Source organism: Triticum urartu, chromosome 3 (assembly GCF_003073215.2).
Source record: "Triticum urartu cultivar G1812 chromosome 3, Tu2.1, whole genome shotgun sequence".
NCBI lineage: Eukaryota > Viridiplantae > Streptophyta > Magnoliopsida > Poales > Poaceae > Triticum > Triticum urartu.
Window position 1 is genome coordinate 684,834,646 of NC_053024.1, and position 71,887 is coordinate 684,906,532.

At 43.7% G+C, this 71,887-nt stretch overlaps 5 protein-coding genes and 3 pseudogenes across 9 annotated transcripts; 1 reads left to right on the top strand and 7 right to left on the bottom strand.

The window, feature by feature from the left end:
* Positions 1-20,714: 20,714 nt before the first annotated feature.
* LOC125549139 lies at positions 20,715-22,213 on the bottom strand. 3 transcript variants are annotated; one of them, XM_048712622.1, is made up of 2 exons: positions 21,138-22,213; positions 20,860-21,018 (listed from the first exon to the last, which is right to left on the bottom strand). In XM_048712622.1, exons 1-2 carry the CDS (start codon positions 22,122-22,124, stop codon positions 21,004-21,006), a joined length of 1,002 nt encoding a protein of 333 aa, XP_048568579.1. In that variant the 5' UTR covers positions 22,125-22,213; the 3' UTR covers positions 20,860-21,003. The 3 variants fall into 3 exon arrangements, with proteins under 3 accessions (XP_048568577.1, XP_048568579.1, XP_048568578.1); XM_048712621.1 differs by having other exon boundaries at positions 21,123-22,213; XM_048712620.1 differs by having other exon boundaries at positions 20,715-22,210.
* A 7,574-nt stretch (positions 22,214-29,787) lies between these two features.
* On the bottom strand, positions 29,788-30,682 carry LOC125545920 (factor of DNA methylation 5-like). The gene is made up of 2 exons (XM_048709977.1): positions 30,489-30,682; positions 29,788-30,268 (listed from the first exon to the last, which is right to left on the bottom strand). The coding sequence occupies exons 1-2, from the start codon at positions 30,651-30,653 to the stop codon at positions 30,041-30,043; spliced, it is 393 nt and encodes a 130-aa protein (XP_048565934.1). The 5' UTR covers positions 30,654-30,682; the 3' UTR covers positions 29,788-30,040.
* Positions 29,788-32,120, bottom strand: LOC125545918. The gene is made up of 2 exons (XM_048709976.1): positions 30,953-32,120; positions 29,788-30,707 (listed from the first exon to the last, which is right to left on the bottom strand). The coding sequence occupies exon 1, from the start codon at positions 32,032-32,034 to the stop codon at positions 30,958-30,960; it is 1,077 nt and encodes a 358-aa protein (XP_048565933.1). The 5' UTR covers positions 32,035-32,120; the 3' UTR covers positions 29,788-30,707; positions 30,953-30,957.
* A 3,916-nt stretch (positions 32,121-36,036) lies between these two features.
* Positions 36,037-40,413, bottom strand: LOC125545917. Of its 3 annotated transcripts, XM_048709974.1 has the most exons (3): positions 39,053-40,413; positions 37,248-37,400; positions 36,037-36,327 (listed from the first exon to the last, which is right to left on the bottom strand). In XM_048709974.1, exon 1 carries the CDS (start codon positions 40,353-40,355, stop codon positions 39,120-39,122), a length of 1,236 nt encoding a protein of 411 aa, XP_048565931.1. In that variant the 5' UTR covers positions 40,356-40,413; the 3' UTR covers positions 36,037-36,327; positions 37,248-37,400; positions 39,053-39,119. The 3 variants fall into 3 exon arrangements, with proteins under 3 accessions (XP_048565931.1, XP_048565930.1, XP_048565932.1); XM_048709973.1 differs by lacking the exon at positions 37,248-37,400; XM_048709975.1 differs by lacking the exons at positions 36,037-36,327; positions 37,248-37,400 and adding an exon at positions 38,802-38,947.
* LOC125545919 lies at positions 36,337-37,708 on the top strand (annotated as a pseudogene).
* Positions 40,414-44,519: 4,106 nt separating the features above from the next.
* Positions 44,520-44,928, bottom strand: LOC125549140 (putative glutaredoxin-C2). The gene has a single exon (XM_048712623.1). It carries the CDS (start codon positions 44,897-44,899, stop codon positions 44,585-44,587), a length of 315 nt encoding a protein of 104 aa, XP_048568580.1. The 5' UTR covers positions 44,900-44,928; the 3' UTR covers positions 44,520-44,584.
* Positions 44,929-52,314: 7,386 nt separating this feature from the next.
* Positions 52,315-54,435, bottom strand: LOC125549141 (annotated as a pseudogene).
* A 7,934-nt stretch (positions 54,436-62,369) lies between these two features.
* On the bottom strand, positions 62,370-64,017 carry LOC125549142 (annotated as a pseudogene).
* Positions 64,018-71,887: the final 7,870 nt, after the last annotated feature.

Consider the following 71,887-nt stretch of genomic DNA (forward strand, 5'->3'; position numbering starts at 1 on the left):
TCTTAAAAATCTCATTACGCCCTATATAGATGGAAGGAGGGAGTATGAATCCATGTTATGTTCGATTAAATTTTTTCGCTTGCTGTATAATGCATGTAACCTACTCATACCAACATTTAAGTGCATTCCAAATGTCTATACTACCACTGCAATTCGAACTAAATTTGAATTTGTTTCTCTATTTCAATAAGAATCTACAATCATGATTGTTGCCAACTTCAACCATCATAGTTTCCTTGCTATCCGCCAGATATAAATCGGACGGCCTATAATGCAGGATGGCAGGCACACCATCATCAACAACTCCGTTTTTTTATAAGAGTAGAGATAAAATATATTAAATGTAGTATAACATGTTCATAACCACACCATGTGTATCACCGTTATATATATTCACACATGCGTCGGGTTGAAACACTATGATAAATTCTTCAAATATCCGAATTCGCTTTTTATAATGAAGTATATATGATCTCTATTCGTCTTTTAGACCCACACAACCCTCTTATCTTTGTAGCTAGCGCTAACTTTCTCTTGTGCATGCACATGCCCGCATCCCTCTCACCCTCCCTCAGCATTCTCTAGCTCCATCGCACAAATTCGTCTTTTCACTTTAGGTCGTTCACCCACGGTGTGTGTAGGCCCCCCAGCTCCTTCTTTACGGCACACATCGATCGATATGCCTCTCTAGCCAGGTGTGCCTAGCACAAACACAAGCTTCCCCTCTTCTCTTGTCACCGTTCATGCCTCACTCTTTTCATCGTTCTCGTACCCCCCATCGATCGATGTACCTCACAAGTTATGTCTCTCCTTTCTCTAACAAAGGGCGACTGATCTTCCTATGTAGTTACGTCTGCTTACCACAGCCACATCGTCCCCCCTCATCATTCGTGCATGCCTCCTGACCCGTCTCTCACATGCACATGCACAGACAACAAGCAACCATCTCCTCTCTTATTGATATTGCGGGCGTGCCCTCCGTTTGTCTAGCAAGCCTATCCCACCATTTGTTAGAAGCAACTCCACTACCACCCCCTCCAACACTCTAGCTCTGTCTCTCTCCCAATCTTATTCCTCTCCTGCACATATGCATGGATGTCGATCGATCTCCCTTAATACATGAGGCAGATCGATCTCCTTAATACATGAGGTAGGCCTCTCTCCTCCTCCACACATACACCAGCCATTGTACCTCTATAGTTAATTGGGCCTCCCTCTTCCCCCACCACACACCGATAGTCGAGCGCTGCAGGTAGGTATCCATGCCACAGAGACAAACTGCACATGTCCCATCTCACGTTCCAGTAGGCCAGCCACTCTATATCTTTGACGTGGGCACACACAAATTCGATGGCACTCTTTATCGATCGCACGCGCACACACACACACATCATCCCTCTCTTCGATTCTATGGACACCTCCAGATGCATTTGTATGAGTAGTTTATCTTGTGAGAGAAAAGGTTGAACGAGGGAAGGCCTTATTTGCGAACATGGAGAGACGTGTGGGTATATTTTTGCAAAATTGTCATATTTTCTTTCATATCCGTTAGATATAAATCCGACGGCCTATATTGCAGGATGGCACGCACACCATCATCACCAACTCTGTTTTCTAGTATTGTCTTTTTAGAGATTTCAACAAGTGACTATGACCGGACCTTACCAACATACTCAAAAAAGTAGTCCATAATTTTGATGTTACCCTCTTTTCTTGGCGGTGCAGTGCCATCTGGATACCTCATAAATAAATAAAGTACTACATGATACTAATATATGATACATGGCGCAGGAGTACTAAGTATTATTAATACAGTTTTGCTAGAACTCATCTAGATGAGATATAATTTGGTCTCATTCATCTTTTATAGCCATTGGATGTGATGCTATATAAGATGCGTCTGTGTTGACGTGGGTTGTATTTGTTCTTGTGCAACGAACTGACCACTGCATGTCATGTTTGATAGTCTCAAGTCATTAAAAGCATACAAGCCCCACATCTCTTCTTGGTTGATTCCTCTATTTATGTCAAAAAATAAGAAACAACATGAGAGTTAATGCACCACGCCTATGTGTTTACTATTTGGTTTTCATAAGATGACTTAATACTCACCTAGATGGAGGGAGTATTCGATTTGAAAGTGGGCGGTGCAGTTCCCGATACGGCTTTAATGCAGACAAGGGAGGGAGTAGCGGTTCCCAATATGTTGAACGGCCAATGCATCCTCCTTCAATTAATGCATGAGGGAAGTAATGGGAGGAGGTCTGGGAAAAGAGGTTGCACGATGTGAACGCAATGCAGTTTGCCCTCATTGCCCTCATATAAAGGCGTCCCTCCATTCCAATGCATCTACCACATCGTATGCACCTAAGCATTTGCCTAAGCACCTGCACTAAGCGCAAAAGAGCTCACTCCAGACCCATGGTGGCGATGCACGTGAGCGGCCAGCGGCTGCGCCAGATGGTCCACGACGCCGGCCTGTGGCATGGCGCCGAGGATCGTCTCCAGACGGTGTTGGAGACCGGCTGGTGGATGGCCGCCGTCGACGCCAACTACGACTCTCAGTTGGACCAGATGATCGTTGCCACTAGCAACAAGTTCACCATCCTCAAGAAGCTTGCGGACGACATCGCCGTACTCCTCCAGCCCGCGCGCCCGTGCTCCTCATTGCCTGCCACCCTAATCGGCGTCCATGGCCAGAACCTCTTTCAAGCACTGGTGGCCTGCGACTGCCCACTGACGCCACAAAGAATGTCCACCTGGAGGTCCCACTCACCGCGAGGCGCCTCGCCCTGCAAGAATTTGTCGACCTACACATCCATGTGTACGAGGAAATCGTGTACATAGATATCTACAAGGCCGGTGAGGACGCTACGACGTTGGCCTTCCTCAACCGGCTGGAAGCCTTGGATGCCTTTGCTGAGAAGCACCTCGACCTCGCCACAAAAGCCGCCACTCCTTAGCCGTCGGTCGGTGGCCCGGCGCACTAAGTTGAGGAGGAGGAGGTCGTATGTTCGTGGATCCATCTTTCTTCTTCCCTTCTGTAACCACCACTGCGATGGCATCATTGTGGCCTTAATTCTTATTGTGCTGTTGCATTCTCGTTCCAGTCAATACCGACGTGTGCGATCCCTTTGCTTAATTATATGCATCACTGTAAATAGTACTCCATCCGTCAATTTATAAGTTGTGCTTACCTTTTCCATCAACTTCGTGCAACGCGCGGGCATCTTGCTAGAAACACTAGAATATGTCTATATAATCCGTATGTGATAGTCCATTTGAAATCTCAAAAAGACAAATATTTAGGTACAGAGGGAGTAATACATTAGGAGTATATCAAAACAATAGTGATTTCTTTCAAGTTTGTGAACAAATACTACTATTCTACTACTTTGGATCCGTCGCAACGCACATGCACATTGCTGGTAAAAGGAAAAGGCATGCCGCGTTCGCGTCGCACCCCCACACGCCCGGGAATCGGGAGTACAACACGGCCGTCCGGCATGACACATAGCTTAGGGAAGGTGTGTTGCCTAGCATTTTCACTTTCATGTGGGACCGCCGTTGAGCAAACCGACACCCCGCCCGCCGCCGGGTTGGAAAACAGAAACGAGGGGAAGATCTAGCTGTAGCACGGAAGCCAAGAAATTTGGTGTCAGACGGGGCTCGTTGATAGAGTAGGAGCATTCCGTACTAGTACAACTCCTACTAGTACCAAGTTTGTACTCCTAATACTATATTACTAGTACTACCACTATACAACTAGTAGGTACGTGCACAGCACAGCATCGTAGGACCAAAAAAGCGAAGATCTTGTTTTGGGTGATTTATCTTTTTTCAATCAACGTAGTATGAATAATATGATGTGGGGGGCACCCATGAAGCTTATGTGGCTTGGTTGCATGGCTACGGAAGGTTAGAGAAAAATAAATAGATACTGTGTTTAGAGTGCACTCCACTAAATAGATATACTTTGGATCCATTGCAACGGACCGGCACATCTATATCCATACCCCCTATATAGTGTGTGAAAAACTTTGAAAGTTGGTCGTTGGATGAAGCCAATCCGACGGTACAAAGATGGCAAATCCGAGCACTACTGGCCGTTGGATATCATCCACCAGATTCTGCCACATGTATAATCTAGAAGACTCCATGGTTGAACTTAATTCATGACTAACTTTGCCACAACTAAGTGATGACCCACAAGTATAGGGGATCTATCGTAATCCTTTCGATAAGTAAGAGTGTCGAACCCAACAAGGAGCAGAAGGAAATGATAAGAGGTTTTCAGCAAGGTATTCTCTGCAAGTACTGAACTAATTGGTAATAGATAGTTTTGTGATAAGATAGGTTGTAACCCAACGAGGAGAAGAAGTGGTTGTTGGGGAACATAGTAATTTCAAAAAATTTCCTACGCACACGCAAGATCATGGTGATGCATAGCAACGAGAGGGGAGAGTGTTGTCTACGTACCCTCGTAAACCGACAGCGGAAGCGTTATGACAACGCGGTTGATGTAGTCGTACGTCTTCACGGCCCGACCGATCAAGCACCGAAACTACGGCACCTCCGAGTTCTAGCACAGGTTCAGCTCGATGACGATCCCCGGACTCCGATCCAGCAAAGTGTTGGGGAAGAGTTCCGTCAGCACGACGGCGTGGTGATGATCTTGATGTACTACCATCGCAGGGCTTCGCCTAAGCACTGCTACAATATTATCGAGGATTATGGTGGAAGAGGGCACCGCACACGGCTAAGAATATGATCACGTGGATCAACTTGTGTCTCTAGGGGGTGCCCCTGCCTCCGTATATAAAGGCTCAAAGGGGGGGGTGCGGCCGGCCAGGAGAGGCGCGCCAGGAGGAGTCCTACTCCCTCTGGGAGTAGGATTCCCCCCCTCCCTTTTCCTAGTTGGAATAGGATTCGCGGAGGGGGTGGAAAAGAGGAAGGGGGGCCGGCCCCCTCTCCTTGTCCTATTCGGACCAAGGGAGGGGAGGGGCGCGCGGCCCATCTCTGGCTGCCTCTTCTCTTTCCCACTAAGGCCCACTAAGGCCCATATATCTCCCGGGGGTTCCGGTAACCTCCCGGTACTCCGGTAAAATCCCGATTTCACCCGGAACACTTCCGATATCCAAACATAGGCTTCCAATATATCAATATTTATGTCTCGACTATTTTGAGACTCCTCGTCATGTCCGTGATCTCATCCGGGACTCCGAACAACCTTCGGTACATCAAAACGTATAAACTCATAATATAACTGTCATCGAAACCTTAAGCGTGCAGACCCTACGGGTTCGAGAACAATGTAGACATGACCGAGACACGTCTCCGGTCAATAACCAATAGCGGGACCTGGATGCCCATATTGGCTCCTACATATTCTATGAAAATCTTTATCAGTCAGACCGCATAACAACATACGTTGTTCCCTTTGTCATCGGTATGTTACTTGCCTGAGATTCGATCGTCGGTATCCAATACCTAGTTCAATCTCGTTACTGGCAAGTCTCTTTACTCGTTCCGTAATACATCATCCCGCAACTAACTCATTAGTTGCAATGCTTGCAAGGCTTAAGTGATGTGCATTACCGAGAGGGCCCAGAGATACCTCTCCGATGATCGGAGTGACAAATCCCAATCTCTAAATACGCCAACCCAACATGTACCTTTGGAGACACCTGTAGAGCACCTTTATAATCACCCAGTTACGTTGTGACGTTTGGTAGCACACAAAGTGTTCCTCCGGCACACGGGAGTTGCATAATCTCATAGTCATAGGAACATGTATAAGTCATGAAGAAAGCAATAGCAACATACTAAATGATCGGGTGCTAAGCTAATGGAATGGGTCATGTCAATCAGATCATTCAACTAATGATGTGATCCCGTTAATCAAATTACAACTCTTTGTCCATGGTTAGGAAACATAACCATCTTTGATTAACGAGCTAGTCAAGTAGAGGCATACTAGTGACACTCTGTTTGTCTATGTATTCACACATGTATTATGTTTCCGGTTAATACAATTCTAGCATGAATAATAAACATTTATCATGATATAAGGAAATAAATAATAACTTTATTATTGCCTCTAGGGCATATTTCCTTCAGTCTCCCACTTGCACTAGAGTCAATAATCTAGATCACATCGCCATGTGATTTAACATCAATAGTTCACATCTTTATGTGATTGGTTCACATCTCCATGTGACTAACACCCAAAGGGTTTACTAGATTCAATAATCTAGTTCACATCGCTATGTGATTAAGACCCAAAAAGTGATCATGTTTTGCTTGTGAGAGAAGTTTAGTCAACGGGTCTGCCACATTCAGATCCGCATGTATTTTGCAAATTTCTATGTCAACAATGCTCTGCATGGAGCTACTCTAGCTAATTGCTCCCACTTTCAATATGTATCCAGATTGAGACTTAGAGTCATCTGGATCAGTGTCAAAACTTGCATCGACGTAACCCTTTACGCCGAACCTTTTGTCACCTCCGTAATCGAGAAACATATCCTTATTCCAGTAAGGATAATTTTGACCATTGTCCATTGATCTACTCCTAGATCACTATTGTACTCCCTCTCTTAACACAGTGTATGGTATACAATAGATTTGGTACACAGCATGGCATACTTTATAGAACCTATGACTGAGGCATAGGGAATGACTTTCATTCTCTTTCTATCTTCTGCCGTGGTCGGGCTTTGAGTCTTACTCAACTTCACACCTTGTAACACAGGCAAGAAACTTTTTCTTTGACTATTCCATTTTGAACTACTTCAAAATCTTGTCAAGGTATGTACTCATTGAAAAAACGTATCAAGCGTCTTGATATATCTCTATAGATCTTGATACTCAACATGTAAGCAGCTTCACCGAGGTCTTTATTTGAAAAAACTCCTTTCAAACACTCCTTTATGCTTTGCAGAATAATTCTACATTATTTCCGATCAACAATATGTCATTCACATATACTTATCAGAAATGTTGTAGTGCTCCCACTCACTTTCTTGTAAATACAGGCTTCATCGCAAGTCTGTATAAAACTATATGCTTTGATCAACTTATCAAAGCGTATGTTCCAACTCCGAGATGCTTGCACCAGTCCATAAATGGATCGCTGGAGCTTGCATATTTTGTTAGCACCTTTAGGATTGACAAAACCATCTTGTTGCATCACATACAACTCTTCTTTAATAAATCCATTAAGGAATGCAGTTTTTTTTATCCATTTGCCAGATTTCATAAAATGCGGCAATTGCTAACATGATTCGGACACACTTAAGCATAGATACGAGTGAGAAACTCTCATCGTAGTCAACACCTTGAACTTGTCGAAAACCTTTTGCGACAATTCTAGCTTTGTAGATAGTAACACTACTATCCGTGTCCGTCTTCCTCTTGAAGATCCATTTATTCTCAATGGCTTGCCAATCATCGGGCAAGTCAACCAAAGTCTACACTTTGTTCTCATACATGGATCACATCTCAGATTTCATGGCCTCAAGCCATTTTGCGGAATCTGGGCTCATCATCGCTTCCTCATAGTTCGCAAGTTCGTCATGGTCTAGTAACATGACTTCCAAAACAGGATTACCGTACCACTCTGGTGCGGATCTCACTCTGGTTTACCTACGAGACTCGGTAGTAACTTGATCTGAAGTTACATGATCATCATCATTAGCTTCCTCACTAATTGGTGTAGTAGTCACAAGAACAGATTTCTGTGATGAACTACTTTCCAATAAGGGAGATGGTACAATTACCTTATCAAGTTTTCTACTTTCCTCCCACTCACTTCTTTCGAGAGAAACTCCTTCTCTAGAAAGTATCCATTCTCAGCAATGAATGTCTTGCCTTCGGATCTGTGATAGAAGGTGTACCCAACTGTCTCCTTTGGGTATCCTATGAAGACATATTTCTCCGATTTGAGTTTGAGCTTATCGAGATGAAACTTTTTCACATAAGCATCGCAACTCCAAACTTTAAGAAACGACAGCTTAGGTTTCTTGCCAAACCATAGTTCACACGGTGTCGTCTCAACGGATTTAGATGGTGCCCTATTTAACGTGAATGCAGCTGTCTCTAATGCATAACCCCAAAACGATAGTGGTAGATCGGTAAGAGACATCATAGATCGCACTATATCTAATAAAGTACGGTTATGACGTTCGGACACACCATTACACTATGGTGTTCCAGGTGGCGTGAGCAGTGAAACTATTTCACATTGTTTTAATTAAAGGCCAAACTCGTGACTCAAATATTTTACCTCTGCGATCATATCGTAGAAACTTTTATTTTCTTGTCACGATGATTTTCCACTTCACTCTGAAATTCTTTGAACTGTTCAAATGTTTCAGACTTATGTTTCATCAAGTAGATATCCCCATATCTGCTCAAATCATCTGTGAAGGTTAGAAAATAATGATACCTGCTGCAAGCCTTAATATTCATCGGACCACATACATCAGTATGTATGATTTCCAACAAATCTGTTGCTTGCTTCATTGTTCCGGAGAACGGCGTTTTAGTCATCTTGCCCATAAGGCATGGTTCGCAAGCATCAAGTGATTCATAATCAAGTGATTCCAAAAGCCCATCAGCATGGAGTTTCTTCATGCGCTTTACACCAATATGACTTAAACGGCAATGCCACAAATAAGTCGCACTATCATTATTAACTTTGCATCTTTTGGTTTCAATATTATGAATATGTGTATCACTACGATCGAGATCCAACGAACTTGTTTCATTGGGTGTATGACCATCGAAGGTTTTATTCATGTAAACAGAACAACAATTATTCTCTGACTTTAATGAATAACCGTATTGCAATAAACATGATCAAATCATATTCATGCTCAACGCAAAAACCAAATAACACTTATTTAGGTTCAACACTAATCCCGAAAGTATAGGGGTGTGTGCGATGATGATCATATCAATCTTGGAACTACTTCCAACACACATCGTCACTTCACCCTTAACTAGTCTCTGTTTATTCTGCAACTCCTGTTTCGAGTTACTACTCTTAGCAACTGATCCAGTATCAAATACTGAGGGGTTGCTATAAACACTAGTAAAGTACACATCAATAACATGTATATTAAATATACTTTTGTTCACTTTGCCATCCTTCTTATCCGCCAAATACTTGGGGCAGTTCTGTTTCCAGTGACCAGTCCCTTTGCAGTAGAAGTACTTAGTCTCAGGCTTAGGACCAGACTTTGGCTTCTTCACTTGAGCAGCAACTTGCTTGTTGTTCTTCTTGAAGTTCCCCTTCTTCCCTTTGCCCTTTTATTGAAACTAGTGGTCTTGTCTACCATCAACACTTCATACTCTTTCTTGATTTCTACCTTCATCGATTTCATCATCATGAAAAGCTCGGGAGTCGTTTTCGTCATCCCTTGCATACTATAGTTCATCACGAAGTTCTACTAACTTGGTGATGGTGACTAGAGAATTCTGTCAATCACTATCTTATCTGGAAGATTAACTCCCACTTGATTCAAGCGATTGTAGTACCCAGACAATCTGAGCACATGCTCACTACTTGAGCGATTCTCCTCCATCTTGTAGCTATAGAACTTGTTGGAGACTTCATATCTCTCAACTCGGGTATTTGCTTGAAATATTAACTTCAACTCCTGGAACATCTCATATGGTCCATGACGTTCAAAATGTCTTTGAAGTCCCGATTCTAAGCCGTTAAGCATGGTGCACTAAACTATCAAGTAGTCATCATATTGAGCTAGCCAAACGTTCATAACGTCTGCATCTGCTCCTACAATAGGTCTGTCACCTAGCGGTGCATCAAGGACATAATTCTTCTATGCAGCAATGAGGATAAACCTCAGATCACGGATCCAATCCGCATCATTGCTACTAACATCTTTCAACACAATTTTCTCTAGGAACATATCAAAATAAACACAGGGAAGCAACAACGCGAGCTATTGATCTACAACATAATTTGCAAAATACTACCAGGACTAAGTTCATGATAAATTTAAGTTCAATTAATCATATTACTTAAGAACTCCCACTTAGATAGACATCCCTCTAATCCTCTAAGTGATCACGTGATCCAAATCAACTAAACCATGTCCGATCATCACGTGAGATGGAGCAGTTTCATTGGTGAACATCACTATGTTGATCATATCTACTATATGATTCACGCTCGACCTTTCGGTCTCCGTGTTCCGAGGCCATATCTGTATATGCTTGGCTCGTCAAGTATAACCTGAGTATTCCGCGTGTGCAACTGTTTTGCACCCGTTGTATTTGAACGTAGAGCCTATCACACCCGATCATCACGTGGTGTCTCAGCACGAAGAACTTTCGCAACGGTGCATACTCAGGGAGAACACTTCTTGATAATTAGTGAGAGATCATCTTAAAATGCTACCGTCAAACTAAGCAAAATAAGATGTATAAAAGATAAACATCATATGCAATCAAAATATGTGACATGATATGGCCATCATCATCCTGCGCCTTTGATCTCCATCTCCAAAGTACTGTCATGATCTCTATCGTCACCGGCATGACACCATGATCTCCATCATCTTGATCTATATCAATGTGTCATCACACGGTCGTTTCGCCAACTATTGCTCTTGCAACTATTGCTACCGCATAGCGATAAAGTAAAGCAATTATTTGGCGCTTGCATCTTATGCAATAAAGAGACAACCATAAGGCTTTTGCCAGTTGCCGATAACTTCAACAAAACATGATCATCTCATACAACAACTTATATCTCATCACGTTTTGACCATATCACATCACAACATGCCCTGCAAAAACAAGTTAGACGTCCTCTACTTTGTTGTTGCAAGTTTTACGTGGCTGCTACGGGCTTAGCAAGAACCGTTCTTACCTATGCATCAAAAACCACAACGATAGTTTGTCAAGTTGGTGCTGTTTTAACCTTCGCAAGGACCGGGCGTAGCCACACTCGGTTCAACTAAAGTTGGAGAAACTGACACCCGCCAGCCACCTGTGTGCAAAGCACGTCGGTAGAACCAGTCTCGCGTAAGCGTACGCGTAATGTCGGTCCGGGCCGCTTCATCCAACAATGCCGCCGAACCAAAGTATGACATGCTGGTAAGCAGTATGACTTATATCGCCCACAACTCACTTGTGTTCTACTCGTGCACAACATCAACATATAAAACCTAGGCCCGGATGCCACTGTTGGGGAACGTAGTAATTTCAAAAAAATTCCTACGCACACGCAAGATCATGGTGATGCATAGTAACGAGAGGGGAGAGTGTTGTCTACGTACCCTCGTAGACCGACAGCGGAAGCGTTATGACAACGCGGTTGATGTAGTCGTACGTCTTCACGGCCCGACCGATCAAGCACCGAAACTACGGCACCTCCGAGTTCTAGCACAGGTTCAGCTCGATGACGATCCCCGGACTCCGATCCAGCAAAGTGTCGGGGAAGAGTTCCGTCAGCACGACGGCATGGTGACGATCTTGATGTACTACCGTCGCAGGGCTTCGCCTAAGCACTGCTACAATATTATCGAGGATTGTGGTGGAAGGGGGCACCGCACACGGCTAAGAATATGATCACGTGGATCAACTTGTGTCTCTAGGGGGTGCCCCTGCCTCCGTATATAAAGGCTCAAAGGGGGGTGCGGCCGGCCAGGAGAGGCGCGCCAGGAAGAGTCCTACTCCCTCTGGGAGTAGGATTCCCCCCCCCCTTTCCTAGTTGGAATAGGATTCGCGGAGGGGGTGGAAAAGAGGAAGGGGGGCCGGCCCCCTCTCCTTGTCCTATTCGGACCAAGGGAGGGGAGGGGCGCGCGGCCCATCTCTGGCTGCCTCTTCTCTTTTCCACTAAGGCCCATATATCTCCCGGGGGGTTCCGGTAACCTCCCGGTACTCCGGTAAAATCCCGATTTCACCCGGAACACTTCCGATATCCAAACATAGGCTTCCAATATATCAATCTTTATGTCTCGACTATTTCGAGACTCCTCGTCATGTCCGTGATCTCATCTGGGACTCCGAACAACCTTCGGTACATCAAAACGTATAAACTCATAATATAACTGTCATCGAAACCTTAAGCGTGCGGACCCTACGGGTTCGAGAACAATGTAGACATGACCGAGACACATCTCCGGTCAATAACCAATAGCGGGACCTGGATGCCCATATTGGCTCCTACATATTCTACGAAGATCTTTATTAGTCAGACCGCATAACAACATACGTTGTTCCCTTTGTCATCGGTATGTTACTTGCCTGAGATTCGATCGTCGGTATCCAATACCTAGTTCAATCTTGTTACTGGCAAGTATCTTTACTCGTTCCGTAATACATCATCCCGCAACTAACTCATTAGTTGCAATGCTTGCAAGGCTTAAGTGATGTGCATTACCGAGAGGGCCCAGAGATACCTCTTCGACGATCGGAGTGACAAATCCCAATCTCGAAATACGCCAACCCAACATGTACCTTTGGAGACACCTGTAGAGCACCTTTATAATCACCCAGTTACGTTGTGACGTTTGGTAGCACATAAAGTGTTCCTCCGGCACACGGGAGTTGCATAATCTCATAGTCATAGGAACATGTATAAGTCATGAAGAAAGCAATAGCAACATACTAAACGATCGGGTGCTAAGCTAATGGAATGGGTCATGTCAATCAGATCATTCAACTAATGATGTGATCCCGTTAATCAAATAACAACTCTTTGTCCATGGTTAGGAAACATAACCATCTTTGATTAACGAGCTAGTCAAGTAGAGGCATACTAGTGACACTCTGTTTGTCTATGTATTCACACATGTATTATGTTTCCGGTTAATACAATTCTAGCATGAATAATAAACATTTATCATGATATAAGGAAATAAATAATAACTTTATTATTGCCTCTAGGGCATATTTCCTTCAGTGGTCAATCCATCAATCGAAGTCCTGCCGCCGCCGCTGGTGCCAGGGTCCGTCGACGACGTCCATTAAAGGAGTCAACGTCAGACTTTACCCGTGTTGCTCGGAACGATGGATGGCACAGGGACTACTCCATCGCGCGGCGGAGGCCACTGCTTCTTTGGGAGAAGAGGCAGGGCTGGCTGCCTGGATGTGCTCTAATTTGAGGTAACAACTGAATCTTGTCAGATACTAGTTAAATCCGAGATATGGGTGTGAAGCACTGATATGCCAGTACATTTGATTGTGACATGTTCTAATTTTGTACCTGAACTTTTTTTAGAAAGGGTTGTACGTCAACTTAATGTGCTAGCAGAACTTATTATGTTGTCTGTCTGTTTTCTTTGCACAACATTCAAGATATTTCTTCGTCATTGATAAAGACGATGAACCGTTATGTACGACTTCGTTGGTTTCAACATAGCCCTTCCCGTAGAGATCCACTGCTTCCATCCTGATTGTGCCGCCTGCGTGAAATTTTTGTATGCAAGTTCAGTGTGCTATGATGTTCTATATGATTGTGTGAACAATATAAGTTTTTACTGAGCATCAGCAATGCATATGGCTGAAAGATGTATTTATGAGCATCGACTGATGCGTCTCTCTCTATATCTCTCTCTCTCTCACACACACACACACGCACACACGCGCACACGCACAAGTGGGACCCGTTGAATTATTTATTTGCTTGTGACAGCTTTTAATTAGGTTCCACTATAATCTAACTTTTTTCTTAAGTTATTAATTGAGCTCAGTGACTTCAAAAAGTTGTACAGAAGCCTTGTTTGGGCCTTTCTGGCGTCGCTGAATGTGGGTTGAGTAACCATGTTAGGTTGTGCTGTACTACACAGGCCTTTTTTTCAATATCAGCAATGCAACTGGGCCGACAGTTGTACACAATATCCGGATCAACTTGTTATTCTCCGCCCCGCTGGGCTGCAAACTTTCCTAGAAGGTATGCATTAGGCTTAACAAAAAAATGGACTTTAAGAAATAATAAATGAGATGTAATTATAATAACTGGACAGTTATTATGCACCAAATACGTAATTAGTTTGAAAAATATATTATTTTTGGAATTTGAAAGTTTTAATTTCATTACTTGTTGCGTGCACAATATTTCATTGGATTTTTATGTAATACAATTTTATTTTGAAATTATATTTAACCTGACTAGAAATTTCGAATAAAAATATTTCGGATCCCATCAAAATGTGGGAATTTTTTTAATTCTGTTTTGAGCGGTTGTTTGAAATTATTAATCGTTGTCCTAGCTAGAAGTCGAGCTGTACTTTTAACAAACTGTAAATGGGTTGTAGTAAATTTCATTAGAATTAAGAAATGAGATGAACATTCTTACAAATCGCAAATGGGCTATATGTTCTCTGGCAAATCTGAGCTGTGGGCCTACTAAGTTGACACATACCAAGGGCTTTGTCAACTTAGTCAATATAAACGATTCTAGCTGTAGTGATCGTACGATGTCCATCCAATGGCCGTAGTGCTTTTTCAACCTCTGGTTTTCTTTCTCCAGCCGCCCAAAGCAGCGCCGGTCGTGTCGCGAGCTCCTGCCTCCCGTGGCCAGTTGTGATGCTGCAGAGGCCTCACTGCCCCGTACTACTCCCACCGCTGACCAGGCTATCCCTCTACTCACCCACACCCCCTGTTATTCTGCGGCGACGGCAGCCTCACACCGCAGCCGAACCAGTGAACCCTTGTACTCCTATCTGCACGGGCTTCCACTGCTGCGTCTTCCCCGGCTCCGCGTCGTCCCCTTCCTAGGCCTCACCGTCGTCCAGACCACCGCCCTGGTGCTCTCGACGCGGCGTGGTCAACGACCGACTTCCATCGGAAGAGTACTGTACGTGGAGAGGCTGACAGCTGGGTCCAGGCGGCCGCAAGGAAGTGCCACCTTATTACGCGCAAAATAATTATTCCTCCACCTGACAGCAGGGACCCACCGGACGGGCCACCTTATTTCGCGAAAAAAACGTTTCCCCCTGACTGTTGGGACCCACCGGACGGGACAGCGTATTTCGCGAAGAAAATGTTCCCCCCGCTGTCAGCTCAGACCCATTGGAAGTGCCTCTTTATTACGCACAAAAAAAGGAATACTCCCCCTACTAGCTGGGACCCACCATGGTGGGAGGCTGACTTGTGGGCCTACTAAGTTGACTGGGACGGAGGCCTTTCTCAACTTTAGTCAATATGAATGATTCTAGCTCCAGTGACCATACGATGTCCATCCAACGGCCGTAGTGCTTCTTCAACTTTTGGTCTTCTTGCTCCAGCCGCCCAAAGCAGCGCCGGTCATGCCGCATGCTCCTGCCTCCCGTGGCCGGCTGTGCTGCCACGGAGGCCTCACCGCCCCCTACTATTCCCACCGCTGGCCAGGCCCTGCGGCGACGGTAGCCTCACACCGCAGCCGAACCAGTGAACCCTCGTACTCCTCTCTGCGCGGGCTTCCACTGTCGCGTCTTCCCCGGCTCCCCATCGTCCCCTTCCTAGGCCTCGCTGTCGTCCACCGCCCTGGTGCTCTCGGCGCGGCGTGGTCAACGTGGTCAAGGAACGACTTCCATCGGACGTGGACTGTACGTGGAGAGGCTGACAGCTAGGTCCACGGCCGCAGCAAGGAAGTGCCTCCTTATTACGCGGAAAATAATGATTCCTCCACCTGACAGATGGGACCCACCGGACAGGCCACTGTATTTTGCAAAAAAAAGGTTTCCCCCTGACTGCTGGAACCCACCAGCTACATCTTCGCACGCAAGGAAGTGCGCCGGGCAAAAAAACGATTCGCCCCCTGACTTCTGGGACCCATCAGCTACATCTTCGCAGGCAAGGAAGTGCCTGACAGTCGAGACCCACCTGGTCGAAGCATACGTAGCGCTGTCATTCTAGTCGCGGACGTGTACGTACATATATACTGGTGGATGTAGAGGCGCGCATGTGTCGTAGTAGAGGCGTGTACGTGTCGTAGTAGAGGCACGCACGTAGCATGTACACGTACGTACAGCGACCACGGTGCAAGAAAGAAAATATGGCCACGTATGTGTACATACGGGCAGGGTCTCGAACGCCCACTCGCGCATACGTACAGCTAGGGCTCGTGTACATGGCTGGGTCGAAACGGAGAAATAGCGTCGTCGTCGTGTTCATGGGGAGGCAACGGAATGCGTCGTGTTCATCGGGAGGCAACGGAATGCGTCGTGTTCATCGGGAGGCAATGGAACGCGTGGGAGCCAACCGGCTGGGTCGGAACGGAATGCGTGGTCGTATTCATCGGGAGGGCTTGGACGGAATAGGCGATGGAAACGAGGCCTGGCATACCGCACAACGGAGGAAACGGACCTCCTACGTTCGGAACAGGGTCCTGATGATTGGGAGGGGTCTGGCGTACCGCAAAACGGAGGAAACGGACCTCCTATGGTCGAAACGGGTGTCCTGTTGATCGGGAGGGGTGTGGCGTACCGCAAAACGGACGAAACGGACCTCCTACGGTCAAAACAGGGGTCCTGTTGATCGGGAGGAGTGTGGCGTACTGCAAAACGGACGAAACGGACTTGTGTTGGAGCGCTACGGTCGAAACGGGGGTCCTGTTCATCGGGAGGGGTGTGGCGTACCGCAAAACGGGACTCCACGGGATACTGTTCATCTCCATTGTCGACCTCCTCCAGCCTTCACGGGCTACCGTCGACCTCCTCCAGCCTCCACGGGCTCCTGTTCATCCAGCTTCCACCACGCGCTACTCCACCGGCTACTATTCAACCACCCCTCCACCTTCTACTGTTCATCCAGCCCTCCACACCACGGGGTCCTGTTCAACCACCCCTCCACGGACACCCCTCCACCGTCTACTGTTCATCCAGCCCTCCACCACACCACGGGGTCCTATTCATCCAGAGGCAACGCCACCGCCCACTGTTCATCCAACCCCCCCCCCCCCCCCCCCCCCCCCCCCCCCCCCCCGCAACGCTTACTGTTCATCCCAGAGGCAGCATCGATCGGCTTCAGTTAGCAGCAGTAACGAAGGAATCGCTCGATCGGATTCAGTTAACAGCCATCGATCGATCGCTCGGGTTCAGTGACGCGTAGCCAGCAGTGCGATCGCTCGGGTTCAGTTAGAGCCCAACGCCTCGCTCGGGTTCAGTTAGAGCCAACGCCTCGCACACACGCGCGTACGTGTACGAGAGAAACGCGCATCGCTCGGCCCCCGACCTCCCACCGTAACCGGGAACTCCCCGAAATTTTCCTCCCCCTCGCTTCTACCACGCTTTTTTCCGTCATGGACGACCCAAAGAATGTCATGCAGCTGCGTCTCCGGCCCGCCCAGGACGAAATGCCCATTTTCTATTATGATTTTTTTTCATAGAAGTAGGAGCCCACCACATCTATGATGATACCGGGTTTTGTCACAATTATCATCATAGAAGTGTCATATGTATGACAAAAAAAATTCGTTCGGCCCAAAATGTCACGGATGTGTCTTTTTTTGTAGTGTTCCATTTCTCATCATCCTTCAACACGTTATAGCAATGGGGCAAGGTAAAGACCCTTCCTTTCTTGATCTTCCCCTTCTTGGTTTTCCTCTCCTCTTCTTTGAACAAGTTTTGCGCAATGTTGTACTACATGAAAACAAAGCAGGTTAGCACCAACAAGTATGATGAACATGTATGAAATGCCACTTACTCTATCGTCCTCATTTATGCCACTTGGGTTCAACTTGTCAACCGCCTTTTGACAGGTCGCCCACCTTTGACAATCCGAGTTGATTGTCGACCATCGGGACCGAAGTGATCTCTCAGAGCAGTCAAGTCCACTCACGTTGTGAACATCAAAGTGTTCTTTCATCCGCCCCCAATAAGCATCTCGACTTTCATCACCTCCAACGGATGGATCCCTCGACACTTGCAACCAAGTATTGCATAGTAAGATGTCATCGGCGTTGGTGTAATTGCCCGCTCTTCCTTTCGGCGCGTCGACAATGCCCTCACCCTCCTCGTCCACCTCGAACTCGTGGTCTTCGAAATGCATGTCATTGGTTTGAGACCAATGCGAATTGTTGGAGCCAACACCCATAGTTGACATGTATGCATCATCATTGAGACTATAAAGTTTTTTGAACAATGCAAATAAGCTATCTATATGTGAATGCATTGAAAAAATAACAAGAAAAGAAAAGTTGGGAATTTTTTTACCTTGGGGGCATTTCGTCGAACATGTTGTGCGCGTCGGCCGTCAGCTCAACGAGTGAGCTCGCCGGCGCTTCTGTAGCCGCCGCGCCCATCGCACGCCCTGCAAGCTTCTTCCTCCTCGCCTTCGAGGTGCTGGAGCCGTCCGCCGCCTTGTTTTTCTTCGCCGATGTATTGCCCTTCTTTGGTCGCGCCGCATTGGGGAGCTTTGAGGAGGGGGTGGTGGCTCGGGCCGGCGCCGGCGCGACACCACCCGCCGCCGAGGTCATCCGCGGCGGCATGAAGAGGCCGCGCGTGAGGCCGATGGTCGAAGGAGCTCCGGCGAAGGCGAGGCCAACGCCACCCGGGCTAGGGTTTGCAGCGGCGGCGGCGGCGGTGGAAGGGTCGCGGCTATAGGATGGGATGAGCGGGGTGTCGGCGCGTGCGTCCATGGGTGCAGTTCGCCGGCGCCGGCGCGCGCGGGGCGTAGGAGGCGGAGAAGAGAGAGTGCAGCGCGAGCGCTCGAGTGTGCCGCGCGCGGAAGCGGGCGCCCCAAATACACCACACGAGATAGCGAATCCGACCGCGCACCCAACTCCTTATACCGCACGCGCGGTTATTGTGCGCCCGCTGGAGCCATCCGCCGGGTTGCGCGCGCGCTAAACTGGCCAAATTTGCGGCGCAGCGCTTGTTTAGCGCGGCTGTTGGAGATGCTCTCATACTTTCTCCGTGATAGAGATCAAATTTAGTGAAAAGGATGTGGAATGAAAAGATCAACTGCTTTGCGATGTAGCACTTTTTTGCTATCTGCTACAAAAGTAGACGAAAATGGGTTAAAGATATTAAAGTAGGCAAAAAAAATTGACAAACAAGTAATTCGTTGCAATGTCAGACGCATCATAGGTAGCAGGTGCTCTGAAGTTTTCTAGAAACAATAAAACTTCTCTGAACTATTTAGTTAAAAAGAAAAGAGTAAATATGGAGGAATCCACTCTTCAGGGCATTAGTCACACAAAATGCTTTTAGGAATTTCATCACATAGCCGTAGTTATATAGGCAAGATATATATCGCACAATCCAAATTCTCTTTGCCATCAAACTAATCACAAAAACTGACAGGCCTGTACCACATGACAGCTCCCACACAGGCCACCCTCCTGCAAATTAAATAAGATTTTTGTATAATTCCAATCCAACTCAATTAATCTTTCCGCATGCCATGTGGGAGCTGCCATGTAGCCATCCCTGTTATTTTTTTGTTGATCGGGAAGAGAAGTTATCTTAAAATGTAACTGAAGATATTTTCATGAAAACAGTGAAAAATCTTAATTTGTTTATGTGCATCTGTCTCACTTGAGTTATCTTAAAATCAAAGAGTACACATGTTATGAAGGTAATAATTTACAACAAGGATATATGGTTTTTGCGCATTAGTCTGACAGGGTTAAAAAAGAGTATCACGGGAGTAGGAGAAGAACATTGTCATTAAGGATATATAGGTATGAAAGTACCTTGCACTTCGTACTTACAAGATCTATAGTTTCTCTGTACAGGGAAAACGAAATGGGTACAAGTTGTGTCCATGGACCAGGTTGTGTGCATTCTATCTTTTTAGTGAAAAATGAACAGAGGTTCTTAAGATCTAAGTTACATGACTGCAGTACACCAAAATCTACACATTTGCCCTCTCAGAAAAAAATCTACACATTTGCATTGTAAAGGAGCTGTAAAGTCACTGAATCTTCATACCAACTGGAGGAACTTTTTACCAATGATGTGGCAAGCAGAAGCCCCACTTTAACCTCTTTCTTAACTACTACTTCTTTTTTTAAGAAATACTGTAAGAACTTGTAGCCTGTAAGAACTTTAGTTCAGCATGAGACGGTTATCATGGAATTTCACATGTATCTATACATGATAAGTTCTCCTTTTGCTTTCATGATTTTGTCATTCCACCAAGGAGCTACCACTTGCGAAGAAAACCCAGTTCAGGATACGATGATACGCTACGCCATCACGACTCCGATGGTGTTTTCAACAAAGATGGGTGAAAAAGTTCCAATGGAAACTGCTTTAATCCTCTATATGGATATCAGGATCCTATGACACTTTCAAACTATCCACATTGTCGGTGACAGTTGCGCACAAACTTGATATTGGAAAAACTTCGTTGCGCGTGAAAGCCCCAACTTACCTCATACTTTCTCTGTGATAGGAACCAAGTTAGTGAAAGGATGTATAATAAAAAGAAGATCAAGTGTGTTGCGATGTAGAACTTTTTTGTTATCTGCTATGAAAAAATAGCAACAAAAGTAGACAAAAATGTGTTACGCAGATATCAAAGTAGACAAAAAGTTATTAGACAATGCAATGTCAAACGCATCATAGGTAGATGCTCTGAAGTTTTCTAAAAACACATCATAGGTAATTCTTTGCAGTGCCATCTTACAACGTTTTTCTGCACCACCAACCGTTAGCAGCAAGTCTTCATATAAGCAATATCTTATACAGACTGCGGTGAAGCATAGAAGATTCAGTGCAGTTCTACTGGATATCTTGCAATACACCTCAGCAAACTTCAGGGAGGCTTTTTTATTGAAATGAACAGAGGTTCTTACTATCCAACATACATGACTGCAACATCTAGTGTTCTAGGAAGATACATGCCCTCCTATACAACAGAAGTCATACTCGGTGACGATATTACAAAGATCAAACACAGGAGGGTCATTCCTCTTGATCATGTCCTTCGTTCAGTGCCGGGAAGATAGGTGGCCAGGTCATCATAACAGGAGAGATATGTAGGCGACCAGCAGCCAGAGTTGTAAACAAACTTATCGGCTTCTGATACACCTTCTCAACCACCCTGCTCCTGAGATGAACATAAAAGAGAATGTCGCTTGCTGGATGATCCAAGATTGCAAAGCCGGCATTGTCCCCGACAAAATCAACAGCAATAAAATTAAAAAGAGGCACCCGATAATGACCCACGTGACGTGTGCATGTCTCATGGACACAAAATGTATCCACCAGCCGCCAATTTCCTGCACCATCGTCGTCGCCGATCATCGGATGGAGCCACACACTGAGCTGAAACCCGTCTGCACCGACAAGATAGAGCCCAGAATTCTCCGCACATGAGAGCTTATAGTTGTTCTGCACTCCATCTGGGAGCTCAAGGGTGAAAAAGCTCGCCGTTGCCAAATCTAGACCCAGGGTGAACCCCCCAGAGGTGGTCACCATGAAGACCTTGCCAAGGACGGGTGGTAGCATATCAGCAAGGAAGCGTTCGTCATACCTCTGAGCAGCGAGCTCCATGTGAGCAGGGAGCTCCATCTCTGCGCTGGCAGGGACGCCCCAGCCGTCGGACCCCAGGACGCACACCTCCGCATAGATTTTCCGACCGACATTCCAGAGATGCACCAAGGTGATGCCGTCGAGGCCCCCATCCTCGGGTAGGAACACCTCAATGAATCTGACTTGAGCGCGCCCGTCCCAGTCACGGGAGTGTGGCGGGTTCGGCGGGGGGAAGGTTGCGGATTCCCCGGCGAGCAGCGGCGCAAGGAGGGCGTGCCTGCGTGTTGTTGCCTTGTTGTGGAAGGACTCGGTGATGAGGCGGCCGTTCCGGCAGTGCTTGATTAGATGGATGTTGTTGGCGAAGGCGGCGGCGCAGGAGGAGGTCGCCCGGTGTATGGGGACGGCGAGCTCCGGGGGCTGTGGCAGCGGCACGAAAGAATAGCCGTCGAGGCCGCGGAGGCAGAAGCCGAGGAGGCGGGGCGGGTTGCGCTCGCGGAATCGGCGGAGGAAGGCCGGGTCGGAGGCGTGGAGGAGCCACCGCTTGCAGACGAGGGCGGCGCGGACGAGGCAGGTGGGGAAGCCGAGGCGGAGGAGGATCTCGCGGAGCAGGTCGTCGTCGCCGAGGACCGATGCCGCCGATGCGGCCGCGGCCGCCGCCGGAGACCGCCTATCGCCGTCCATATTTTGGGGGATTTTCGCAGAGGGAGAGGGATTTCTTCTTCGATGTAGGAGCAGAGCAGTTTTTTTTTTCGAGCGAAAGGAGCAGAGCAGTATGTGACGAGATTTTCAGCAAGCATAGCTCATTTTCACTTCTTCTTTTTTTTGAAACTTAGTAGTACTTCTTTGTTTTCAATATATCGCTTCATCCCCTCGGGAAAAAAAGGTATTCGCTTCATACTACTATTTAACTGTTGTTTTCCTTTCTACACCATGTTTTTTCACCGAAGATTATAACTTTTTTATGGATTTTTCATTCACATATATTTATATGACACTTGTGCTTTCGTGATTTTGTCATTGCACCAAAAGGACTTGTCAAAAAAAAAAGCCACTTAACACAGGACAGTGCTTTCAATAAAATATGTGTATTAGCAAATTACAGCAAATGCGACGTTGACGGAAGTTTTGGCACTTCGGCATGGGCTCCAACTTGTTCAACAGATTAAGTGTTCAAGGATCATCATTGAATCTAACTGCTTGGAGATAATTGACGTGTGCAGTGGAGTCTCAAATATATTGGCACCATATGCTACTATTCTTCCGGGTTGTTCCCGGCTCGCACTTGGTGTATCTTTGATTCGTTTTCAGCATTATCCGAGGAAGTCAATAATTCTGCACACTATCTAGCTAGGCATGCTTACGTTCTTTCTTTTTTGAAAGCATGTGCTTTATTTCTCAGATGATCGATAGGTCATTTACAAGAGTTTGAGAAATAAAATCATGGATCATAGAGTCCCATAACGCATAACATTTCCCGGTAAAAAAAGTCCTCGCTAACACATCAACCACTTCATTTGCTTCTTGGAGACCGTGAGCATATGATATCTCTACAAAATCCAGGGCTAGATCCTTCATTCGAGCACTATAGCCACGGCAGAACACACATGGTCACCTCCCAGTTGAATTGCCTCCACTGCAAAACTGTTGTCAAATTCTATCATCAACTTATTACATCCGATTCGTCCTGCTAAGTATAATCCGTTCCTGATTGTTGTTATCTGCATTGCATTGACACAGCTAATATGTAAAAGGAACCAATTAGCTGCAGCTATAAAGTTACCTTTTCCATCGCAAGCAATCGCATCTGTTGCACCCAAAAGTGTTTCATAGTGATACGCCGCATCTACATTAATTTTAATAACATCACTTCTCGGCTTCTTCCACATCTAATCTTGCGTCCTCATAGGACTGCTTTGCTATATGTGCTCTGATAATTCGTCGCCAGTACTTTGATAGAAATTGTTGTTCTGTCAGGTGCTTGAATTGTTTCGCCTTGCGATCTCCAGTTGATGTATTGGTGGGACGATGAAAAACCTAATTTTCTTCTTTCGCGTGTCTTGAAGGATGTAACTCTGATAGTTTCACAATTAAGTGCCATGATGCTTTTCCTTCAAAAAAAATACGTATCTAAACTTACAAATGAAGAATGCCTCAATCACTCGGTTGCACTAAATCAAAGACACTTATTTTAGGATGGAGTGGTACTATATATATCTCTCTTATTTAAAAGTCAAAACCAAGTCACCGCCTTGTCTTCCGGAGAAGAACAAAGGAAAAATCCTCAAACTAGGGACTCATATATAGAAAATTTAGCTCTCACCCTCAAGTGTTTACCACATGCAAATCTATCCTTCTCCCCATAAACCTTTACAACCTCATCCAGCCAATTACCAGAGGTCTACCCTAAACCAAGCTTCAATCTTGTCAAACATCGTCTCTAAACCTTTACAACCTCATACAGCCAACTACCAGATGTATACCCTAGCAGGGCCGGTCCTGAGATTTTGGGGGCCCGGGGCGAGATTAAAACCCGGGGCCCTTAATGTAGACACCATAACAATACAAATTAATATGCATATGTATGAAATAATACCATTAACACCTACAACCATCCAAAATCAGTATATATCAAACAAATTATACATATTACCTAAAAATGTCCTAATCCATCATGTGCTAAGGATATCTGATTCCCGCTAATGGTAGACTTGAAGATCTTATAGTAGAAGCAAAAAACTTTGTCAACATCTTTGGAATAAACTCCTACTAATGCTAGACTTGAAGATCTTACAGCGGAAGCAAAAAGCTTTGTCAACATCTTTTGAATAAAATAGTCGTTTTTATCATGTTCCTCCCCATTGCTTAATTTCCTATGATAATGAGAATTTGAATAACATCTTAGATGGTATGCCATTTTTTGTCCTCTCTCATGGACCCTTTCTCAATTAAGATGTTTCTTGTATTTGTACCAAGATTATCCCAATTTTTCATAAATATCAGTAGTATAAACTGGTTATTCATGATCACTAGCTGACTGTGCATGTATATCCAATGAATTACCTACATGCTCAGAGCAACTTACGTTGTTATCGTTGCTGTTGGTTTCGATATTTTATTCTCACTGATCAAATTCTGAATTGCCATTAGTTGGTTGCCCTTCCTCCATGGCAACTATGCCAACTCTCTTAGAAAAATAAATATGAATATTTCCATGCTGTGATTGTACTAATTCATCTACAACTTTCTTACGGATGACAGGATAAGACACAATGCTGAAAATAAATAAATAAATTGCATCAATTGACAATTGTTGAAAAATACCGATGTGCCAGCTATTCATCTATGAGACAAGGCAATATGAATAGAGGATATACCTCGGATGGTTGAATCGTCGATGGACGGAGAGCAAAGCAGGGTTCCGACGGGCCCCATGGAGTTAGGGAATTGAAATAGGCGGTCGATCTGAATTTGTGTGCAAATTCGAGTTAGAAGAAAAGGGAAAAGGAGCGGTGAACTCGCAGTCGCGAAGAGATAACCGTCAGTGGCCGCTGAGATGAGAATCGCTGCGTGAAATGCATGCGTGATGGAATAGAATGGGATCAATCTGTTCCTTTTTTTCGGCATGCACGTACTAACCTAGGAAAGAATCGGAAAGGATCAATCAATTCCTTTTTTCTCGACGTGTACATAGTAACTAGTAGGAACAACTAGTAGGAACGAACGAATCGACCGTTGGATCCCTTCCTCGCTGATTTTTTTTGCTGACCGGAAATATATTGGGCCGTAGCTTACATGTATACCTGGGGAGGGGCCCCTCGATCTTGGGGGCCCGGGGTGGCCGCCCCCCCTGCCCCCCCTCAGGGCCGGCCCTGTACCCTAGCCCAAGCTTCAATCTTATCAAACTCCATCTCTAACGGTCTGTTTTCACCATCGCAATCCTTCAGACAATCACATTGAAATCCAACTACCAGGGTCTATTATGAGAAGCATCTTTTCAGTTACCTTTGCTACCAAACCGCACAACAAAGATGTTACCTCCGATGTCCTTGAACTGTGTTTCTTGGTGCAAACCCCATGCTCCTGGCTATGCAGCCCTTTCAAAAACTTGATGTTCATCGGGGGGAGAGCACACCTTGCCCGCTTAGTTGGTTTGGGCAGATTCGATGGGCCATGAAGATTACTCCATCAGATTCCTTCTCTCTCACGATTAGATCTCCCAGCGAGAGCCTTGCCGCCTTCTCAAAAACCTTGTCGTCCACTGGTGAATAGATGGTTCCCGACATGTCGTTCCGTCCGTAGCCTACTTCGTCGGAGTCGCATCCCCGTGCCTCGCCTGCTCCGCCATTGTCACACAGCAAAGGATTATCGCCACCACTGGTCTATGTGGAGGAAAATGTCGCCGCCGCCCCACACACCACTAGAAGACACCACCCCCGGTGGAGAAAACCCTAACCCTAGAAGCTACCTACCAAACCAATCGCCTCTAGTCACCCCTTTCCCCCCCCCCCCCCCCCTATATACAAGGCACTTGTCTTTCATGATTATGTCATTGCACCAAAGGAGACTTGTCAAGAAAGCATAGTTTAGGGTAAGTTCATAATGCTATGTCACGAGTTTGCGGATGGTGCTTTGAACAAATATGGATAAACTTACCAATAAAACCGCCCAACTCTTCTATTTTGATACCAAGATCACATATACTACCAAACTAGCTAGCGTGCAAACTTGATAATGAAAAACAATTGTACACTTTGGTACATATAAAACTAATGTATTAATTACTTTCTCCGTGATAGAGATGCAATTGCCCAAGAAAATGTAGAATACAAAGAAGATTAATTTTGACCTAAATATCCTTAGACCTTTTATCAATTATACTATCTAAACCCATTAGGTTTGCGGTTACTGAATTGCATTGCATTGCGATGTATACTTACTTTGTAACCTGCCATGGAAAATTAGCAACAAGAGTACACGAAAAAAGGCTTAACAAACTTTAAAGTGGTTAAAAATTTATTGGACAAACAAGTAATCCACTGCAATGCCAGGCGCAGCCTAGCTAGATGCTTTTTCTTTAAAACCAAGAAATTCTCAGATTTATTTAGTGAAAAATGGAAAGAGTAAATATAAGAACCCACTCTTCCAGACATTAGTGTTTGGGGCGGCAATTGACAGTGATGAACGACTTGAGAATGCACCGAAGGATATGGCCACCTAACGAAACAAGCAAATCGACCTGAAAGAGGCCATCGAAACAATAAGATCCTTCCCCGACCTTTTGTCCCAGTCAGGAGTCCCTTAACAGTATAATTCTTAACCTGTACAAGGTATCTCGGTCCTTCAACTCAAACACTCTACTTCCTCAACTTAATTGAATTGTGAAAGACAGGGCCGTATATGAGCATGTGCAACAGGAGCGACCGAACAGGGCCCCCGGCACCAGAGGGGCCCCATTTTTTTGTTAATCAAAGTATTAATTGAACTGTTTAAAATATTTTACAGCAAGCCACTCTGCCCATTTCTCTCTAATCACGATCCATCAGTTCCTCTCAGCTCTTTCAATCTCACAGCTCTTCCAAAATAGCATAGTACAGCTAAAAAAAGTAGATTAGGTGTGTGCTATGTACATGTCTTTAAAACTTCTGCTTCCAACTGGTGTATTTTCTTGTGAAAAACTACACTGGCTGACAAAAATATTATTGTTTTTCTTTCACACATAGTGCCTAATTTTGATTTGTACAGGGCCTTCGATTTCCTCGGTACGGCCCTGGTGAAAGACTAATCATTTCAGTTTCGGCGGATACAGAGAAGCACGAGGATTGCGACACACAAGCCCATCTGTCCCCCATAACTCAGTTGAAGTGTAAATAACCACAAATTGTGGTTGCTACTGATGGAGAGAAGAACAAACAATGTCTGGAGGAGTACCAAGATCCTTTTAGACTGTTTGTTTTGATGCTGCCGCACCACGGTCTGTGCTTGACAAACTACAAAAGTGTAAAAGGACAGACAAAATATAGGCACACAGGTTCAACGTTAGACTCCTAGCTCTGCTGAATGCTTACCAAACCTTAATGGATTAGAGTCAATATCCATTAGGCTCCTGATAAGCTAGGATTGGATCCACTCTAATTGCCTGTTTTTACCATTGTGAGTGACAAGGAATACCATTGGTGTGGTGTTATGGACATTCATGCATCACATTTTTTATCAGGATGCCATTGGACACCTTTGTCTAATGGCATCTGTCAGTCTTTCCTTTAGACCGCTGAACCGGCAATCATGGATGGATCATAGTTATGTGGACACAAAAAATCAAAAATAGAATTAATCTTCATGTGAAGAAATGAATATCAGAACTTACATCCAACATGCGTACCTTTTCTTGCCGATTGAGATTGCCCAGAACACAAAATGAAGCTTTCTTGTCACAAACTATACTTCCCGTTATTTTCTTCCAGTTGTGTTTGCCCGTCTCTACTAATCATTGCCAGAGAATATTCATTAGTGACAAGTGCTCATATAGGCAATATCTTATACACACTGTGGTCAATCTTAGAAGGTTCAGTGTAGTTCTGCTGGATAACTTTCTTGCAATACACTTCTGTAAACTTCAGATTTTTTTTCAGTGAAATGAACAGAAGTTCTTAAGATCCAACTTACATGACTGGTGTTCTACTACGTAGCACAGACGTCTAAACATTTGAATTGCTAAGCTTAATATATGTAAACAAACTCGGAACCAAGCACCAGCCAAGAGCCTATTGCTCATACTTATTGGCCAAATAGCAGATAGAACTGCGCATGTCGATTACAGAGTAATGACAGAAACTAAAGGAAATGAAGAAAGTAAAATGGCATCAATTTGTTAGTTGAGATGCAATGCAATGAAACCCATCTGAATAATATTGACTGCTCGTCCATTTTCATGCCTCATCAGACAAACATAGCTTTCTATTATATAAGTCGTACCTGGTGACAGTATTACAAAGATCAAACACACTGGGATCATTCCTCTTGATCATGGCCATCGTCCGGTGCAGGGAAAATAGGCAGCCAGATCATCATAAACGGAGAGATGTGTATGTTGCTGATACCATGTTTATACTGTGCATGCTCATACACCTTCTCAACCACCCTGCTCCTCGGATGAACATAAAGGACAACAGTCTATAGCAAAATTCAAGAGTGCAAACTCAGCATTGTCTTCGACCACAGCAACGCAAAGAAAATCGCCATGTTGTGGCATCCAAACCCAATTATGACCAGCAAAACGCATGCATACCTCAAGGGCACAAAATGTGTCCACCAGCAGCCAATCGCCGCCTGTCATCCAATGCAGCCAAACACTGAGCTGAAACCCGTCCGCACATGTGTAGATTTCTTCAACATGTTACTACGTGCCCGCTTGGATGGTGGTCGTTCACAGGCCATTACCGGTGTAAAACACCGGAATGGAATATTCAAGGTTACAACTATCCACAAGCAGTGACACCTTATCGCAGTTCCAACAACAAACCATGATTAAGCACATAGCCATGCCTTAAAAAAATGAATTATGAATCCTATTTCTCCAGAACACATAAACACAGCTCAAAATACCAGCTATTTGAAGCCAATCCACGGGAACAAAATTACTTTTATTTGATACAGCGGAAGAGCATGCATTGCGTTGTCTCCTGCATACATTCCATTGCGAGAACAAATAAGAGGTAGTGAACCGGTGATGCCACCAACTCAAATCTTTGTAAGTATAATAAATAACAAAATATATATAGCCAGCAGGCAGCAGCTACGGAAGTATAGTACTCGCTCCATCCGGAAATACTTGTCGGAGCAATGGATGTATCTATTCATATTTTAATTTTAGATACATTCATTTTTATCCATTTCTCCAGCAAGTTTTTTCGGACGGAAGGAGTAGCATATACTTTCCCAATTGCATCAAAGCAATGAAATCACTTGCTGAAAGTAGCACATCGCAGCCAGCTGAGTACATAAATAAAATGAGCATATGTACACAAAACAAGATACCTGCAATCAGCCTCCATTGCTTTGACAACAAGTGAGCACGTGGAAAGCTTACACTTAGCACTCCTAAATTAAGCAGCAGAATTTCTTGCGGATCATCTAAAAATTCAGCAAGAACTGTTGCCACAGGACCTTCATTTTTTACTTATGTCCTGCTGCTGTTGCTTATGCATGATCAATTTGCAGGTCCATGAGGCAGTCATATCTCTCTCTTAGTAACAGAGGAACTTCTTGCCAAGAAAAAAATGCACACACAGGACAGGAGCATAACTGCAGAAGATCCTAAGGGCACACATCATATCCACAAAAGATATGGAGCAAATCAACATTTTAGATTAGTACTAGCATTCATGGCTTCATGCCAACACTAAAACAAGAAAATCTAGCTAAGCTCGATCGACTTAGCCGACAAAAGGGGGGTCAAGGCTAAGAAACAGTAAACCATTGATACCTCAAAACAGTCCACTAGCACTACGATTACACTATGTCTAAAGTTCAAGGTGTGAATAGTCTCATGGCAACCAAAAGCAGCAGCACCCTAGATCATAGATAAATCATGAGTGGCCTCAGCACTTCCTCTTGTTTGACTGCTTCTGTTCAAGGACAAACTGGATGGTTTCTTCCAGTGTTGCTCTCCGACCGTCCTTCTTGTTCCACAGCTCTGGTACACCTACGCGGCTGCGGGGGTCGTACTCGTTGATCTCAAGCAGTGCATTTGTTACCAAGGCGTAGACTTCTTCACCATGCTCCTCTTTTAACTTCTGAAGCTTGGTGTCATCCTTGGAGAGAATTCTCTATGCCAAAGTAAGTATGCACTATCAGATGAATCATGGAAATATTTGCGAGTGCATAAAAAGAAAGAAACTGTTTGCAAAACCAGATGGAATTGATCGATGTAATGGGCGGAATTGATCAGAATACACTTGTGTTACAGATGACTCAAGGTTACAAACTAGAAACTACCAAAGCTAGGAAACTAGGAATGGTAGCTGAGATAATCTACAGCCTACATACCGTCTCTTTACCATCAACGGTGAATACCCTATACGGGCGCCAATTTGGGTTTGCAATTTCATCTTGCCACTTGGAGCAAAGAGTATCATAATTAACTTGTGCATCCTGTTGTGCTGCATTTTTGCTGCAAGCATTTGCAAAAACTCTTGGGTCAAGCTCACCCATCCATCTGACACCTATATGTGCATGAGCATTTGTAGACTTATCCGAGGGCAAGGCCTGCAAAGAAGATTGACCAACTTGGTCATAAATATAACGAAATGTGATGCAAATGTATCAAAATGCATACACGCCAGAAACCACTTTTCATTTATTTGATTTTTCCTTGTGAAAAAAGAAGTACTCCCTCTGTTCACTTTTATAAGACGTTTAGACAATTCAGACAATGCCCGAAACAGTTCTATGTCAGCTGTCCAAAACGTCTTATAAAAAAAGAACGGAGGGAGTACTGGTTTCTCACTTACCAACATCAGCACTTTCCGAGCATTCCAGGCATCTTGCAAGTCATCGTTTCTTTTTTTCTCCTGGCAGCCAGCGCCTGCTTGAGCGCGTGAGCGTCCCCTTCGTGCTCAATGTTTGGTTCAGGTATCACACCAAGCTGCTCCGACCTCGCATCCAACTGCTTTGATCTCCCATCCAGCTGCTTGGATATCACATCAAATTTCTTGGATGTCGCATCGATGGCTTTGGAGGCGGCGTCGATCTTCTCTAATGCCAAATCGATCTGCCTGGATCTCACCTCAACCTGATGTATCTTGAGCAGCAGTTCCGAGCGGAGAGTTTGGATCTCATCGGAAGCTGATTGGTCGCTGCCAAGCGCCTGTTGGGCGTGCGATGCACCGGGCTCCGGCGGCAACTGGAAGAGGTCCGGCCTCTGCCACCAAATGATCCTTTGCAGGTATGCGCCATAGTAGCAGTCATGGTCACTCCTGTCCCTCTGAACCAGGTGTGCCATCTCGTCCCTCGCTTCGCACCACATCAGAGTCGCCCAGTTAATCCCATGGCCGCCGCCCCACTCCAAGTTAGGCAACAGGTGGCTCCGCGGGTGACGGTCCTTCCTGTTGACAGCAGCTTCTATATGCGACATGACGTACACCTTGGCGAACGCCACCGCCGCGGCGGACTCGACGGCGAGGCCCACGCCGACGCCTGCCGGGGGACGCTCGGTGGGCGGCCATGGGAGGCGGAGCGCCTCCGCGAACGCGCCGATGGAGAGATCGATCCTGGCGCCGCGGACGGAGCTCGACTCGAGATCGAATTTCACGGATCTGTGGTTGGCGATGAGCTCGGCGACGAGGTCGGGGCGCGGGGCGCCGGAGGAGGGGAGGTCGAGGCGGACGAAGTCGAGGAGGCCCAGCTCGCGGAGGCCGGCCTCGTGGGCGGCGGCGGGCGGCGCGGGCGGGCCGTGGAGCCGGAGGTTGGCCCGGACTCGGTGGATGCGCTGCGCCGCCTGCATGAGGCCAGCAGAGTGGGTCGATTTCGGGACTCCGGCTGGCGCCTCAGGATGGGCGTTGATAGGAGGTTTGGGTCTCCGGCTCGGGGCCATTGGTGGAGCTCGCGAGGAAGAAGGTGAGATTTTTTGGGGGAAAGAAGTTGAGTTGAGCGGGAGGGGAGAAGGCAAGATGTGCGGGGTTTAGGGCTTACGTATTATTATTCGACGATTGGAGATTTTTTTTTCTCCTCAAGTAAAAATGCTCCCCGAGTAATTATTCTTCTCAAGTATATGATAGTATATGATGACGATCTAGACTTCTTCAAGTTGGACCATCTTTCTTGACTAATAAAATGCTCCCCGTACTCCACGGTGGGTGAGCCTCTCTTACGAACATCTTCACATGTTCATTATCACCAGAATGGATGGCAAGCTTCAACCATGTGATTTTGTGATGCTCCTGTGAACTAGCAAAACTCAACCTTGGTGACGATCCTCCATGCGTTATATGCGATCTTTCTTTTGATACAAGCCTTTGAAAAAAATACCTAACCCCACATATAAACCTCACATAGATCATGGGTTAGTACACAAAGTATAATGGGCAATACTTATCATACTATGAGATCACTTGGTCCTACTCGATACATCTTCTACGCCTTTTGTGTTTATCAACTTGAATCCACTCTTTGCACTAAGTCTTGATCAACCTAATATCTTTTTCTTCTCTTTTCATTAAGATAATGTCTTGAAGGTAAACATGAAAAGTTCACACAATCTTCTTCGTCAAGAAATGCTTGTAATAGGCTCAACACCTCACAAGACCAACTTCGGATAAGTCCTTGAATAAGACCTTGGCCAACACAAATCTCCTTCTTTTAACCTTGAAACCAACATATGGTCTTCAAGCAGTGCATATGGACAAACCCTTCAAGTATAACTCAAGACAACCATCAGTCCATAGGGATTGTCATTAATTATCAAAACCAAACATAGGGGCACCATACTCTTTCAGAGAGGAAGCCCCGCCGCCACCGACGTCGATCAGGCATTTCCTGGCACACCCCGGCGGTGGCGAGGCGAGGGGTCAGAAAGAGGGGCCCAGGCCCGACGGCTAGGGTTTTCCCTCTCGATCGCTCGCGGGAGTGACACAGGAGGGGCTCTTTCTAAAAAATTCTTATAAACCAAACGAATCAATAACCAATGAAGTTGGCAATGGTGCGTTAGGGAAGTTAATAACTATCCTAGAGAGATCAAACTCAAGGCCATATTGAACCAAATTAGACCTGGATAAGATCTTGATCGACTTCTTCCTCCAAGCAAGATACTTGTCTTTGGGTTTTTTCTTCAACCTTCCATCTTGTATATAGTTGACTTACTATTCTTCGTAAGTAACCTACTCCGTAGCAAGGTAGCCCTACCGAAGCTAAATTGGTCATTCTATTAAAGGGTGTATTAGCAGATTACTAGGCTTTCACTATATCAGCATTAGTATCTTGAAGCTGGAAAAAACATCAATTAACACTCCACTATCTAAAGTGTCAAATCTCTTTAATATCATACCATACCTACCTATGCAATACATCAAGATGCGAGCATTGTGTTTTGTTCACACACACAAATAAAATCATACCACACCGTTCTAAAAAAATCATACCACACCGGCTAATCATTCTTTAAAAAGATCAATGATGATGCCAATTACAAAAACATGCACAGTAGTGTTGCCTTCATGCCACATCATGCCTTGGTAAATATGCAATGCCAATTTTTGAACATAAATTAACCTAAATTCAATTATATCTGATAATTTAAACCTCCTACTTATTCACTACACATAACATATTGTTTTCCTATCAGGCAGGTGGGTTATTGCAAAATATATGAAGTTACATACTTTTTTCTGACTGATAAGCTATAGATATGCTCATTCACTCAACCATTTCAAACACGGATCTAAAAGAAGCACAACAAATGTATGATAACTGAGACAAAAATTATCATGTATATAGAAGTTGCCAACTTCTGTACTCTCAACTGTTTGTATTAATGAGAAATAGCACTCGCAGATTTTTAAAGCATAACAAGTCTGCATTTGAGAAGAACTTAAACAGAAGTTAAGTGAAGAGAGAAGAGAGAGAATATATATTTTAGTTTCTTCCGACTCTTTTTACTTCTCATTCTTTTCGGAATTTCTCGCGACTCTAATTAAGAATTTATGATTTTTCCCATGTTGTTAACTTATTTATGTTGCAGGAGTTTATTCAGCTCGCTCAGGACAGTAGTTTCTCTCACTCCTGCCATTTCTAAGGTTCTCGAAAATTGGGTGATCAGATAACCTCAATTGAAACAAAATTTGTAGGAAGCAAATTGTGTTGTACCTAATGAGAATAAATTATTTATACTAAACTTTAGTACTTATTTACAAATTATTTTGTCAAATCATAGTGCTCATTTTTAATACATTTTGAATTAAAACATATTTAAACCTGATTGACTTAAACGCGTGAAAATAAAAAAATGCATGCCTTCTTGGATTAATTTGTGATTCTTATATCAATGTAATGCATATGTATGTGTGTGCATCCTTAAATATTTTAATAGAGACCTCTAAAGTGTGATATAAATATCTTTATAGAGGTCTTCTATGATTAGATATACTAAAATAGAAACAGCTAGAGTACACACAATGTTTACGATAAACTTAGTACCTAATGATTGGCACACCACTTTATCATTTTTTCCTGGATAAATATATATCTTACATATTATGTATGGTTCAAAAATTTGTTCATGATGTGTGCCTCTATACTTAGTACTTAAATAGCACCACTTTATCATGATGTAGGGGTAAAAGAGTCAACTAAAGGAATACACCTTACAATCTGATTTTTTTCATAAAAAACTATACGCGCTATACCAAGGAACGGAGGGAGTAGTATAAGTTGTAAAGCATTTCCAGAAAGCCAGAGTTTAATTAAACAAGGCTGGGTCCGAGGCGTGGAAGAGCCACCGCTTGTAGATGAGGGTTGCAGGGACAAGGCAGTTAGTGAAGCCTAAGCGGAGGAGTATCTCGTGGAGGTCGTCGTCGCCGAGCACCGATGGCGACCGCCGGCGTCCGTCCGTCCCTGCCCATCTTTTTCAGGGATATTTTGCGGAGGGAAAGGGGTTTCTTTGCTCTGGGAGCAGAGTAATGACCCATGGCCATGTGCCCTGCTTTTATTTTTATTTTCCTCTTGAGTTAAACTTATTCAAAAGAAAGTTTTCCATTAAGCAATCAATATTTTTCTTCTATAAAAAGATTCAATAGTTTGTGAAGACCATACAAGAAAATCTTGACTTCAGCATGGAACTTTTTTCATAGAAATTTTAAATTCTGTTCATATGTATATAAACAACACCTTTTCTCTCATGATTTTGTCATTCCACCAAAGGGGGCTTGGCTAGAAAACCTAGTTCAGGATAAGATGATACGCTATGTCATAAGGACAGAACAAATACGGGTAAAAGCTTCCAAATAAAGACCGCCCCAATCTTCTGCATGGATACCAAGATCACATTTCATCGTCAAACCAGCTATAGGCCGTGGGCAACAGCAACGTATGAACTTTGGTAGTGAAAAACAGTTGTTCTCTTGTTCACGTCGTTACCAAAGCCTCTGACCTATCATGGGCGCCAAATTACTAAAAAAAAGTAGAATAAAAATACATTAATCTTGACCCAACATCTAAGCCCATTCAGATGTACTCCATCTGTAAACAAATGTAGGACATTTTTGTAGTTTAAACGTTAAAATGCAAAAATGTCCTACATTTGTTTACAAAGGGAGCACTACTTGTAATCCGCGATAGAAAATTAGCAACAAAAGTATGCAAAAAGTAGTTTTAAACCAAACTGAAAGTAGATAAAAAAACATTGGACAAACGAAAAATCCGTTGCAACGCCAGACACAGCCTAATAAGTGCTACATGCGTTTTCTTTAATAGAAAACAGAATTATTTAGTGAAAAAGAAAGAGTAAATGTCAGGGAACCCACTCTTCCGTGCATTAGTCACACTTAAACAAACCTTTTGGAAACATTCCTGTAAAAATATATTTTTTGGGAAAAATTTCACAAAATGCAAATTCAATTTTCCATTATTACTCTTGGGTGGAATTTGTCTGCGTCCAGTTTCATGGGAGCAAACAGCAATAAATATGCGATGTCGACATGACATTGTTCTATCAGATGCATTGTAAATTTGTAATGGTATTCTGCAGTGACTGCTGCTTCCTGAATCTCATGAGATGATAAATTGACCTAACCCAAGAGTAGTATGCATGGAGAACCGGAGGAGGATGTAATGGCCTTGAAGCAAGCTTTTCCACAGCAACTTCCATGTATCCACCTATCAGGATATCTTTTAACTGCACGAAAATAGAGAAATATGTTGAAGGTAGACTGCCTGGCAGATATAAAGCTACTCATAGGATAAATTTTGAAAACGACATTAGTGTAAAGTAGCACGAAAGTGTAAACCCTTCTACATGACTGGGTGCTCTTGTTACAGAAAATCTGTTCTATCAAAAGATTACATCAAAACTGCGCGACAAGATTTTTTTTTCTGATACAAACCATACCAGAAATGCAGTAGGACAAAAGAGCAGATTGAAATGCTGTCAGTCTAAGTGTCTGCAAACCCCCATTATGTGACTATATGCAGGCTGAGAACTATGAGGAAGCTGAAATGCTCTACAGGTATATCTCTGTTGGGTATGGACCTACAAACCAGATATATATGAGTTTGGTTACACATGGTTAGTATTGTTCTCTTGAAATTCTCAATCCTATGTTGGTGTTATCTGTAAGAAGACTTGAGTAAATATTATTGCCAACATTGTATTTCTCACAGTCCGCATCAAGGATGCTGAGAGTAAAGACTGTTCTCAGCACTGATAAATGTTGATACAAGTAGAAGTGAACTCCACTACCTCATGCATTATTTCCAGGCAAGCCCTTGCTACAGAAGTTGATTATAACAAATAGTGTATTTCAGTTATCTGCATGATGAAGTTGGAAAGGTAGCTCAAGCTAAATATCTTCTTCAAGCTATACCTCACAACTGCAATGATGAAATCCATGTGAGACTTTTTGCCTGGGCTATTGACATTCTTAGGGAGCTTGATATACAAACACTCCCTTCTCCCATAACTCAGATATACTGATGTGGAGAACCTTGAATATCTATGTCCACAGATACTCTCTACTTATTCAAATCAACTGAATTATGAGGAACCACTAATTTCAGTTTCGGCGGATATAGACAAGCATGAGGATTGCAACTCACAAGCGGTTCTGTCTCCGATAACTGAGATGAAGCACAAACAACCAGAAATCTTGGTTGCTAATGATGGAGAGAGGAATGGAGAATGTCTGGAGGAGAACCAAGATCTTTCTAGACTGTTCAATGATGCTGGCACACCACAGTCTGCTTGAGAAACTACGAAAGCAGCCAGTTAAAAAGAACAGAACAAATATCAATACACGAGCCAAGTTCAGACTCATAGTTCAGTTGAATGGTTGTCAAACCATGATGGTGTCATAGATGCTAGCAAGAATCCTATTCAAGAAAAATGTGGGCAAAAAATACTACTGTGCAAGGTGAGAGCAGCAAGAATGCAAGTGAGCAGAGTGACAGAACACTATTACCCTCTCAGAAAGCAGCAACCTAAAAACCCCGGTTGGGGGTGTTCGGCTACAAAGTACATCAGCAGTTTTTTTATAGGAAAAGTACATCAGCAGTTTTTTTAAGGAAAAGTACATCAGCAGGTTCATGGAGATGCAATGACTCCAGAATATCGACAGACGAGAATGTGAAAAGGAAGTTTGTGAGGCCCGCTCCAGCATGGAAGCAGCAGATGATTCGAGATCACACAAAACCATGGAACAGCAGTGTAGCTCAGAGTTCACTTTTCCACTGTCATGTATCATTTGCTGACAATGGAAACTCTCAAGATGCTAGTCACACCAAAGCCACCAACCACTGGCTTAGGAACACAGCGAGCACAGTACAATGGAGGCTGCAGAACCACCTGCAGGTCTTCCAGGAAATCACAAATGAGATGAACCAAAATGCCGCATAACTAGATCTATATTCCCCGCTCACTGTTGATGGAAGTTCTTAGCAGTAAGTAGTGGTTGTTGTTTCCCACCAGAGATGAGACTGGTACATAGCTCATACTTTTTCCTTTCTGGATTTGTTTCTGAGAAGAGGCATTAGCATTGGAGTGTCAACAGCTCAAGGGGGATTAGTTACGACAATCATGTAGAGCTAAGGAACTTGCCAAACGTTGTCAATACTTCATGTTCCTAACAAGTCCATGAATCATACTCTCTTCAGATCCAAATTCGGATCAGCTTACTTCATTTGAGCTAGCAATATACTGTTATTTCTTGAGCTTTGTGAGGGAGATGGCCCAGCATTTATGAAAAACTATAAGTTGAGGAGAAAGTCATAGGTGCAGTATTTCAGGATTAATTGAGGTGTAAGGGAATCACTGTGAGGTGTGGCAAATCAGGGAGACCAAGTATTAGCTTTTGGGAGGGACCAAAAAGCATACAGTTAGCTACGGCCAGAAACCTATATTAGCACTTGTGCCACAAGCTGTACTTCCAGTTATTTCTCTTCGGCCATCTGTGCACTAATCAGGTAATCATTGCCACAAAATCGTCATTAATGATTAAGTGCTCGTAAAAGTAATATTTATACACACTGTAGTCAATCTTAGAAGGCTCTGGACTCAGTGTAGTTCTGCCAGATAACTTGCAATGCACTTCTGCAAACTTCAGGTTCTTAAGATCCAAATTAAATGACCACAACATATAGTGTTATATGACATGGCACGAATGTCTAAACATTTGCAGTGTCAAATCTCAATATTTGTTGACAAACTCGAAACCAAGTACAAGCCAAGAGCCTATTACTCATACTTGTTGGCCAAATAGCAGACGGAACTACACATGTTGATTGCAGAGTAATGACAAATTCTGAAGGAGTTAAACACAGTAACATGGTATACATTAGTTAGACAAGATGCAGTCAAAACGATCTGAATATATAAATGGGTTTAAATTGCTCATCCATTTCCTTACCTCACCAGAGAAACATAGCTTGCTATTATAGAAGTCGACGTTATAACAAAGATCAAACACACTGCGATCATTGCTCTTGATCATGTCTTCTGTTCAGTGCAGGGAAAACAGGTGGCCACATCATCATAAAGGGAGAGATATGTATGCGGCTTATACCCGGATGAATATTACCATGATGATACGGTGCCTGCTCATACACCTTGTCAACCACTCTGCTCCTCAGATGAACATAAAGGACAACACCATATGTTGCATAATCCAAGAATACAAACTCGGCGTTGTCCCCAACTGCAGCAACACGAAGAAAATCACCATCTTGTGGCATCGAAGTCTGATTTTGATCAGTAAAACGTGTGCATGCCTCGTGGATACTAAATGTGTCCACCAGCAACCAACCGGCTGCACCATAATCATCACCCGTCATCCCATTGAGCCACACGCTGAGCTGAAATCCGTCTGCACTAACGAGATAAAGCCCGGAATCCTTCGCAGATGACAGCAGGTAACTGCGCCACACTCCAACTGGGAGCTCGAGGGTGAAGAAGGTTGACGTGGCCAAGTCAAGACCCAGGGTGTACCCAGAGGTGGTCACCACGAAGGCCTTGCCATGAACGGGCGGCAGCATTTCTTGCAGGAAGGTTGTGGCATGCGGGAGCTCTATCTCTATCACCTCGGTGCCAGGGAAGTCCCATCCGCCGGATCCCAGGGTGTACACTTCCGCATAGACTTTTCGGCCGACCATCAAGAGATTCACCAAGGTGATGCCGTCGCGGCCCCCATCCTCGGGTAGGAACATCTGCGTGAATCTCGCTAGAGCGCGCCCGTGGATGGGCGGCGGTGCTGGTGGGAGGACGGTTGGGGCCTCCCCGGCGAGCAGCGGCGCCAGGAGATAGTGCTTGAAACTGCCGCCGCGTAGCTGGCGCCAGCGGCTGCGGAACGCAGTGAGGAGGCGGCCGTTCCGGCAGTGGATGAGTCGCTCGGCTCCGCGGGCGAAGGCGCCGTCGCAGGAAGAGGCCGGGCGGCGCGAGAGGGCGGCCAGCTCCGGGGGCTGCGGGAGCGGCACGAACTGATACCGGCCGGGGTAGCCGGCGTAGAATCCGAGCAGGCGGGGCGGGTTGCGCTCGCGGAAGCGGCGAAGGAAGACCGGATCGGAGGCGTGGAGGAGCCACCGCTTGGAGACGAGGGCGGCGCGGACGAGGAGGTTGGGGAAGCCGAGGCAGAGGAGGATCTCGCGGAAGAGGTCGTCGTCGCCGAGCACCGACGCCACCGATGCGGCCGGCGGCGGCGGTCCATCGCCGTCCATATTTTGGCCGGTCAGATGTGGGGGATTTTTCAGGGGAGAGGACTGGGAGGGGTTTGGGCTCCGGAGGGGTTTATTTCCGAACAGGGTCCATTTTTTCCTATGAACTCCAACCTGGCCAGATGGGCTGGCACGGCACGGCATGGCCCGGCCTGGGTTATACGGGCCTGGCACGGCACGCAAACTACATGGGCCGTGCAGGGCCAGCACGCGTTCTGCCTTACCAGGCCCAGGCATGGCACTAATATTAAACGGGCCAGCCCATCGGCACATTTAACCATCAGCACACCTATTATTTAGCCTATTGGGCTGCCTATTAGCCTAAAAAGTATTTAAAAACTAAAAACCTAAATGGGCCGTGCTGGGCCAGCACGCGTGCCCAGCCTCTAGGCCCAAGCATGGCCCATTAATCATGTGTCGGCCGCCCCCGTCACGGGCCAGGCATGCGTGCTAACGGGGCGGCCTGCCTGCAGGCCGCCCGAGTTGGTCAGGTTTGTATGAACTACACCTGGTCATCTATCAGGCAGAACCGGGCCGGGCCTGACAAAGCCTAAAGCAGAAAACCTAGGCCCGGGCCTGGGCCGGCCAGTCATTGAGCCTAGTTTTTAGACCCAAGTCCGCCCCGTCAGTGAAAAAGCCCGTTGGGGTTCAAGCCGGGTCTCTTCCGTGAAACGTAAATATGGTAAGCTCAGGCCCAGCTCGGCGTGTCCTTCAGGTTCAAAGCCTAGGCCCAGGCCCGGCCCATGAGCAAGACCGAACCGGGTCAGGTCGGGTTTTTTTGGGCCAGGTATACTATGAACAAATTAACCCAAATGATAAATGCCGCACATGTGGCATGAAGCACTCCGGCCATGATGCTTTTACAAACTCAAAAAAATTGAAACTTACCATATGAAAAGAAAATTCTCATGCTTGACAACTAAAATTGTCATCTTCGCGCCACTAAACTTGCTATCAAAAATATTCCGAGTTGTCATGCGTTTATGCCACACATGTGGCACTTATCAAGGTCTCAAATTTATCACATGGTTCACAATTACATTCTTTTTTCTTCTATTAAAAAAGCCCAACAAGAACGCGGCTTTATAAATTAATAAAGCCATTAGTGGACAAAAGCACACCATTGACATGACCTTTTGAAATTAACACTCACACGGGTTAATTTGGCTTTGATCCCAATTAGCTTACTAAATCATGTGGTTGTGTGTTAACATTACAGTGTTTGCTGAAATAATCACATACCTTTGCCATCGCTTGGCAACAAAATGGAGGAAGCCACCTAAAATTGCCTCGATTGTGGGATGTAAGAATGGCCCATTATCCACACTTTTTACCATGCCTTACACCCTATTTTTGAAAATATGCTTGGAACTACCATATGTGTAGCATTTAGGGGTAAACATGCGAGTGGAAGCTATCAAGTTGTAGAATGTCGACTAAGAACCATATCCAATGGCATGTTGAGAAGGCACCAAGGCCCATGACAATATGAGAAAAATGTTATTGAAGGTGAAGAAAACTAACGAGTAATAGTGAAATATCATTAAAAAATTGATAAGCGTGGATATTTCAGGTCTAATCTCCATTAATGTTATTGTTGATTATGCTTCTAATGATGTTAATTTTATAGGTAGCAGTAATTTTAACGATGGTGGAAGAACTCTAATTCTTATGGTGGCAAATTTGAAAGTTTTATGTTGTCCATGCACGCATGTACTTCAAACGGCTACAACAATGACACTCCAAACCGCCAAAGTCTGCAAGATGCGCCAAAGCAATTAAGCAATGCTCAGATGAAGCGGAATAATATTTGCACTAAAATATGGTTTGACTTTTGTTTATGCCAATTGGCTAGTAATTTAGAAACTCTTACTTCTGATGTGGAAATGTTTCAGAAAAAGGACAAATAACATCGAATTCGTAAGTATCATTGAGAGGTCAAGTTCTCATTTTACCCAAGTTGCAGGCAAGCCAGAGTCCAACACCGTTGAGTAAATCAAGACGAAGAGCTCCACCCAAGCCATGCAAGTATATGAAGAAGAGGAGCATGAAGATGGATCACGATTTGGATACTCTGTGGAAGACTCTATTGAAATACTAAATTTAAAGATGCCAAAAGCCCAATATGGCAAGGATCCTAATTATTCATAATCTGCGAAGAGAGTTTGCACAAACATACGTGGGGGCTAGAGTTTGAATCCACCAAGATGGGAGATGGTTAAAATGCTCCCCGTTAGACAAGCTAACATATGGGAGCACATCATCAATATTGGTATAGTTAAACAAAATCAATGCTTTTACACGCTCTAGGTGCTAGTGTATCCACTATCTCTAAGCATTTATATGACAGAATCAATTTAGGACCTCAACACTTGTGAAACTAGCTGATACCCCGCACGTTGTTGCGGGAATATTTCGCAACATATCTCAGTGTGATTCGTTATATGAAACATGAATATTTGAAGTAATAATATAAAAAGCTAAAACTGAAAATACAGATAATTCATTATGTTTGACTACTATATAGTTGTAAAATATTTATTAAATATAAATAACTTTATAGAATGAAAATTCTCATGTATGTTTGCATGTTGAGATGAATCTTTTCTCAATGCATGTTTCATGATGAAGTGACATGCTTGCATGTTGAAAGACATATGGTAGTGAAGGTGGGCCTTTTCTCGTGCATGTTGTGTGATGATGTGGCATTCTTGCATATTGAGAGAAATAGTTAGTGGGGGCTAGCTATTTAGATATAGAAGATGAAGTTGAATATCGTAGATTCTACTTACAAAAATGATGCAAGTATCACGGATAATCTGTTTATATAGGTCATGAAGTGCTCAGTACGGTTTGACCTTGTCATTTTACACATGCCAGAATCACATGGAAATGTATGCACCAACAACAGCTAGATCATGCGGCACCCCAACGTCCAAGGTACCTACCTCACCTCAACGTGAACCACGGGGCCAACTAACACATCGTTGGGGCATGGGATCTCGCTCTAGCTACAAGTGGTGTTCATCAATCATAAAAGAGAGCATGTTGGATCAGCTGACAATGGTGGCGGTGGGGAGTAAGGCATGTGGGATGGGTCTTCGGAGTTGGCGGCAAAAATGCCTCGCGAGTCACAAGAGCAACTCATGTGACAAGGGTTTTTCAATACAGATGATTTATCTATGTGCGCACTCTCGCAAATTAAAGGATCTCTCTCTCTCTCTCTCTCTCTCTCTCTCTCTGTGTGTGTGTGTGTGTGTGTGTGTGTGTTCAAAACATATCAAGCAATCACACCATACTCCACCCTAGGTACGGTGGAGCTCACACCATGGATAATGGATGAGCGACCTCATAGTGGAACTTTATTTTGTGCCACTGAGATATGAAAAGATATCGAAATGGTGGGGAATAATTTTAGGTTTGCGCTATTTGGCATCACAAGACGGGTTCATGGATGCATCCCCCAACCGGCAATGTTCGACACCTCCATTGTTGACGGTGAGAGGTCCGTGAAATCGACATTTTTTATGTTGTGTAGGGTGTTTTGACTCCCTCTCTGAAGGGAATAGGATAATTTAAGAAGGCCCATGTCAAGTCTAGTACTTGAAGATGGGTGGGCAAGTTCCACCATGAGAAACCTATCCAACTGAGATGCTCTCAATTCGCGGCCTGTATGGTATATGGTGTGTACACATGAGCAACATGCTGCAATGATTTTGAACATTTGTTGGGTTGAAATTATTTTGGAAATGTACTTTCTTCTTCATTGTTGTCCACGCTGTTCTTTATGTTGTTACCGAAAATAACAACAAATAATCATTAGAGAAAATACTACCAAACAAATTTCCATATGATGTATTTGAAATGGTCAAGCAGCATGCCATTTCAATGTAGCACAAACACCAGTCCCTTAAATCACTCAAGAATTCAAGCCATGTCAATGCGAATCACGGTGCCAATTATATATGTATAACGTTGGTTCTCTCATGGTCTTAGCACAGCAGCCAGCTAAATTAAGCAAAGCATCAAATTAGCAATGACAAGTTAAGCATAAGCTCATCATTTAATATTGCTCAGAATACCCACCTCTTACAAAGCATCCTGTCCTTCTGTCATGTGACAACAAGAGGTACAACTGAAAGATCATGACCGTTAATATGTTTGATGACCTTTCCAAAATTATGTAGCCGCACGTACGCATTAGCCACTGCTGTCCTTAATTCTTCAGAAGTTCAGAGCCAGAGAGCGCCGGCTTGGCGGAGGAGCGGCACGAGCTGGCCGCCGAGGTGCAGCGACATGACCTTGTCGGTGGGGCCGACGAGCGCGCCGCCGATGAAGACGGCCGGCACAGGTGGGTTCTGGCCAACCATGCCGGCGAGCGCCCTCTCAACGTCCTTCCCGCGGGGGTCCTTGTCCAGCTCGTGCACCGTCCAGCTCACGCCCATCTCCGTGAAGAGCGTCTTCACCGCGTGGCACATGCAGCAGTTGCTCGCCCCGAAGATGACCACCGCGCGCTGCGACGCCAGCCGCCTCACCCTCTCCGCCATTGCTCAACTTGCAAACTATTTCTCTACGAACCTAAATCTAACGATCTGATCAGCTCGCTTCACTTGAGCTAGCTATATATCTATGCTGTTTGTTTCTTTTGGAGGTTTATGATGGTTGTGACTGAACGGTGTCTATTTATAGATGATGATGGGGCAAATCGAAGAAGTGTGAGTCGGTCAGAATATGTGTTCTCTGTGAACTTTGTGCTATGACGTTTAAATGATGTGGAATCGAATAACTAAAAATGGAGGTGAATTAAGATTCGAGGTAGACTGAACTTTAGTTATCTCTCTAGCACATTAAAAATGGATGGTAGCATTGATCGGATCCAATGCTTCAGTTGACTTACGTTCAATCAATGATAACCTAGAATTCCAGATAACCTAGGTCTGAATATCCACAATAATTCCCTGCAAAAAAAAAAGAATATCCACTCTAATTGCCTCCTTTTGCCATTCCAGTGTGACAAAGAATACGTGCCCATTTGGAGTGGGCATAGTGAATCACGTTTTCTCTGGGCTAAACTAAAGCCTAAAACCCCGTTATTAATAAACCTACTTTGCATTCTTGACGAGTCAGCGCAACATCATCACGAATCTCCACGTCGAGGTCCGAATAAATCGACACAAATAAGTAGGCAATGAATCTCCAACGCCGACAAAGCAGCAGGCACTCAAGAATAATGAAGGGTCCCTTTGTACCATTTCAATATCCTTAGAATAAGTCCTACACCATGGAAATTCGGCACCAAGTGCTTAATCAAGAAGGCAGTTATCTAGAAACATGTGAATGCATCTCTTGTATTCTCTTTAAACTGGATAAAACTGAAGCTTGTGAGCCAAGCAGCACAATATTACCGTGTATTTGGCAGCAGTGTCTTGTGCCCATGATACCAATTGTATCCATTAAAAATGTGAATCAATTGATAAAATGTATTCTTTATTTTCTGAGACAAAATCACCAGATTTAAAAGTGTGCCGTGCATGGGATATAAGTTTGATGAAATAGGATTAACCAATTTTTTTTGAAGCAACGAGCCACCTGGTCGATATCTATTACAGTCGCAAGTCTTACACCAAGAAAAAGATAACGAAAAAAAATCTGGGAAATACCCCATATGTCTCAACTTTGTACTAAATTGGCCACACTTATTTTAAGATGGAGGGAGTAGTATTTGAAAGTCAGCTCACTCTCGAGCCTTGTCTAGGGCATTGCTCCTTTCTTATCTCAGTATCTCTCAAAGGAAAAATCTCACTTTTATGAAAATTGATTTTCAATTGGGCATCATGAAATCATGTTTTCTTTGGATGACACTATTCTAAACTAAAGCCTAAGACCCCCTTCATTAATCAGCCTAGTTTGTATGCTTTTTCTTTAAAACGTGTACTTCATAGTCTTGACATGTCACCAGACCATCATCAAAAAAATCGACACCAAGGTCAAAATAAATCGGCACGAATAAGTAGGTAATGAATTTCCAATGCTCCGTAGGAAGTGCGATGGAGGGTCCCATTATAGTACCATGTGAGTGTCGATGGAATAAGCCTTATTACTTAATCAAGAAGGTAGCAAGCTAGAGTATATATTCTGTTTGAAATAGATAACACTGAAGCTCGTGATCCAAGCACTACAAAGTCTACAGTTGCCATGTAGAAGTATTTGACAACAGTGTCTTGTGGCCCTGCATGGAAACTTGACACCAGTTGTATACCCACGGGATTTACAAAAAATAACATGATTTGGTGGATAAATTCATCGTTGATTTTCTGACACAAAATCATCGGATTCATAGTGTGTGATGCATGGGAACAAAAGTTTCATGAAATAGCCTTTACCTAAAATTAGTGCTGCTTAACTTATTAGAGCTCTAGCCCTTAAAAGAAAAGAGAATAAAAGAAGTCAAATCTCCAGGGAATGAGAGCTATATCAGCAGGGTATAAAGAAGAAACTGGGCTATTTTTAGTGTATAGAATATCACTTGGGGGGATCGCTAGGGACAGCAGTACATGGTACACACATTGACGTCATTCCATAGAATAATAAGAGCATCTACAGTCCGACATCTCAAACCTTCCCCAAACACCCAGGTGGATGGACAGGTCACTGATCGGTAAAAAAAACATGAACGCCTCAAACCAGCCTTAAAACACCCGGGTTGTTGATCAACACCCCTTATATCCGGCCTAAATCTGAAGGGGGAGGGGGGTATAGGGTGGCTCAGGCGCACCCATGCGCATCCGTCATGTCGGACTGACATCAGGATCCCACATGAAAACATTCGAAAACCCAACGGTCCGACGGAAATCTCCTCCGAGGAATGTGAACGTTGCGTGGCGCCGCTCGGGCTCGCTGCCCGAGGGCCAAAGTCCGGCTATTTAAGCTAGACTGTGAACCCCATCCCTAGCCACATCCACTTCCCTTCCTCTCCCCGCCATCTGCCCGAGCCGCATCCACTTCCCTCCGTTTCCGCTCGCCATACGCCAACAACCATGGCCCGATAGCCGAAGACGGAGCAAGACCCCCAGCCCATGGAGGAGGCGGATCCAAAGGTGGAGGATGCCATAGAGGAGGAGGAGGCGGAGCCGACTGCGTGCTTTGTCATGGGGGATGCCATGGCAGAGTTTGAGGTGACTCAAGCAGAGGAGGCGGCGGAGCAGGCGGTTGGAGTCCATCCAGTCGGAGGCCGTTGTGGAGGCCAATTGGCGCTCCTCCGCCATCAGAGGGCGGAGGTTCACAAAACATTCGCCTCTAGTGACGACCACGATGAGCGGGAGTTGCCGTAGGCGGCCATCTACCCGGAGCACGGCACGAAGATCGTGGACATCTCCGACGACGAATAGTGCAAGGTAGATAGGATATTTATGTTCTACGTAGATTTTTATTTTACATGTTTGTATGGATTTGAGATATGAACTTTAAAGTACTTGAATGCACCGGACGAAATATGAAGGCTGGCCGGTCATTGTCTGCCCGCCCGAGGGCCCGGATATGGTGTACGCTCTCGGGCGTAGGTACGCATGCAGTGTGGGTGTGGCGCGTTGACGGTGTATCAAGCGATGCGAGCCGTGTACATCCACGTTTTCCCCGAGCTGATATGGATGGAATCCAAGGTCGTTTTCACTCTCTGCAAACGATCGATCTATGCTAGTACCTTTTGAAGCTTCCTTGGGTTCTCAAAAAGGACACATGGAAACCATAGAAAAATAGTTTGGAACTTTCGACGGATTCCTGAGTCATCCTGACTAGACTGAACAATCGTACTGTACCAGTGTACCCGATAAGCAGTTACGATGCGATTATGATCGGTTTTCTTTCTGATATTTTTGTTTGCGAATCGATCAGTCATCAGAGTAAACTCAGTACAGTACAAGATACGATCCTAAGCGTCGAGCCGAGGAAGATGGAATCCTAAGGACAAGTCACAAACCTTAGTTCATGCAAGGGAGGAATACCCGTAGGGTTCAGGTTACAGGAACCAATTCAGAGATGCCTCTTCCACGCTACGCGCTTGTGTCTTTTTTTCTTTTTCTTTCGCAATTCACTCTTGTGTCTTATCTAGCCAGTCCCTGTGCTGATGTCAAAAAAAAAGGCAGTCCCTGTGCTGGGCTGAGCCCCTTTCCTCTGCATTCAGTTAGTCTTCTTTTCTCTGTCTCCTCTTCTCTTCACCTTCAGCGCCCGCCAGTGGCGGACCCACCATTGGGGCGAGCTGGGGCGGCCGCCCCGGGTCGCCGGCGGCGGAAAAATCGGCAGCCCCTACATCCCTGTTTCCTCCGGCGTGCGTCAGACAGGAACAGACAGCTAGCAGCAGCGATTCATGGTGGCGGCGGCGCTGTTATGCGTGACTGACTCAAAGGGGTACGAGGGTACGAGAGAGAAATAGATTTGGGCTGGACTAGTGGACTGGGCTACATTTACTACAGGCCCAAATGCCTAAGCGATAGCTCTCAAACAAAAAAAAAATCCCCAATTGGTGTGTTGCGCCGCTACCAGACTTATAGGTATACTACAATCACATGATCATATCAAAATGTACAGCCCCGAGTTATTTATGCAAGGACACCTTAAAGGTATACTATAATCATATGATCATATCATCAAAATATACAACTGTTGTCACACTTGTGCTTATACATTCATAATTCTCTAGGTCTCATTTGAAAATATGGGATCTTATTGTGGCACGAAGTCGGCATTTCAAAGGACAAAAGTCCATGTTAGTAGTTTACTACTCCCTTCGATCCATATTTATTGTCGCCGGATTAGTAAAAAGTTGTACTAAATGAGCGACATTTAATATGGATCGGAGGGGTAGTTTTGAAGACCTTTTGTATGTTTTTGTTGTTGAATGTTATGAGTTCTGATTGAATAGAGTTGCATTTGTATCAGAAAAAATTTAGATGTTAAATGTTCGCCCCGGCTAACTTGAATTTCTGGGTCCGTCACTGGCGCCCGCCCCAGTGGGCTGGTGTTACGGGCTTTTCTGGGCTATTTGGCGACCTGCGCGTCGGAAAATGATGAAATGCACAGCCGCTCGCGGAAGTATGAACTCCCACCATGTGTATTCTGGGTTGGCCCATGTGCGGGCTGGGCGCCCCTCTTTTTTCGTTTTTCTATTTTGTGTTTCATTTTCTTTTCTATTTTTTACTTTGTGAAATGCTTACAAATACCAAATTCGATTTTCTTACAGGATTTCAGAAACTATTCATGACTTTAAAAATGTTCTGAATTTAAAAAAATGTCTGATATTTCATAAAATGTTCATGAATTGAAAAATTGTTCAAGATTTCATAAATTGTTTGTGAATCTGAAGAGTTGTCTAAATTCAAAAAAAAATCACAAATACAAAAACATGTCCGTGAATACAAAAAAGTTAGCCAGTACAAAAACTGTTCAGAAATTCAAAAAATACTTTTGAAGAAATAAATATTTGTGAATTTGAAAATGCTCATGATTTTCAAAATACCGCGAATCCATAAAAAATGTTTGCAATTACAAAAGATGTTTGAGATTTTGTTTTTTTCATGATTTAAAAATTGTTCACGAATTCGAGAAATTTTTGCGAATTTAAAGAATGTTCATGAAATACCAAAAAAATTCATGGATTCAAAAATGTTTTCAATTTTATATTTTTTTGCAAATTAAAAAAATCATGAATTCATAATTTTATGTGGATTCAAAAAATATTCGCGATGTCAAAAAATGTTCACGAATTCAAAATATTTCGTGATTTTGAAACAAAGTTTCAGATCGCGGGCTAAGGCATTTAGCGGCTGGCTCTATGCCAACGCTACAGCCGCTATCGCTGGCTATAGCGGCCGCTAACCCATTTCGCGGCTACAGTACTTATGCATGTATATCACAAATCTATACTAATACATGTGCATGTTTTTCTCAGAAAACAGGGTATTTTCAGTAGAAAACAGAGGATTCTCAATATAAATTTGAACATAACAAGTATAGAAGAGATCTGAGATCTACAGCAGTTCAACTTCAACTTGTTCTTCATCACCACTTGGTACCACACCAGTGATCCATTCATTCTGAATCCCAGAGCCTACAATCTGAATCAACAAACAAGTCTGAATCCCAGAGCCTACAATCTGAATCAACAAACAAGTCTGAATCCCAGAGCCTACAATCTGAATCAACAAACAAGTCTGAATATTCTACAAATGAGCTAAGGAATCAGAGGAGATGTCATCGTGGTCGTAGAGGCGGCGTTGTCCAGAGGCCCTTCGTCGCCGGTCGTCTTTCCACCTCCCCCACAACCAAATCTGGCTTCCAACGAAGCAGCAGTCGGCGTTGATGGGAAGAACAGCGCAGCCGCCGCAAACTTTTTAGTGGGAGGGAGAGAAGGGAAGGGGGGGGGGGGGGGGGGGGGGGGGGGGGGGGGGGGGGGGGGGGGGGACACGATCTAGGTTTTCTGGAGGAGGTGTTATATACCATCGCGAAATTTGGGCCTTTTCTGGTCTGTTTTGGGCCTTTGGGCCCTTGTGTTTCACACTTTCGGCCAATGCCAGCGATTTTGCAGCGACAACGAAGTTAAATAGCGCCGTTTCGCGCGCGATCGTGCGGTTTTCGCCCGCGATTTGAAACTTTGTTTTGAAAAGAGCGAATAACTGTATTTGTATTCTGAACTGCTTCTGATAAATTTGATAAATTTTTGGCACACAATTTTATACATTTTCTTAGCCTTATGAATTCAATAGTAATGACCTTTGCACTATCCACTTCATTGAGAGATTGATGCCAAATGTTCTTGACAAGCTATTGAAAATCTGGGTGATCAAGCCAATAGTGCTCAAATACGAATAAGTTTCACTTGGGTATAGATCTGCCAATTTGTATGACACATGGAGTATGATCAAAAGTGGTCTTGGCTAGGGAGATAGCCAAATTATTTGGGTATGAAGGGGCCAAAGTTTCTATGGAAAAAACCATTCCAAACACTAAAGAAGAGAAATATCTTGCATATATCTCCATGTATAGTCTTTTTTCTTTTAAAGGAATCTCTACCAAATCCAAATGACTGGTGGCTTCACTAAAGTGCATCATATGTTGTGTGTCCCATCCTCCCTTCTTTGTTCCCATTTTCAGGGTATCTAATGAAGTTAATGTCCCCCACTATGATTCAGTTCTGATCATCTGGCATTGTAATGCTTTGAAACCAATCAGTGAGGATAAAGGACAGAATATATTGTCATTCTAGACAGAGGGAACATATTCAGTATATTGAAGATATTCAAACCTATTAGCCTTCTAAGACAGAAGTTTTTTAAGTATCTCTGATCAAAGAAATCTCCTTTTGTTTCTTGAAGATAAAGGACGGCACATCCAATTTCCTCAATCTTGTTAGATAGGGCAGTCCGCTTTTTATCAGAATTAATCCTTCTGATATTCGAATTTAGGATTTTCCAGTCCCTATTCATGACAATATTTATAGCACACACAATACGATAGCCAGGTACACCCTAGGCACTGCAACCAACAGCAAATATGAGCAACTGACCATAATGTAACTCTGTCCTGACATAACCCACAGTACATCCACGCAATAACCTCTAACATAATATTGTCCTATCCGACATTACAGTTCATCCACTTAAACATAAGGTAAACATAAGGTCTTAAGAGTATTATGCATCCATGATAACACAAAAGGCAGCTGAAACTAACTGGACTTGAGCTTTATTATGAACTCTGAGCTCTTTGCTTCAGTATATTGTCAGGGCTCCACTCTTCTGGCCTTACCCAAAACTCCTTTTGCTACGTCTGTTTCTTGAATCTTGTGGCCAGCTTTTCTTCAGATGCTCATTTCCTGGAGAGAGAGTACAGTGAGATAGAGAGATGATTCAACGGACTGCAATCTTTTGGCAAACAATTCTTGGGTTACAACAATGCTTGATGCAGTAATTCACCTCTTCTAAAGGGATTTGTGAATGATATGGACATTCATCACATACTTCTTGTTTCTCAGTAGCTCAAAGAGGCAGACATCTCCCAGCTGCAAGTTATTGCCACGCACAAAATGCATCCACCCTCTCATAAGCCTTTTGGACTTTTTGTTCTTAACACAACACCGCACTTCCCACTTCTTGCCATGGTGCTGAAGGGTCACCATTTGTTCCACAAATGGAAGGTATACTTCAGCATATTTTCTTGATATTTCCTGATAAAGGGAGAAATGATCTTTAGTAATGATAATTGGAAGAAAACATCATGGTGTAGTGAACTATGTACACGTCCAGCTACTATCATTTTGTAGTATAGTAGCAAAGTTCATTAACAAAAAAATTGAAACTGAAGTTGTAATGCCCAGCTTACATGAGAGGCGTAACGATAAGAGCTCACTGGGGTTGCTATCTTAGAAAATTCAGCAGCATATCACCTCTAAATTTGACACCGTAAAGTTTTCTTCTATAATTTCCTATCTCGATGTATTTTTTGGACAAAATGCAAAGCTTGCGTTTTGATCCATTGATAGAAAGAAGATTAACATCCATACAAGCCCAAGACTAGGCCGACATAACCAAACACTTCTGACAAGACTACAACCAACTTCAACTAGACACGCACTACAACAAACACCACCTAACCACCCCAAAGCCATCCACACAAATACACGGAAGCAAGCATAAAAGTTTCTGATAGAATAAGCAGAATACAATCAACAGGGTAAGATGAACATTGTTTTGGGTAAGACAAACTTCAATCTGCTCCAACTAAAATTTTCTATCCCAATGGTTACATGACTCAACTACAACTTCAATCAATATGCAGAATAAGCCAACAACATTTGGGTGAGACAAACATGGTTTCTGCAAGTCAGATGCAGAGATAGCAGCCGGCTTGCAAAATGCAGCACCACTAATGTACAGTATCCATTCGAGAACAGAGATTTTGACTCACAAGGGTGCGGGTTTTTCCATAAATACTGCTCTTCCTTATGACACACCCATAAATGGGGATTTCGGAATTCATAGCTCGGATTTTTTCTTCAAGTTGCTTCTTCTGCAGATGATTTAGATTCAAGAGGGTGCCCTTTGCGAGGATACAACCTGAGAGGGAATGATCATCTTCTGAAGATGAAACACCTCCTAAACACAGAAAATATAAGTATGATGCATATATGAAGTTTTATGGGGCATAATGTATGGCAGGTTTGACATTGTGAATCATAACCTGCTGATTCTGATGGAGAGCTCGACGAGCTGACATTGATATGTCATTCCCCTGCCTTGAGCTATCCTTGCTTGGCCTAATTTGTCTTCCACTATGTGGAAGTTTCATGGGAAGATTGTGACAAGTGTTTACAATGCCAGCAGTGTTTCCCCACCATTCTTTACCAGGAGCAGCATTTTTCATGAGATTGCACGCCGGAATTTTCTCGCAACCGCTCGGGCCAAAGATCAAAACCTTCAGTTCAGAGTTGCCATCATACTTGAACACAAGAAAGTCCCCCGTTCTCAAGTTATGGGCACAAGCAAACGCCTTCCATCCAGAATCAAGGACTAGTTTCGCCAAATTCTTGGTAATCTGAACATCAGAAGTATAGCCATGGCGTGATGCTAGCTTAATAGTTCGCCCTATTTGCCCCCTGAAATGTTGGGCAAACTTATCTGGTATGATCTGTAGTAAACAAGGTAAAGCACACTAGGTCAGGAGACACTAAAATTTTGTTACAAAGAAGAAAACGCTGAAGAAAGCTCATCTGTATAGTTCAGATCAGACCGAATTAAGTTTCTTTTTTTTTTGGAAAAGGACAGACCGAATTAAGTAATGAAGTTTCACCCCAAGAGGTTCCTTTCTTTGTTTGCACAGAAAGGTAGAACATAATCCAGCTGAAAATAAAATTACCCTAGGAGGCTAGAACAGAGCCGAACTGAAAATAGCTTACCATTCTCTCATGGAAGTCGCCAATCATAACCTTGAAGAAATTCTTATCTTGCTCGCCTGTGTGGTTCCAGTAGCGATGTTCGTCCAGCTCCTTCTGTTTCATCCATGGCTTGCTCATCTCCTAACCACGGAATGGATCTACAACAAAAACAATTCGTGCCTAAATATTTTAGGTAAAAATGTAACAACTCAAAGTTGAAGAAAACATTTCGGGAAATAGAGGAAATCGGAGCTAACAGGGAGAAGGTAAAACAAGAGCTTCAGAGGGAGGGAGATAAAAGTTGAAGCATACCGGTGATTATCGGAGATTCAGAGAGAGAGAGAGAGAGAGAGAGAGAGAGAGAGAGAGACTGGAGAACGTTCTGAGAGGAGAAAGCCAAACGTCATGGAGATTAGGCAAGTAGTGGAAGAGCCAGCGCCTCTCCAACTTCTTGGCGCCTATTAGTAGGTGTGCCTGTCAGAGGCGACAAGACTTTACAAAGGATGCGTTGGGGAGGGTGTATGTGGGGGGTGACCTGATGAGGTTGCGTGTGAGGCTGTGAGCAGTAAATATTACTACAGTACAATATTTGAATATTTGAGTGTCATTTTATAATTCAGAATTTTATTTTAAATATTTTGAATATGTTTAAAATAATAAATTAAAAAGTTTTAAAAGTAAGTTATTTCATTTGTAAGTACAATATTTATGAGCTAAAACTAAAAGGATGAGGCCCCGATCTATGGCAGCGGCGCCGATCTACCCCACGGTGGTCTCCATGTGCGCGACGGCGTGGCGGCCAGACAGTTCCTAGGGGCGGCCGTGGCGGTAGCCTGACTATGCTCTGCTTGATCTAGGGCGGAGGGTGCTGGATCCGAGGCGCCGGCCCCTAGGCTGGCCTTCTCGTCCGGCCGTGGCGGGGCAGGTGGGCTGCCGGGGATCGGATCGGGTGGTCGGTGATCCTCCGACGGTTTGGTGTCGCGGTGTCAGATCTGGTGGTTCCCCTCCCTCGTGCTGCCTCTCTCGTCGTCCTGGTGGTGTGCGGCTGCAGGCTCCGGTGATGGTGAGCCCTGGTGGTGTACCATGGGTCCGGGGGAAACCTTGGCCGATCTGGCCGGCCCAACGGCGGCGGCGTCCATGGGCGTCACTTCCTTCATGAAGGCGCAGTTGAGGGCCCAATCTACCCACCCCTACCTCATACCGGGTGAAAACCTACGATCCTCTTCGGATTTGGCGGCAGCGGCGCTTCATGTCGTGACCTTCCTGGAGTGTTGTCAGGTGCCTTGGGGCTCGGTTGGGAGTACAGAGGAAATGCAGGTGGAGGGGATGGGACCAGTGGCAGTAGGTGGTGTTCGTGAAGGAGGTGCGGCGTTGCATCTGACACGTCGACAACGGCGGGTCCCAGCGGCATGGTGCAGCGGGGTCTCACTGATGGGTGTGTGTTGATGGACGAGCGCATGATGGTGGCGTCGACGGCAGCTAGGCCGGGTAAGGTTGATGCGTCAGTATAACTCTAAAGATGAATTTGTGGCAGTTGGTGGCGGCGACCTCTGGTGTGCGTTAGACCGATGGATGCCCCATACCCGGCAGGTGGCTTGGTTGGGGCCTCAGGTCTTAGATGCTAGGTTTGACTGCGAGGTCTGTTTAGAATTAGGCCCAGACTATCAACATCCCTTCATCAACTGGATATAAGTAGCGACAGGTGTTGCCTAGACGGTGGCTTCAATCTTACTGTTGTATTACTTTGTAAAGTCTTTTGTGAATAATTAATAAAATGGTTGCTTGTATAGTTCAGATGTAGAGACCAGGGGTCTTCCTTTTTACCAAAAAATACAATATTTATAACACGTGAATATTTGAAAGTTATTTTTATTTCTGGGATTGTAATTTAAATACTGTCTACAGATTTATTAAAATACCAACAAGTGCAAAATGGGCCGCACAGACCACTGTCCATTTCTGGTCGCGCCTTTGTTCTAATATATTAAAATGTAGTTATCCACTTTAGACATCAACATGTGTAGGTGGTCGTGGGTTTGAAATATGGTGCCCACACTATTCCGTCTTAATTTTGGTTTGTATTGACATGCGGAACACACCAAGAGTTGGCATTTTTCCACAAATAAAAAAAGTAGGTGTATTTTTGTAAAAACGCGTCGGGCCAAGCATCAACTGTCACTGACAGTGGACCCTGTCCACGCATGCACGTACGGGATATGTGACCGTATTTGCACGGCCATGCGAGTTCGATGACCATAATTACATATTTTATAAGTTTGTACATCAAACTTATCATCGTGTGTAATTTCTAAGACTCCTAGTGCATTTTGATGAATGAAAAGTTCCTTTCCTACAAAAAAAAAACTTCTAGTGTATTTATCTCTAATAAAACCGCAAGTGGAGTCAGTTTTTTCACTAAAAAAATGCTAAGTTCTGGTACTCGGTCCGGCACAACTAAAATTCTAAATTTCGGCCATTTTAGCCAAGTCTAAAATAAGGCATGTGTCGTCCTATGGTGATCCGACTAATATAATCACATGATTTTGTTGTAAGATATATTCATTTGAGCGACAAGTAATATGGATGGAAGGAAGTAATAGAATTGCAATTTGATTTCAGTGGTAATGTGAGAATCTCGTCGTTTGTCTGGTGTAGTGGGATGGTTGGTATGGATATGGTCAGTATCACAGGCGGAGAACTCGGTAGGGCGAGGTGGGCCGCTCGCCCTACCTAATTTGCTAACCACTCAGATTAATCAATTGCATTGACTGAAAACAACACCAAAAATATAAGAACTACCGTAGCCACGCTATTTATAAACTATATCACTTAGATCTTGGAAGTATTTGAAAAAAAAACTTCAATTTTAAAAAGTTCATCATTTTTAAGAAAACTTTCAACAATTTTCATAAAAATAAATTCACAAAAATTGAAAAAAGTTCACAAATTTTGAAAAAAAAAGTTCAGCAGTTTTGGGAAATAGTTCATCTCTTTTGAGAAAAGTTTTTTCAATTTTAAAGGAAGTTCATCGATTTTAGAAAAAGTTCATTGATTTTGAAAAAGGTTCATATTTTTTTAAAAAAAATCATCAACTTTGAAAAAAGGTCATCGATTTTCAAAAAAATCATCAATTTTAAAAGGCCCAACGTGGAGGAAAGTGTGTGCGGCGCCTGTTTACGAAAAAAGGAAAAACATTACTTTATTCCGAGAGAGGGTGTTGGCTTCTGTCTTCTTTCCTTCCGGTTTTCTTTATTTCTTCAATAGGTTTCTTTGAATTTTTATTTTTTTTGTTTTCTCCGGTTTTATTGTTTCACACCGTTTTTTCATTTATTTATTGCTTTTGACATTTTTTCCTTCATCGGTTTTCTTCAGTTTTTCATTCTTCCTCGTTATAGTTTTCTTCACTTTCACTGGTTTTCTTTCATTCTTTATTATACTTTGTTTTTTTGTTTCTTCCTCCTGGTCTTCTATTTTCTTCGCTTTCCCTTTCTGGTTCTTTTATCTTTTTGTCCATTTTCGTTGGCTTTATTTTTCTCAACATATGTTAAAAAATTTCAGTACAAATTCAATATTTTTGTATACATTAGAAACATTTTTTATATACATGTTAAACATTTTGACATACATGATTAACATTTTTAGAAAACTTATATATAATTTTATCTCCAGTACATATTATAAATATTTTGGTATATATCTAATACATTTTTTTCTAATACACGTTCAATATTGTTTGAATACAAGATTATTATTTTTTAACACATGATCAACATTTTTCCCATATACATTTTTAAACCAAAATAAATGTTTGATTAACATTTTTCTGTACTTATTTCACATTTTTCAAAATGCTTGATTAATATTTTTTAAATACAAGATTCATATTTTTAATACATGTTCAACATTTGTTTCATACACGTTAAACATTTTGAAATGCTGGATTAACATTTTCCAAATACAAGATTAACATTTTTAGAATACATGATCAAACACAAGATAAAACATTTAACATTTAACATTTTCAAATTCTTGATTAATATTTTTTTTCAAATACAAGATAAAACATTTTTGCGCCTTTTTTCACTTGTGTCTTTTTTTCTTTTTCTTTTTAGAATTCACTCTTGCGTCTATCTAGCCAGTCCCTATGCTGATGTAAAAAAAAAGCCAGTCCCTGTGCTGGGCTAAGCCCCTTTCCTCTGCATTCAGTTAGGCTTCATTTCTCTGTCTCCTCTTCTCTTCACCTTCAGTGCCTGCCCCAGTGTGCCTGGCGTTACGGGCGTGTTTCTATTTGGCGACCTGCGCGCCGGAAAACGATGAAACGCACAGCCGCTCGCGGCATGAGCTCCCACTACGTGTATTCTGGGCTGGCCCATATGCGGGCTGGGCGCCCCTCTTTCTTTTTGTATTTTGTGTTTCATTTTCTTTACTTGGTGAGCTGTTTAACAATATCAATTTCAATTCTATTGCGGGATTTCTATTTGAAAAATGTTCTGAATTTAAAAATATATCCAATATTTCATAAATGTTCATAAATTTAGAAAAAATGTTCAAGATTTCAAAAAAAAATCATGAATACATAAACATGTCCGTGAATACAAAAAATGTTAGCCAGCACAAAAACTGTTCAAAAATTCGGAAAATATTTTTGAATCAATAAAACGTTTGTGAATTCGAAATTTTTTCATGATTTCCAAAATATAGTGAATTCATAAAAAATGTTTGAGATTCCAAAAAATGTTCATGATTTTGATTTTTTTTTCATAATTTTGAAATTATTCACGAATTCGAGAAAATTTTGTGAATTTAAATAATTTTCATTAAATACCAATTTTTTCATGAATTCAAAAATGTTTTGAATTAAAAAAATTGTTCGCAAATTAAAAAAAACAATGAATTCATAATTTTTTTGTGAATTCACAAAATATTTGTGATGTCAAAAAATGTTCGCGAATTTGAAAAATGCTCATGATTTTGAAAAAAGCGAATAACAATATTTGTATTCTGAATCGCTTCTGATAAATGTGATAAATTTTTGGCCCAGAATTTTATATGTTTTGTTAGCCTTATGAATTTAGTAGTAATGACCTTTGCACTATACACTTCATTGACAGAATGATGCCAAATGTTCTTGACAAGCTGTTGAAAATCTGGGTGATCAAGCCAATAGTGCTCAAATATGAATAAGTTTCACTTGGGTATAGAACTGCCAATTTGTATGATACATGGAGTATGATCAAAAGTGGTCTTGGCTAGGGAGATGGCCAAATTATTTGGGTATGAAAGGGTCAAAGCTTCTATGGAAAAAACCATTCCAAACGCTAAAGAAGAGAAATATCTTGCATATAGCTCCATGTATAGTTTTTTTGCTTTATAAGGAATCTCTACCAAAAGCAAATGACTGGTGGCTTCACTAAAGTGCATCATATCTTGTGTGTCCTCCCTTCTTTGTTCCTATTTTCTGGATATCTAATGAAGTTAATGTCCCTCACTATGATTCAGTTCTGATCATCTGGCATTGTAATGCTTTGAAATCAATCAATGAAATTTTTCTTGCTGACAAAGGCTACAAACATTGGTTAATATCCAGGAATCACCATTGTGGATTGAAGTAAATGAAACAGACAGGGAAAATTGATTTTGGAATATTTCTCATTTATGAATATATTATCATTCTAGACAATGAGCAATCCTCGAGAGTCCCCCACAGAGGGCAGATATTCAACTTATTAGTCTTCTAATAAACAAGTTTTTAGAGCAACTTCAATGGGGCGACCCATTTTGTCCGCCGTTGTCCATTTGGGTCGGCGCGGACAAAAGAGAAGGCAAACGCGGCGACTCAAACCCAAATGGAGTCCGCTTCGCGTCCGCGCCGACGCATTTGCGGCCCAAATTTGTGCCCCAGATGTGTTGGCGCGGGCGCGGAACAAACGCCATGCGCACCTTCTTGGTGTCCGCCGTGGCCCCACCTGGTGGTCGTCCAACCGCCCGCCACCTACCTGGTCAGCTTAATTTATGACCTCGGACCCACACGTCAACGACGTCGGTCATCCTTTTTAAGCCGACCGTGCGGCGGGGCCGTCCTCATCCAGCCAGCCCCGTCCCCATCTAGCCACACTCGCTCCCCCGTCGCCGGCAAACCCTAGCCACCCCAGTCGTGCCAAATGGGGCTCTTCTCCGTCGCCGACAGCAGCAACAAGGCCAAGAGCAAGTTGCCTGCCACCCTCTTTCCCCAAGAGTTTCTCCCCCTCCACCGGCACCAGCTCGCTGGCCGAGGCATCGCGTCAACGTGCCGATGCACCATGCGGAGTGGCACCGGCAGCACCACGTGCCTCTCCCCGTACCCCGACGCCACCCTGCTACACGACTGGCACCTAGATCCGGAGAGGATCCCAGTGCCGACGGTCCCACGATCGGCTAGGGCGCACGCGGAGGAGGTGCGGCGCCGGCAGGCGCTCCTGACGCCGGAGCAGCGCCGCGACGCCGCCTACGCCTCTGACTTGCCCAACAGGGCGCACTGGTTCGCCTTCGAGCACGAGGAGGCGAGGCGCCGCGGCGTCCGCGAGGTCGATCGCACCGTGCCACTGCGCCCGCTCATCGTCCGCGAGGAGGACTAGGCGACGGAGGCCGCCTACCAGGCTGCCCTTGCGGCGGTCTACCGGGAGAGCGAGGAGGACGAGCGGCGCAGGGCGGCGGCGGCAAAGGAAGAGGATGTGGCATACGAGGCGGCCATGGCCCTCTCTGCGGGGCGACTGCGTCCTGCCGCCGGTGACCCCGCCGTCCCCTGTGAAAGCCGAGCCGGAGCTGAAGCCAGAGCCGGAGCCGTCCTCCATCGAGCGCTACTCCTAGACGGGAGTAGTGCGCGAGTGGGTCAGGACGCCGCCTGTCTGGGTGGGGGCGACACCGGCGCAGGAGGCGGCGTACCTCGAGCACTAGCGCCACATCCGGCTGGCCGAGGAGTGCCACGACGGCGAGTACCTCGAGATGCTCGAGCGCGACGCCGAGGCCGAGCAATGCGACACCGAGGAGGAGGCGCGCCAGGCCACGGCGGCATAGGCGGCCGCACAGCCCACGCCCGACATGAACGCCGTCTGGAACCTGGCGTTCTCCTGGGCCGGCCCTACGCCGACGCTCATCGAGCTCACGGACCCCGAGAACGACGACGCCGACGCCTAGGGCAGCACGCCGCCTCATAGTTTAGTTTATTTTTAGTTTTTATTAATGCTAATGTGGACGCGTGGACTCTCACCGGCCTTTGTGGCCAGCTTTAATGTATAACTATTGCATGTTTTCTTTTTTTTATCTCGCGCTGTCAAAAATGGATCAGGCCAGTGTTAGGCGCACGCGCCGACCCAAATGCGAAAGCGGATGTTCGTGTCCGCCTGGCCGACCCAAACGGACAAAAATCGCACAAAATCGCCGTCTGTTTGGGTCGGCCCGTTGAAGTTGCTCTTAAAGCATATCTGATCAAAGAAATCTCCTTTTGTTTCTTGAAGATAAAGGACGGCACATCCTATTTCCGCAATCTTGTTAGATAGCTAGGGCAGTCCTCTTTTTATCAGAATTAATCCTTCTTATATTTGAATTTAGGATTTTCCAGTCCCTATTCATGACAATATTTATAGCACACACAATATGATAGCCAGGTATACCCTAGGCACTGCAACCAACAGCAAATATGAGCAACTGACCATAATGTAACTCTGTCCTGACATAACCCACAGTACATCCACGCAATAACCTCTAACATAATATTGTCCTATCCGACATTACAGTTCATCCACTTAAACATAAGGTAAACATAAGGTCTTAAGAGTATTATACATCCATGATAACACAAAAGGCTGCTGAAACTAACTGGACTTGAGCTTTATTATGAACTCTGAGCTCTTTGCTTCAGTATATTGTCAGGGCTCCACTCTTCTGGCCTTACCCAAAACTCCTTTTGCTACGTCTGTTTCTTGAATCTTGTGGCCAGCTTTTCTTCAGATGCTCATTTCCTGGAGAGAGAGTACAGTGAGATAGAGAGATGATTCAACGGACTGCAATCTTTTGGCAAACAATTCTTGGGTTACAACAATGCTTGATGCAGTAATTCACCTCTTCTAAAGGGATTTGCGAATGATATGGACATTCATCACATACTTCTTCTTGTTTCTCAGTAGCTCAAAGAGGCAGGCATCTCCGAGCCTCAAGCTGTTGCCACGCGCAAAATGCTTCCACCCTCTCATAAGCCTTTTGGTTTTGTTATTCTTAACACGACACCGCACTTCCCACTTCTTGCCATGGCGCTGAAGGGTCAGCATTTGTTCCTTAAATGGAAGGTATACTTCAGCATATTTTCTTGATATATCCTGATAAAGGGAGAAAGGATCTTTAGTAATGCTAACTCAAAGCAAACATCATGGTGTAGTGGACTATCTGCACATCCATGATATTACCATTCTGTAGTCTAGTAGCAAAGTTCTTTAAGTTTCAATCTGCTCCAACTAGAATTTTCTATCCCAATGGTTACATGACTGAAATACAACTTCAATGAATATGCAGAATAAGCCAACAACACTTGGGTAAGACAAACATTGTTTTTGTAAGTAAAATGCAAAGATAAACAGCCAGATTGACCACTCATTAGCAATACAGTATCCATTCAAGAACAGAGGTTTTAACTCACAAGGCTACGGTTTGCTCCGTAAATACTGCTCTTCCTTATGACACACCCATAAATGGGGATTTCAGAATTCATAGCTCGGATTTTTTCTTTAAGTTGCTTCTTCTGCACCCGATTTAGATTCAAGAGGGTGCCATTTGCGAGGATACAACCTGGCAGGGAATGATCATCTTCTGAAGATGAAATACCTCCTAAACAAAGAAAATAAAAGTCATATATGAAGTTTTATGGGGCATAATATATGGCGGGTTTGACATTGTGAATCATAACCTGCTGAATCTGAAGCAGAGCTCGACGAGCTGACATGGATGAGTCATTCCCCTGCCTTGAGCTATCCATACTTGGCCTAATTTGTCTTCCACAATGTGGAAATTTCATGGGAGGATCGTGACAAGTGTTTACAATGTCATCAGTGTTCCCCCACCAGTCTTTAGCAGGAGCAGCATTTTTCATGAGATTGCACGCCGGAAGTTTCTCGCAACCGCTCGGGCCAAAGATCAAAACCTTCAACTGAGAGTGGCCATCATACTTGAACACAAGAAAGTCCCCCCTTCTCAAGTTATGGGCACGAGCAAACGCCTTCCATCCCGAATCAAGGACTAGTTTCTCCAAATTCTTGGTAATCTGAACATCAAAAGTATAACCATGGCGTGATACTAGCTTAATAGTTCGTCCTCTTTTCCCCCTGAAATGTTGGACAAACCTATCTGGTATGATCTGTAGGAAACAAGGTAAAGCACACAAGGTCAGGAGACACTAAATCTGTTACACAGAACAAAACGCTGAAGAAAGCTCAGCTGCTATATTTCAGATGCGAAACAGAGTAACATGAGAGAACAGAGGGTTGTCCAGATCTGACCAAATTTCACTCCCAGAGGTTCCTCTTTTGTTTCCATAGAAAGCAAGAACACAATTCAGACCAACTGAAAATAGCCTACCATTCTCTCATGGAAGTCGCCAATCATAACCTTGAAGAAACGCTTATCTTGTTCCTCTGTGTGGTTCCAGTAGCGATGTTCATCCAGCTCCTTGTGTTTCTTACATGGCTTGCCCATCTCCTAACCACGGAATGGAACTACAACAAAAACGAACCGTGCCTGAATTTTTTAGGCAAAGACGCAAAGTACCAACTAAAAGTTGAAGAATCATTTCGGAAAATAGAGGAAATTGCAGCTAACAGGGTGAAGGTAAAACGAGAGCTCCCCTATTTTATAGGTCTTGCAGTATTTCAGAGGGAGGGAGAGAAGAGTTGAAGCATACCAGTGATTATCGGAGATTCAGAGAGAGAGAGAGAGAGAGTTAACGTTCTGAAGAGTGGAGAAAGCCAAACGTCAGAGAGATTAGTCAAGTAGAAGTCCAGCGCCTCTCCGACTTCTAGACGCCTACTAGTAGGTGTGCCTGTCAGAGGCGACAAGACTTGACAAAGGATGCGTTGGGGAGAGTGTATGTGGGGGGTGACCGGATGAGGTTGCGTGTGAGTATCCTTTTATAATCCAGAAATTTTATGTTAAATATTTGAATATTTTAAAATAATAAATGAACAAGTTTTCAGGTTGCGTAGTAAGTTATTTCATTTGTAAGTACAATACGAATATTTATAACATGCAAATATTTGAAAGTTATTTTTATTTCTAGGATTATAATTTAAATAATCTCTTCAGATTTATCAAAAATAAACAACGAGTGCAAAATGGGCCACACAGAGAACCGTTCAACCTTTGTTCTAATACTAGTAGAATGCCCGTGCGTTGCCACGAGTTTTTGAAATATTTTGCTAGAGTTATATTAACATAATGCATGTTAAATTTTACACGTAGAGACAAGATAGCACGGGCACAACCGTGTAATAAGTGAAGCCCACTTCACTTACAATGTAAATTGATGAAAGAAAGGCAAATTGATGCTGCATATATATATAGCGATGATCCAACTAAATATTCATTACAAATTAAGCTCTACTTGATGCGCTTAAGAAATTCTCGCACAATATTATGAATGTTGTCTTTAGCTTTATTCGCATGATATTCGAGCAAGTATAATAAAAACTTATTTTTCAACTCATACCCGTCCCGCATAAGCAATATATGTTGTTAGTAGGAGTACGTCATGTCGAAGGTCTTAAAATGTGTACCGGAGAATACTCACCATTCAAACCGGGTGAAACAATTCTTTAACGTTCTACCAGAGCATAAAGAAAAACAAAATTGTGAGACACATCCCTGGAATTTCCTAAATTAATGTTATATTAAAAATAGTGATAGTAAAAATAAATGCTTGTATTTTGATTGTTATGATAATGAAATATATAGATTTATTACCATTCTCTGCTCGTTGGAATATCTGGTGGAAATAATGTTGCCATGTAGATATATCAGAATTCCAGCCGAATTGCTTTATTTTGAGTTTGTCTTTGAATTCGCTCGCAAATCTTTGTAATTTCACTAAATGCTTTAGAGTTTTAACCTCTGGTGACTGTGATGTACTCCCTCCGTCCTAAAATATAAGAACGTTTCTAACACTAGTATAGTGTTAAAAACGTTCTTATATTCTAGGACGGAAGTATGTATTAATGTATAGGATCCAGAATATATACACGGCTTGCATGTTTTTTCACAAAGAATTAGACACGACGGTCATTTTCGTCCTTACATGGCTGCATCCGGCAACACGAACACCCCGTGCGTGAATTCGTATAAATCGCCGCGGTTGCACCCACCCTTCCGGAAGTCTGGCCACCTCGTGCCGGAGTAGCAGTGTAGGATCGGGTCCCTCCATCGTGCCTTCTTCCTATGTGCGCGAATAGGCAGGCAGTCCAGCCGTGCCTCCGCCTGCACACGCCGCCGCACACATATGCATCCATCATCATAGCGGCATCCTCGCTAACCTCTTCTCCGGCTCGATGCGCAACCATACGATGAGAATATTAATCGCGTGAGGTGCATGCAGCTAGCCGAGCAAGCGTATGTGAGCTGATTGATTTTCCCGGTCAATCCAAGCACTCACACCATTTACTCTTAAAAATTATGTGTAATTTAATAAAACATATTCAATATTATACTCTCTACATCTTATGATATAAATATTTTATTACATCCAACGTCTTATATCTTCATCTGTAAATTCGGTGATAAGCTCGGTGTTCCCTAGCTTCTCCTTTTTCGAGGCTACCTTCTCCTTGTTCTTTCTTTATAATCACCTTATCATTGCCCCTGCTTAGATTCATCCGTTGTGATATCCATAGCATCACTATGAAACATTGATAAATTTATTAGCTAATAAGAATATACAAGGTACAAAAGAAGAAGAAAATAAATATTCCCTCCATATCAAAATATAAGACGCCTTTTGACACTATGACAATGTCACAAAATGTCTTATATGAGGGAGTAGTTTGTAGAACATGAGATTGTAAACACGTAGGAATACGAAAAACACGTGTGGCTGAAACTTTTATCTAGGAAATTTCATCCACATAGCCATATGTTGCAATCATTTAATGACAGAAGTAAAAAAAACTGAGGAAAATGCAAGGAGGGAACAATATTGTGTGATTTTACAGTTAAAACATGGTCCTAACCACAGAAGAAACAAATAGAGCAATTGTTGTTATATATTTCAAAATTACCATCAACCGCCTCCTCTAATATATGTATCCATTCTTTGATTGCAAGAAAATAGCAATTCCTACAGATTTGTGGTTGAGTTGTACCTCGGTAATCTGGTAGAAACTTTTCGGCTACTTGCCCATTAAGTTCGCCATCCGTCTAGTCATATATAGAACCATTTCCTAAAAATTTATAGTCGGAATTAGGTGTCTATAAAAAAAATCAAAATTGACTTTCCAAACTGAAGGAAAAGAAATAAGAAAAATACATAGGTACTTTAATCAAACAATTGCTTAGAAAAAAAGAAGTTTAGATTGGTGTTCAGTCTTAGGTACCTGCTATTGAGGAAGGTAGTTCAGGTTGCCGATAGCTGGTGATGAGGACCCTGCCTGTAATATGGTTCATTGTCAAACACTAGCTCTTCTTGCTCACTCTCATTGATCATGTTGTGCAAGATGACACAACAAGTCATGACCTCCCACATTTGATCTTTCGACCAGGTCTGAGCTTGGTACCGGACAACAGCAAATCAAGATTGGAGCACATCAAATGCCCGCTCGACATCCTTCCTGCAAGCCTCTAGACACTTGGCAAAGTGGGAGTTCTTGCCTCCTGGCATGGGGTTTGAGATAGTCTTCACAAATGTGGACCATCTCGGACAAATGCCATCTGCTAGGTAGTATCCCTTGTTGTAGTGTCGTCCATTGACCTCGAAGTTCACCGGGCGAGAATGACCTTCAACAAGCTTAGTAAAGACAGGGGAGCACTGTAGTACGTTGATGTCATTGTGAGTTCCTGGCATTTCAAAGAAGGAGTGCCAAATCAAGAGGTCGTGTGTGGCCACTGGCTCAAGTACCACACTGCAACCGCCTTTGGCGCCTTTTTGTACATTCCCTGCGAGGCAAATGGATAGTTTTTCCATTTCCAATGCATGCAGTCGATGCTTCCAAGCATCCCAGGAAATCCTCCTGTTGCATTCTGTGCTAGGATCGGAGCAGTGTCTTCAACATTGGGTGATCGGAAGTATTGCTATCCAAACATTGCCACCACTGCCCCTGCAGAACTTGTACAAACAGTCAATGGTCGTGGACTCGACCATGCGTCTATAGTCTTCTAGTGAATCACCGGGAGCTCCGTATGCAAGCATCCACATAGTTGTCATGCACTTCTGGAGTGAGGTGAATCCAAGTGTGTCGGTGCAATCCTCCTTGCACTTGAAGTAGATGTCAAACTCATGGATAGAATTCACAATCTCGAGGAAGAGCTTTCGGCTCATCGGATAACGGCGCCGAAATACTTTCTCGCTGTGTAGTGGAGCATCAGCGAAGTAGCCAGAGTAGAGCAAGCAATAGCCTTCCAGTCGATGCCTCTGCTTTGCCTTCAACCGGCCCGGCGCCGTGGCTATGCATTGCTCGCGAATAGGCCGGCCAGAGCGGCAAGGACCAACAGATGCTCTTCATCATGGGCGTGGGCATCGGCTTCCTCCTCCGGCAGCGCCGCGAACGCCTCCTTGTCGTCCGAGTCCATCGCCGAGCAGACAAATCGCCGAACACCTAGCGGGCGTGGTAGACACGCAGCCGCTGGTATTCCCGTCCTGCATGATTGGAGCACCGGAAAGCTCGCCCAGGAGCGGGGTGGAGGCTGCCGCGGCGGAACACTCTTTTCCGGCGGGGGAATGGCATTTTCGGCGGTGGGTGGGTAGGCGACGCCGGGATCGGCACGACCGCGATAGGGCGTGCACGGGGGAGGGGGCGAATCTGGAAGTGCAAGATGCTTTTCCACCTGACAGTGGTGGCCAAGGCACGGTTTTTCCTTCCGCTGAAGCCCCCAAACGCCCCCAGTGCGCTGGGTTTGGCCTTGGATCGCCGGGCCAAAAAATGGGCCGAGCCGGCGGATTTCGGTGTCCTGGGGGCGGGACTGGGGGGTTTTTTCGACGCCGGCACAAAAAAAAAATCGCCCTGGGGGCCTGTTGGGGGCGCGAGTGGAGATGCTCTAAGTATGGAAGGGGATCAGTGGGAGAAATAAATCGGAGAGGAAAGTGATCTGTTTGGAAGGTGATGTTGTGTATATGGTATTATTTCTAAATTCTTAATTACCAAATATTTACATGATTAAATTGAATCGACACCTGGCAAAGCAAGCATGAATAAATGGAAGGAGTATCTGCCAAAGCAAGCACGAATAAATGGAAGGAGTATCAGATGCGATTCGGTTTTAAATGCGAAGAAGAAGAAATTAACGTGAGAGGAGTGGTGGGAGGTGAGACAAAAATAAACCGGACAAAAAAAACCATGAAGGCTATTCTACGGGGACATACAAATTCTGGTGAATCTACACCGATCATGGGTGACCTATATCTTTAGATAACACATGCACATCAGATGATATTGTATATTTTTATATAAGCACAATACATACCCATTATTCTCTCATAACAAGACTATCCGACCTCCAAACAAAGGCTATCTGAAGATCTAACTAATATCAAAATTACAACAACACCACGCTTATGCTCAATGAAAGCTTCTCTTCTCGACCTATGGGCCCATTTCCTTTCCCATCAAACCATTCCATGAACAGCATGGGCCAGCTCACCAACATAAATCTGAAAGTTGCTCAAAAAAACCCAACATAAATCTGATACTGCAAAGTGGCGGCATCCGGTAGTATCTGATAATCTGCATGTGTTAAATGAATAATTAGTTACCATGATCATGAGAGGGTGGCGCTTCAAACAGAAGTATGCGTTCAAGTCTAAACCACAAATAAAAAGTAACACACCCTTAAGAGAAGTAACTGTCGTGCATGAGCACCTGATCTAATAGCATGAGTATGAAATGGAAATTTAGGTCAGCTAGAGTGATGATGGAGTAGTGACATAACACTAACACCGGCTCCAAGATCACATAAAGCAGTTTTAATATAATTTCTTTTAAAGGAGCAAGGTATAGTAGGTACTCCGGGGTCTCCAAGTTTCTTTGGTATTCCACCCTTAAAAGTATAATTAGCAAGCATGGTGGAAATCTCAGCTTCCGGTATCTTTCTTTTATTAGTAATGATATCCTTCATATATTTAGCATAAGGATTTGTTTTGAGCACATCAGTTAATCGCATACGCAAAAATATAGGCCTAATCATTTCAGCAAAGCGCTCAAAATCCTCATCATCCTTTTTCTTGGATGGTTTCAAAGGAAAAGGCATGGGTTTCTGAACCCAAGGTTCCCTTTCTTTACCATTTTTCCTAGCAACAAAGTCTCTTTTATCATAACGTTGATTCTTTGATTGTGGATTATCAAGATCAACATCAGGTTAAATTTCTACATCATTGTCATTACTAGGTCGAGCATCATCGTGAACATCATTATCAATATTTTCATTAGGTTCATGTTCATTACCAGATTGTGTTTCAGTATCAGACATAGAAATATCATTTGGATTATCAGGTGGTTCAGCAATAGGTTCACTAGAAGTTTGCACAGTTCTATCATTTTTCTTCTTCTTCTTTTTAGAAGAACTAGGAACATCAATATTATTTCTTTGAGAATCTTGCTCGATTCTCTTAGGGTGGCCTTCAGGATACAAAGGTTCCTGAGTCGTTCTACCAGTTCTAGTAGCCACTCTAACATCATAATCATTTTTCTTACTATTCATTTCATCAAGCACTTCTTTTTGAGCCTTAAGTACTTGTTCTACTTGAGTGGTAACCATAGAAGCATGTTTTCTAACAAGTTTAAGTTCACCTTTAATATTAGCCATATAATCACCCAAGCGTCTAATCATATAAGCATTTTCTTTTAATTGTCTACCAAAATAAGCATTGAAGTCGTCTTGCTTAAACATAAAGTTATCAAACTCATCCAAGCACTGACTAGCAATTTTAGTAGGAGGGACTTCAGCTTTATCATATCTATAGAGGGAATTTACTTTTACTACCTGTGTCGGGATATCGGGATCAGGAGGTTCTTCAATAAATAAAGAATTGAGATCATATGTTTCTTCAACAGGCGGTGAATTAAGACCATGTATTTCTTCAATAGGAGGTAAATTCTTAACGTCTTGAGCTTTAATACCTTTCTCTTTCATAGATTTCTTTGCCTCTTGCATATCTTCGAGACTGAGAAATAGAACACCTCTCTTCTTCGGAGTTGGTTTAGGAATAGGCTCAGTAATTGGAGCAGGAGCTGGCTCAGGAGGTGCCCAATTATTTTCATTTGTCAACATATTATTCAATAGGATTTCAGCTTCATCCGGTGTTCTTTCCCAGAAAAGAGAACCAGCACAACTATCCAGGTAATCTCTGGAAGCATCGGTTAGTCCATTATAAAAGATATCAAGTATTTCAGGTTTCTTAAGAGTATGATCAGACAAAGCATTAAGTAACTTGAGAAGCCTCCCCCAATCTTGTGGGAGACTCTCTTCTTTAATTTGCACGAAGTTGTATATTTCTCTCAAAGCAGCTTGTTTCTTATGAGCAGGGAAATATTTAGCAGAGAAGTAATAAATCATATCCTGGGGACTACGCACACAACCAGGATCAAGAGAATTAAACCATATCTTAGCATCACCCTTTAATGAGAATGGAAATATTTTGAGTATATAGAAGTAACGCGGTCTCTCATCATTAGTGAACATGGAAGCTATATCATTTAACTTAGTAAGATGTGCCACAACAGTTTCAGATTCATAACCATAAAATGGATCAGATTCAACCAAAGTAATTATATCAGAATCAACAGAGAATTCATAATCCTTATCAGGAACACATATAGGTGAAGTAGCAAAAGCAGGGTCGGGTTTTTATCTCTAAGTGATTCTTTGTTCCGTTTAACTAATAACCACTTGAGCTCATATCTATCTTTGCAAGCTAAAATAGCGGCAGAAGATTCCATATCAAAATGAGGGATATATCTTGGTTTTTGGATCTTGGTTTATCCCTCATTTTATCTCTAAGTGATTCTTTGTTCCATTTAACTAATAACCACTTGAGCTCATATCTTCGTCCTTACCTCCCCTCGTAGTTGAGGGATAGATCTTGGTTTTTGGATCTCTCAAGTTCTTCATAATGATAAGCAGATATAAATCCCAAGTGACTCAAAGAATAGAGCTATGTTCCCTGGCAACGGCGCCAGAAATTAGTCTTGATAACCCACAAGTATAGGGGATCGCAACAGCTTTCGAGGGTAGAGTATTCAACCCAAATTTATTGATTCGACACAAGGGGAGCCAAAGAATATTCTCAAGTATTAGTAGCTGAGTTGTCAATTCAACCACACCTGGAAACTTAGTATCTGCAGCAAAGTGTTTAGTAGCAAAGTAATATGATAGTGGTGGTAACAGCAAC

Bases quoted from the DNA above. Each gene is read 5' to 3' on its own strand.
- LOC125549139 (XM_048712620.1), bottom strand. From the start codon at position 22,124: ATGGACGGCGATAGGCGGTCTCCGGCGGCGGCCGCGGCCGCATCGGCG.
- LOC125545920 (XM_048709977.1), bottom strand. From the start codon at position 30,653: ATGGGTGAGCTTGACCCAAGAGTTTTTGCAAATGCTTGCAGCAAAAAT. The intron at 30,269-30,488 runs GTATGTAGGCTG...ACTTTGGCATAG, and splicing joins CCGTTGATGGTAAAGAGACG to AGAATTCTCTCCAAGGATGA.
- LOC125545918 (XM_048709976.1), bottom strand. From the start codon at position 32,034: ATGGCCCCGAGCCGGAGACCCAAACCTCCTATCAACGCCCATCCTGAG.
- LOC125545917 (XM_048709973.1), bottom strand. From the start codon at position 40,355: ATGGACGGCGATGGACCGCCGCCGCCGGCCGCATCGGTGGCGTCGGTG.
- LOC125549140 (XM_048712623.1), bottom strand. From the start codon at position 44,899: ATGGCGGAGAGGGTGAGGCGGCTGGCGTCGCAGCGCGCGGTGGTCATC.